Raw genomic sequence first — 72,089 nt, 5'->3', positions numbered from 1 at the left:
GCTTATTTGCGGACTTGTATCGGCGCCGTGCACTGACCTCTGCTTTTGTCCTCTGGCCATTTTTGTCACTCAGCAACATAACATTCATTCCTTGCCGAGTGCCTATGTTCACCCCAATATTGGCATTTGATCCGTGTGCTATTGCACTTTCCTATTCATTCATTTAATCTGTCAATATTGGTCCTTGATCCGCTTTGACTTTATTCATTCCTTGCCTCCCATTTCCCAGGTTCTTGTCCTTGGTTTAGTTTGACAAGTCCCCGCTCATTTCCGCTTATTTCTGCACCGGACCAACCGGTCCCTCTTTTGATTTCTCTTATCTACTTATACCTTGTAAATACTTTTGGGGACCTCAGTCTGAAATCAACTAGAGTACCCCCCCCTGTCTGGTCTGAGTCTCTCCTTCTGCAAAGGGGGCTTCCCCCCCTCTGAGTCCGTGCTCGCGGAGTCCGCGCTCCTCCTACAGGTCCGCTCCACCTGCAAGTCTTGTTTGAAGTCCACTGTGAGTGTCAGTCTGTAAATACGGGATCTCCCCCAAACGTCAAGCTCAGGGCACAGCGCTCCACCTGAGTTGCTGAGGCCACGATCCCACTCTGCTAACCTTGAACAGCACTTCCAGATGCACCGCATATTTCCGCCCGCATATCCGCACGTGCGCTCCAACAGACCTCTGCATCACCTCTGACCTCAACTCAGACAGAACCCAATCCGTCTTCTATCCACCCTCTGACAGTGTTCCGACTCTGACAGTCTGCCCGACTCCGACAATATTCCAGTCTCTGACAATTTGCTTGACTCCATGGAAAGAGGGAAAAATCTATCTTTTTCTATTGTATGTTGAACACTTCTATGTGTATGGCTTGTTCACATGAGCTCACATCTGAAGGTCCTTCCCAGTGCCATCCAAGAGCTTTCTATTAACTCTGTTCCAGTTGAGAAGCGAGCCTCTGCTAGACCTAACGCACTACACATGGTGCCTGTCAAGAGACCTGAGTGTGGTCAGGAGCTCATCTATGATGGCACCTCACCTTATAATTGGTATCTACTGTCACATGTCTGTCCTGGAGAGTTTACATTGGATGTTTTGTGGGGCACGTGGGCTGGTTGCTTAGGAATGAGAATGAGCTTTTGTTGTTCCTACTCATACCACCATCAGTCAATTGCACGATGACAGAGTAACTTTGAGGATGTTGTAGGTGGGAATCTCTGCTACCATACAAACAAGCCCAGAAATCGCGATTCTGATGCCCTGATAAACACCCTGTACCTGAGGCACCTCACACACAGTTCCAGATACCCTTTCTACCCTTTCCCAATTTTTCCCAATTTTTCCGATGCATTTCCAGCCCTACAGTCAAGATTCCCATGCCTGTCAATCTAGCGGCCACCCAATTCCAGGCATATCTCAAGAACCATGGGATGGATTTGGATGAAATTAGTACCATTGGAAAGCCACGAGAGAGGAGAGTCCATTCGGGCGAGAAGGTTGTTAGATGCTCGATTAGGAGGGATACTATTTCCATCTTTCATTTTATTGTTTCTGATATTGTTTCCATTGCTTTTATTTGTATTTCCTTTCCATCACTTTCTTTGCTATTCTGTGTCGCCATAGAGGCATATTTCTATTCTTCCCCTTTTCCCTGCAATTTCTCACCTATAGCACACATTTTCATGTATGGTACAGAGGGGGAGAATGAGGGGGAAAATGAGGGGAAAATTGAGGGGGGGAATGGGGGGGAATTGGGGGGGGATGAGGGAGAAAATGAGGGGGGAATTGGGAGGGGGAATGAGGGGGAAATGAGGAGAAAATTAAGGAGGAATTGGGGGGGGGGAATGAGGGGGAAATTGAAGGGGGGGATGGGGGGAGAATTGCAGAGGGAATTGGGGGGGGAAATTGAGGGGGGGGATGAAGGGGGAAATGGGAGGAAAATGAGGGGGAACTGGGGGGTTTCTAAAAACTTGAAAAAAAGTCAGGGAAAATTAAGGAAAATTCAGAAAATTCAGGGAGACATGAGGGACTTTCAAAAAAAATTGAGAAAAGGAAAATTTCTAAAAAATCAGGGAAAATTAGGGAAAATTCAGAAATCTTGGGAAATGTTAGGGAGAGAAATTTCAGGACATTTAGAAATAATTTAAAAAAATTGGAATCACCTTTCTATCATAAAATTTTTGCTATCTGAAAATTTCAAGGCAAACTCCAAAATCCAAAAATTTACACTATATATTTCATCTCCTTTCTCACCCAAAACTCACCCAATTTTGACAATTCAAAAGGCTTGGTATGGATGTATGGATGATATCTGAAGGATACATCAGCTTTCTGTTTGCTTTATTGGGCTGTATTTTAAATTTACTCTTTTTGGGACACTTTTCAAAACTGATTTATACCCTACATAACATGCATGGTTACATTGCCACACTTAAGTGCTTTCCAATGCACATAGATAGAATCATCAAAATTGGATGAGTTTTGAGCAAGAAATCAGATGAAAGATAAAGTGCAAAGTTTTGAATTTTGGAGTTTTCCTCAAATTTTACAAATAGCAATAAACAAAGTGCTGTATCTCAGCATATTCCATGGATACATCAGTAAACACAAAAGGTCTATGAGGTCTATGAGCCTGCTGAGATCATAGAGCTCATAGAGCCTTTGGAGCCTTTGGAGTGATGAGGATGGCTATTTTCCACACATTTATGGAAACATATATCCATATTACCATTGCACTACTGGTGCCAAGATAACTCAGCAGATTCCATGGAGACATGAAGACCATTCATTAGTAAAAAAAAACACAAAAGAGCTCATAGAGCTTTTCGAGTGATGATGATGGCTATTTTACATGCATTTCCAAAAATGGATATTATCTTTGCACTTCTGCATCCTTATGAGAACAAAATCATATATATATTTCATTTTCTTGACTCTATGTGTAGAGGGTGCACAGCAAAGACTCAATTTGCTCACAGAGCTCTGAGAGGTCTGAGAGGTCTGAGAGGTCCATACCAGGTTTGCTGATGCTGTGGAGTCACTTACCATTCCCTTCTGCTTCCCCTTGGTAATGCTTGTTTACCTTTGGACTCAAATATTCTTATATATACTCTTGTAAACTTCCTAGTGTCAGGGCATGGCCTAACCGGCTACCCTGACTCCCTATGCTGGAAGGGAGTTGCCATAAGACGATCCAGAGTGATCCGAAGAATGCAGGTAATCTCGCTTAGCTCCTGCTTCTATCTTCCATCCACATGTCACCCCTTTCCCACACCTTGCTTATGATTATCCGAATGAATAGCTATCTTTTCATGTCGTCATTCTATCGGTTATCTCTTATCTTGTTGTAGCTGCACTCTAGTGGGTAGCGGTACCCATGTATATAACTCTTACCTCTGCTGAGGGTGGCACCTCAGCGTTAACAACGACTAGGATTCTTGGGAACACCTCCATCGTCGTGAACTGACACACAGTCCCTGACACCTAGTGAATAGTGAGCCAGTGTCAGGGCACACTGCACCATGCTGCACCACTCCCCTCTCCTTCTTCCCCTTTCTTCTTTCTCCTCTTTCTTTCTTTCTTTCCTTCCTCTTCCTCCTCACTATCTTTATATGGATGACCCCCCTTTTTTTACATCTGTAGCATGGATGCATCTGTCCCTGGGCATCCCACATGAGTACCACAACGCTGGATGTGTTGTGCATTCCTACTTGTGTCTCTCTTCTCTGGCACTTGGGATTGACTGCAGAGCCACCCATGACAACCTGGCTTTGCCTGAGGCTGATGTGGCACCTCCATGTGATGCATTTTCACATTAAGCCGAAGCAGGACCAAAGAGGCAGCCTTCATCCCAATTCAGCCTAAGAAGCCCACAGGGATGCTGGCCCAAGTGAGGGCTGCCCAACTGTCAGGTCACGGTCCATGTCATATCCATCCCCGGCCATTGACTCCCAATCCCTCCGATCCCTCTGGTCTACCTCTGCTCCTTCACTAACCTCAGAGCTCCCGTATTCCGCAATCCCCTCACCACCCCCTCCTTTCAATTTATTACCTATGCCTCCCTAAGTACGGAGCCCCAAAGACTTCCGGACAGCTCCGACGTCCGCTAGCGCACCCCCGCCTCTGCTGGGCAATACACTCACTTGCCCTGCAAAGCCCACCTTTGGGCCTATCCCTCCTTTCTGTTTCTGGGTTATCGCCTACCTTTCTGTTAACCCTTTCTGTTAACCCCGTAACCCAACTCGTCAGTATATTCAATCAGCTAATGTCTAAACCCATTAGCTCTGCTCCGCTCGGCTCTGCCATTTGCGGACCCACCCTCGTTGTAACTATATATATACTCAACTTGTACATAGGTTACACCTCAGTAATAAAATCGACTAGAGTTTACCCCCTTCAGTTCTGGTTGCCAGTTTAGTAAGTTAGGACACAGATGTGTTACTTGGCACAGCACTCCTGGCATAAGTTGCTGAGGCCGAAGCCCTCCACTGCAGAGACACTCCTTCGTCTCAACCTGGTCTCTGACAGTATTTTATTACTCCCTGACTAGTACATGTCTTGTATGGCACCAAAAGCCCCTCGCACTCGTTTGCAACTATGCACATTAGTTCCCAACTCTGCCTCACCGTCCCCAGAACCCTCACAGCCTGGTCCGAGTCGACTGGTGAGAAACCCAGTTGAGTTTCGAAGCTTTTCTAATCTTTAAACCCCTCTCCCATCGACTCCGATCATGCGTCCCATTGGGAATCGATCACCAGTTGCAGATTCTGACTTCAGAGACACCATGGAACAACCCATAGACCCCGTCCACTTCTTTGGACTCGGTTCTGAGGTCCCCAACTTCGTCAACCCTCCTCCTGCTGATCCTCCCATCCCCACTGTCCCAACTACCGATGATGCCAAACCCATCCCCAACGTGGCTATTGCACAATTAGCCCAAGCCATCGCCAGCTTGGCTCGTCACACCGGACGTCCACCACCACCACCATCCTCCGCTCTCCAGACCAAGGTCCGTGAGCCCAAACAGTTCGATGGGAAAGATCCCCGAGAACTCCGAGTATTTCTGGTCCAATGCGAACTCAATGTCCAGGACCGTCCCCTCACTTTTGCTAGCGACTGCACTAAGGTCATCTTTGTGCAGTCCTACCTCAAGGGAATGGCCCTCAATTGGTTCAAGCCAGATCTATTATTCGATCAAAGTTCTACGCTTCGTCCGCAATGGATGAATAACTATCAAGAGTTCGTCAACAAACTCCAAACCAACTTCGGTCCTCACGATCCTGTGGGCGATGCCGAAGTTCAACTAATGACAAGGGCAGACACCACATCAATAAATACGTCATTGAGTTCAACCAACACACCTCTCAACTTCATGGTTACGGAGAAGCCGCGCTTCATCGTTTTTTCTATAACGGATTGCCGGAACGTATCAAGGACGATATTGCCAGAGTAGGTAAACCTTCTACTCTTTCGGAACTTCGCACCTTGTCTCAAACTCTCGATGCACGCTATTGGGAGCGTAAATCTGAAGTTACACGTCACGCAAAACCTTCCTCCTCTAATGTTTTCAACAAGTCCACCACTGCTTCTCGTTCCGACCCTGTCCCTTCCTCCTCCTCTTTCAACTCCGCTTCCGGTAGCAAGCCTCCGAAGGACAATAGGAAGTCCGAAGCCAGCTCTGCTAAACCAGACCTTTCGTCTAAGCTCGAAGATAACAGCAAGCTCATGCCACAAGAGCGTAAGCGACGTCTCGACGAGAAACTTTGTATGTTCTGCAGTCAGTCTGGCCACATGGTCAAGGACTGTCCCAAGTCTTCTTCTCGCCCGTCTAAGGCCTGTTTGGCCCAGACTGAGGAGCAAGGATCCACTTCCGCAGAAGCAAAAAATTAGTCCACACCCCTGTGGACTCCGCACGGACCAGGGGTTGCGATTCTTCCCTCTGTGCGCTCAAAGAAGTGCGTTTAAACGCATCTTCCATCTCTGACTTATCCTCCCTCCACATTCCTGTTTCTTTTTCTCTTTCAAATGGTCTATTTTCTCCTCTCAATGTTGACCCTTTGGTTAATGTTCTACCCGTTGTAGATAGTGTTGCTGATGTACCACTCTCTCGCCCCCTCCAACTACTTCTGTAGATCGATCCACCTCTCTCCATTTCTCTTCTTTCTCTTCTCCTGTCCCTTCTCCTCTGTCCGATGATAGGACACAAAATAAACTTTTCCGCTCCTATGAGAAACATCCAACCATCTGATGTTCCACCAGCACCTCAGTCACAGGCTCCCACTCCTCCATTACCATCTATCGAGTTCGTCAGCCATTCCGCATTCACGAAGGCTTGTCGACTTGAAGGATCGGTATCCTTCAGCCTAACCATCCCTTCTGAGGAAAGCCGCTTGAGGGCTGCCTCATCCCACACCGATTCCATTGACCTCTTGGGCGTTCCGAAGGAGTATCACGAGTTTGCAGATGTGTTCAGTAAGAGCAAAGCCTCAATGCTGGCACCGCACCAAGAGTACGACCTGAAGATCGACCTTGAGGAAGGCACTTCCCCACCCTTGGGTACTATGTACTCTCTCTCTACTTCGGAACTCGAGGCCCTCCAGGCGTTCTTAGATGAACACCTAGCCTCTGGGTTCATTAATCCCGCTACTTCCGCTCATGCGGCACCAGTCCTCTTCATCTGCAAGAAAGACGGATCCCTCCATCTTTGCGTTGACTTCCGAGGGCTAAACAAGATCACCAAAAAGGATCGCTACCCACTCCCCCGCATCTCCGGCCTCCTTGACACATGTAGCCATGCCACAGTCTACACCAGACTCGACCTCCGGCATGCTTACCACCTGGTTCGCATTGCAGCAGGCGACGAATGGAAGACTTCCTTCCGCATGCGCTATGGTTCCTATGAGTGGCTTGTCATGCCATTCGGTCTCACAAATGCACCTGTGGCCTTCCAGCGATTTGTCAACACAATCTTTGCCGACCTCTTGGACGTATCTGTGGTAGTCTACCTAGACGACATCCTTACCTACTCGGAAGACATGGCTTCACATCAGGAGCATGTCCAAGAAGTTCTTAGGAGACTCCGCAAACACGGCCTATATGCCAACCCGAAGAAATGCGAATTTCATACGGACACTACGGAATATCTTGGATACTGCCTCTCTCCCTCCGGACTCACCATGTCCATCGAGAAGGTCAAAGCCATCCAAGAATGGCCCGAGCCCTGAAAAGTCAAGGATGTCCAATCCTTCCTTGGTTTCGCTAACTTCTATTGGCATTTCATCCACCAATACTCCGACATTGTGGTCCCCTTGACACACCTTACGCGTGAAGGAGCCCCCTGGTTATTCTCTGACAACTGTCACTCTGCTTTCAACACCTTGAAAGAAGCCTTCACTTCTGCTCCTATCCTGACACATTGGTTACCCGATGCCCCCCTCATTGTGGAAACCGACACCTCCGATTACGCGATCTCCGGAATCCTGTCCATCCATTGTGATGATGGAGAGATTCGCCCCATCGCTTTCTGCTCTAGAACACTCTTGGCGCCGGAGCTCAACTACGACACCCATGATAAGGAACTGCTCACCATCCATGATGCATTCCAACGTGGCATCACTACCTTGAAGGTTCAGGAACTCCAATCGACATCGTTACTGACCACAAGAACCTCGAGTATTTTTCCACCACCAAACTCTTGACCCAGCGGCAAGCCCACTGGTCAGAGTTCCTCTCCCAGTTCCACATGACTGTCTGATTCCGTCCCGGAAGACTCGGATTAAAACCAGATGCATTGACTAGACGCTGGGACATCTATCCCAAAGAAGGGGATATGGACTACACTTGCATCAATCTGCAGAACTTCCAACTGGTCTTCACTTCGGAGCAGCTCACTGCGTCCTTACAAGCCACGTTCCTAGCTGCCACAGTAATCCAAGCAGCCATACTCGTTGACACAGAGGCTCTCCATCGAGACATTCTAGCCTCCCTCTCCTCCGATACCACAATCTCTTCTCATCTCGCTTCCCCCAACCTCCCCAATTCCTGCTGGTCCGTTGATGCTGAAGGCCTGTTAAGGCTGGACAACCGCATTTACGTTCCAGATTCCAACGATCTCCATCTCCACATTTTGCGAGACAAACATGACCACCAACTTTCCGGACACTTCGGTCAAAACTGGACTCTGGATCTAGTACATTGTGAATATACCTGGCTGGGCATCCGTAACTTTGTCAAGAGTTACGTGTCCTCCTGCACTTCTTGTGCCCATGCCAAAGTCCCCCGTCATAAGCCTTACAGCTTGCTCAAACAACTCCCCATCCCCGAACGTCCTTGGAACTCCATCTCCATGGATTTCATCAAACAGCTACCCTCCTCTTCCGGATTCACTTCCATCTTGGTCGTCATGGACTGCCTGTCCAAACAGTGCATTTCCATTCCTACCCATGACACCATCACCTCTCCGGAACTGGCCAAGCTCTTCCTCCATGTGTTTTCCAAGCACGGAGTTCCATCCCACGTCACCTCCGACAGGGGTCTGGAGTTTGTCTCTCATTTTTTCCGTTCACTTGGTAAGGCCCTCGACATCTGCCTCCACTTCACCTCCGGTTATCATCTGGAAGGAGATGGTCAGACTGAGCGGATGAACCAGATGCTCGAGCAGTACCTGCGCATCTACAGTAACTACCAGCAGGACAATTGGTCCGAACTCCTGCCTCTCGCAGAGTTCGCATACAACAACGCTTTGAATGCCACCACAGGCGTCTCTCCATTCTTCGCCAACAAAGGCTACCACCCAAACATCACTGTTCACCCGGAGCGAGACCTGACATCAGTACGTGCCCAAGAGTACATACTCCATAGATCTCAACTCCCTCCACCACTTCCTTTGCGAGGAAATGCACCTCGCTCAGATCTGTTATCAGGGCCCGGCAGACTCCTGTTGGAGTCCTGCCCCAGCTTTCGAAGTAGGAACCTTGGTCTATGTAAAGGCCAAGTATTTCCGCTCCACCTGACCTTCCAAAAAGCTCTCTGAGAAAAACCTCAGCACATTCAAGATCATTGCCCATGTTGGAACCCACTCACTCACTCTCCGCCTGCTGGAAAACATGCAAGCCATCCACCCGGTATTCCATGTCTCACAGATCAAACCCTCCATCCCGAACATCATTCCGAACCGCCACCAGCCACCTCTGCCTCCCATAGAAATCGAAAGTGAACTGGAGTTCGAGATCGAGGAGATACTCAACTCCAAGATCGACTGACGTAGATGCAACAAGTTGCTCTACCTGGTCAAGTGGCTAGGCTATGAAGGGACTGACGAGGAGACACAATGGCTCCTTGCCAGCGAACTCGATCACGCCTCCGACCTCATCAAAGCGTTCCAATCTCGGTACCCAGATAAGCCTGGACCCGAAGCTCCTTAGGAACCCCGACACCTCTCCCACCTCTCCCTTTCTCTCCATTCCTCACTTCCGTTTCCATTTTTCTTTCTTTTCTGTAAGTACAGCTCCCCTCACCCTACTAATTCTGGGCCTTCAAGGGTTCAGGCCTAAGAAGGGGATACTGTCATATTCATCCCTGGCCATTGGCTCCTGATCCCTCCGATCCCTCCAGTCTACCTCCACTCCTTCTTCACTAACCTCGGAGCTCCTGTATTCCGCAATCCCCTCAGTACCCTTTGATGGTCACCACCCCCTCCTTTCAATTTATTACCTATGCCTCCCTAAGTATGGAGCCCTGAAGACTTCTGGACAGCTCTGATGTCCACTAGCGCACCCCTGCCTCCGCCGGGCAATACACTCGCTTGCCCTGCAAAGCCCACCTTCAGGCCTATCCCTCCTTTCCATTTCTGGGTTATCGCCTACCTTTCCGTTAACCCTGTAACCCGAATCGTCGGTAATATTCAATTGGCTAATGTCTAAACCCGTTAGCTCCACTCCACTTGGCTCCACCATTTGTGGACCCGCCCTCGTTGTAACTATATATATACTCAACTTGTACATAGGTTACACCTCAGTAATAAAATCGACTAGAGTTTACCCCCTTCAGTTCTGGTTGCCAGTTTAGTAAGTTAGGGCACGGACGTGTTACTTGGCACAGCGCTCCTGGCATAAGTCGCTGAGGCTGAAGCCCTCCGCTGTGGAGACACTCCTTCGTCTCAACCTGGTCTCTGACAGTCCATGTATATAGGGGTCACATGACCCAGGGAGGTCATGATCATCCTACCACTGTGAATCACATATATTTGATACTCACAGCTGGGTTCTAGGACACCCACCTTACTTTTTTTTGAGTACTTTTTATTTGATATCACACTGATCCCTGGCATTGCTAGGAACCACCACAATTTTATGTGGAACCAAAGTAAGTTTGCAATTTCATTCAAATTCCACTTGCCACTCTGGCAAGCAAAAGACCGCCACAAGCAAGGGGACAAAACCCCTAGAAAATAAGACTGGGAAACAGGCGGAAGTAATGCCAGCACAACCCCTTATGTGCCAGGCAGAGCTGTCACCTGTAGCAGGAGAACCTCACTTTCACGAGGGTGTGCAAATTCAGTCATCAGAAGACCCTTGCTTTTGCAAGGAGATGACTTCTCCTGCACTCCACCCAACTCAGTTGGGTACAAAGGCTTCGTGTGATGCCTCCTGGTTGCGCAGGGAGCCACATCCAAGCCAAACTTACATGGCAAAACCTGCCACATCATCCATTATGCCCAGGCTCCTCCACCCAGGCCTCAGAGCACTACTCCCATTCTATGTGATGGGAAGGCATCAGAAGCAACCAAACGATTGCTCCTGCTCACACAGGGAGCCGTTTGAAGCTCCAAAAAATGTGGAAAAATCGTCCACATCTTCAGAATCGTCTCGCGTCAGCCACACGACATCCAGCTTGCGATATTGCAGCAAGCCAGTTCACTCCCAAGTCTATTTGACTGGGAGTTACACAAAACTGTCAAACAATCACTCCCACTGGCACAGGGAGCCATTTTGATTCCAAGAAATGTGGGAAAATCCTCCACATCTTCAGCATCGTCTCGCATTGACTGCAAGATGTCCAGCTTGCAATATGGTTCACTCCCCAGTCTATGGGACCAGGAGTTGTGCAAATCGATCAAACAACAACTCCTGCCAGTGCAGGGAGCCGTTTGTGATCGCAAAAAATGTGGAAAAAACTTCCACATTGTCTACACCGTCTCACATCAACTGTGAGACGTCCAGCTCGCAATATTGCAGCATGCTGGTTCACTCCCCAGTCTATGTGACTGGGAATTGTGCAAAACAATCAAACAACAACTCCTGCTTGCACAGGGTGCCATTTTTGATTTCAAAAAATGTGGAAAAAACTTCCACATTGCCATTACCGTCTCACAGCCATAGTGAGATGTCTAGCTCGCTCCCTAGGTGTGAGACAGTTCAAACCCCAGTCTATAAGACTGGGAATCATCCAAAACCCTCATGGAATGACCCCTGCTTGTGCAGGGAGCCAGTCCTGAGTGAAAAAAAGTGGAAAAAATCTCCACATTGCGGTCATCATCTCACAACCGCAGTGAGACTAGTGCCTCATCTGGGAATGAGTGCACCCACTCTAACATGGACAAAGAGTCCATGTCATCCAAATCAACACATAAACCCATGTTGATTTCACCTCTATCCAAGGCACTTCTGGACTTTGTCCAGTTCCCACCTGAATGGAGGGTGGGGAGCACAGAACAAATAATCACCAGACTAGAAGTCTGGGAATCAATAAGGAAGACCAAGGCACACAGCGAGTGCCTTGGGAACCCCACATCTGGGGGACAACCATCATTGCATGGACTTAACATGCACGATATTTCTCATCATCCTTCTTTGGATATGTGGGAGCAGAGGGTATTCTCCCAGAATTTGGTGGAACAGTACTGCATCAGGCCACAGGATGACCACCCACATTTAGGGCCAGGTTTATCTGGTGGTGGGAGGTGGTCTAGCCAATTACCCTCTGAGAAGTCACCAAGGGGACCCTCCCAGTCTAGCCAATTACCCTTTGGGAAGTCACCCATTGCTGACAGCCAGATATAATATTAAGTCCATCAATCCCCCCATCTGTTCAACCCATCTAAGTCACTCCGGTCATTCCCAAACTAGCCCTGAGTGATGCATGCACCTAGGGCACCTGGTATGATAACCAAAATGAATTGCATGATGAGCGATTGACCCTCACTAATGCCTTTTCTGTAAAGCAGTAAGGGGGCAGCCATCTGGCCCCTCCTCCCTGGTGACCCGGTTCCTTCATTTCCAGCTCCCCTGACAAATTGGGGACACAGTAACATAATGTGTGCAGTGCTCTGCTCCAAGTCGCTGAAGCCAAGTCCCTTCAACACCTTCATCACCCCTGGAGCTCCACATGACACCCACCTTGGAAGCCCTTGTGTTACAAGGATGGGGAGAAATTCTCCCCTCTCAACCTGTTCTTATAGCTGGAAGATGGTCATAAGATCTTGTTTGTACCTTAACGGAATGTGTAATCGATGAGTGGTCCCAGTTGGGTATGAGAATGGACGATTGAATCCCCATCAATCATGGTTCATGATGGAGTGAGCTATTAAGGATTTGATTACATGTAGTTGGAGATGCCAGGGTAGATAGGTCAGCCATGGGTACTTGGCGCTCCTCAGTGGAGTGTACTGTGTGCACAGTTGTGACTTGTACAACATGAAAGGTTTCCATATCATTGCTATCAGTTACTTGGTGTTCATAGTATGAACGTACCGGTAGTGGGTTGTTATTACAGTGTATCCAGGAAGGAGTGTCTAATGGGGCTTTCAGTGACTTGGCATTCCCAAAGGGAATGTACTGATTGCAGTGGGGGGTGATGACTAGCAAGGGAGAGACTAGATGGTTGATGGGCAGCTACTTGGTGCTCATGTAGTGAGCATGCTGGCATCATGGGGATATAATCTTCAGAGCAGTCATGGACCCAAGTATCATAGTATGGCATTGTCCATTGAGCGTTAGAGGGAGAACAAGGTGGTGATGTCCTATAGGACATGGGTTCCAGTGGATGATACACAGGTCGTGAGGCTTTGACTTGTGACCTTGAGTTCTCCTGGCAAGAGCTGCCAGAAGACTCAACATAACCAGACATATAGGACATGTTGAGGGTTGTACACACACAGGTTCAGTTGAGTCACAGAAGGGAGGTTGTTACAGGGACAGCACACAAGGTAGTTCATAGCAGTTTGTGGTAGTTAGTGGGAACCACCTCCAGCAGTTTCTGTACATGACACATGACTATCTACAGAGTGAAATGGTCACAGGAAATCCCACGAAATACAAATAACCTTGGCCAGCACCAAAACCCTAATGGGGAAAGCTTTGCAGAAGGGGGGGGAAGGGATAGAACAGGAGAGGATATAGGGTATTGAGAGAGAGAGAGGAGGGGAGATCTTTGACTGTGAAATGGATATGGTTGTTGGAGACTCTATATCCATAACACCTTGGACAGCTTCTGGAAATGGTCCATGACAGGGTGGAGGTTGTCAGAGATGGCCAGAGGTGACAGAAAGTGATGGATATGACAGCACCAGTCCTCAGTTCAGTATCTAATACTACCCTCTGTCTAGGGAGGCATATGTAATATATATTGGAATGGGAATGTGGTGACCATAGGGGGGTCCAGAAGAGACTATGGGATTGCAGGATTCTGAGGTTAGTTTGGAGGGAATGGAGGTGATCAGGGGTGGTAGGAATACATGGATTTGACACCCTCAGGCCTTGTCCCTGTCACAACCAACAAATCCTGGGGCTCCATCAGCAGTGAATCAATGCTGATAGGCAAATCCACCAACCCAAAACCCATCCTAACCAGCCCCCAACCCGATGTCTGGCCCCCTGCCCTATTGAGTGAGACTGGGTCAACAATCCGACCCTGGACCTTGCCAGCATTCCAACCTTACCTCCAGTTCCTGAGCCCTTGGTGCTCCTGGCATCCAGTCCCTCTAGTTCCTCTTGCCTCATTTCCATCTGAACCACACCCATCACTCCACTAAGTGGTCACAGCCATGCCCCACATCCAGACCTCTGCCTGCATCCAGACTTCCACCCTCATCCGGACCTCCACCTGCATCTGTACCTCCACTTACCTCTGATGCTTCTGGTTGCCCTCCACACCCTGTGGTCCAGTCAACACTCCCACCACCCTCAGGACCTCTGCTGGTCATCATGCTGTCTTTGTGACAGTACTGACAGATCAACCTCTGTTTCACGGACTCATGTCAGTGCTGCACCAACCCCGCTTTCCAATTTGCAGACTTGTATCAGTGCTGCATGCTGAACTCTGCTTTTGCTTTGACCTTTTGCCACTCAGCAGCTTATCATTCATTCCTTGCCAAGTGCCTATTATGCATATTCAACCCTTTGCTTAACTTGCCAATATTGGTGTTGATCTGCTTTTATTGACATTAGGTTATTGACCCCATTGTTCTTCCCATCAATAACCCTCATCATTCATTGTTGCTCATTCATTTCTCACTTCCATCTTCCAGGCTCTTGTCCTTCATTGAGTTTGACAATCCCTGCTTATTTCCACACCAGCCCACTGTAGGCAGGATAACCTACTATACTCTACACTGCCAGTATTTTCGCAGTTTACATTCATTAAGGGTTCCTCACATGCGAAGATCACCTACCAATGCCCATGGTGCATAAAAACATTTTATTTCATTTTATAACGGAATACAATTGCGCATAACATGCTGGTACTGAATTGGTCCAGCCCAAAAACTATGCTTGGCGCTACTGGCTGCCAAGAGACGATCAAGGGCTCAGAAAATAGAGAAAAATCATAAACATGGATTCCCCGAATTTCATCCAGATTATGTGGAACAATGGTGGTGACGATTTCTCATCTTACTGTGAGGTTCCGCACAATGTTGAAAGGCACATGAGGGTGGCAGTGTTGAAAGCAGAGCTGAGATCCATACTTCCGGAGATTGCGAAACTGGTTTTCAGCCCAAAGTGGAAATCACAAGCTGTACTGAAGTAAACAAACAATCGAAATGCACTCTGGAGTGCTCATAAAAATTCAGAAAAATCACAAAGGATGCATATGAAGATCCAATTGACATGGGGACTCTCACAGACACTTTCCAGGATGTCTAACCCTGCACATGGGCCAAATTTCACGATTCTCACGCCCACCACTCAGTCAAATCTCAACCATTTGGGACAAATTTGGTATCAGGAGAAAGCTACGAACCCGGGGAATTGAATGGAGAGGTCGGGAAGGCATGCTACAGAAAGGAAGAGACAGATGAGTGTGGTGTGATGGTGGAAATTGGTGGAGGACAGCAATTATTAGCAGATATGACCTGCTTATCACTTGTCATATCCATACAATCCTGACCTCCACTCCGGGCTCCCGGAACTCCAAAACTGACTCCGGAGCCCTACTTCCCTTCTGTCACCTTCTCCTTGCCGATTTCCAAGAGGTTATCCCACCTCAGGCTCTGACACCACCTTCAGTCTGACTCTGGAACATTCCGGGTCCGACCTCAACCTCGACACCTCCCAGACGAGCACACAACACCTATGCTCCCGACTCCGGTCCTCTGCTCTGAAATCCTGTTCGTGTCTCTGTCTCTGGAACTCCGGTCTTAGCTCTGACCTCGGACTTTGACCCCATCTCCACTTATACCCATTGTATTTGTCACGGCCGTGCATTCCAGCCCGTTCCCCACCCATCCCGATGCAGCCTGAGCCCATTCCCGCTACGTGAGTGTGAGCGCGAGCCCCAACCTCAGCCCTATCCTCCCTGAGGACTCCCTGCTCACTCCCCCGCTTGCCCCTAGGCTCCCCTGCACCTGGCCGACTCCCCCACAGCCACACCAACCTTCCCACCCTGAGTCCGCCTCCGGCACCGTGCCCAGTGCAACTCCCCTACCCCACCCACTTGGCCCCTACAGGGCCGCTATCATCCCCGTGCCCGACTCCGGCCCAACTCCAAGTCCAGTGCTGCTACGATACCATTGCCACTATCGCAGCCCTACACCCCTTCGTTTATTTATCTGTTATTGTTTGTTTTGACCCTCGGTCATTGCCGGCCGCTGTGCGGCCAACCCCGCTCTTTGGTCCTATTTGCTTCCGGACCCTTCGGCCTTCGGCCCGGGTCCGCTTCTATTCATTCTATCTTCATATATATATCCTGTATACTACATTATAGTACCTTAGCTCTAATATCGATGTGACCACGACCCCTAAGTCCTGACCCCAACAAGGCAACCCCAGTGAGTCCGAAATGAGGGCCAAGAGACAGCTAGGGGGCACAGCACTCCCTTTAGAGTTGCTGAGGCCAAATGCCCTACTCCTGGGCTTTGTTCACGGCATCATGGCCATCGCGGCCTATAGCGGCCTGCAACGGCGACCCTCGGTGCCGACCCCGGACCAGTGTCTAACAGTATTGGTTAGCTCATTCCATTTAATTACCTTTGCCAATATTCCGGAGTTTAACTTCCAAGTTCGGACTTTCTGTTAGATTGGGTGGATTTGGACAACTCTGGAGTGGAATCGGAGACTTAGCATGGAAGGACCTTGGCCTCAGTGACTCATGCAGAGCGCTGTGCCATTGCTGGTTGTCCTAGGGGTCCCTAATTTCGGATCTAGCAAAGGAAAGTCTCTTGGGGGGAAATCAAGTCGATTTCGCACTGAGGTTACAAGTTACTATGTACATTGTATATAAGGAGGGGTCCAGAATCAAAAGGGACAAGGGTAGGATGAAAGGAGACAAAGGGAGCTGGAAGGAGGAACAACACTGAGGGTCAAGGGTTTGACTCAATGGTGTTTCCCAAAGGAGGAGTGAAGGGCCAAGGCCCAAGGAGGAAGGAGGATGGGAGTGGGGAATGGCCAGCTGACTGAATAGAAAGGAAGCAGCAGCCCAAATAGGAATGAGGGAGAATAGCGGAATTGAATAGGACAATGCAATAGTTGCAAGGTCCGAGGTAAGTCCGGAAAGTCCAAACTCAGAAGTTAAACTCCGGAATATTGGCAAACGTATGGAATGAGCTAACCAATACAATGGGTATAAGCAGAGGTGGAGTCAAAGTCCAAGGTTGGAGCTAAGACTGGAGGTTCTGGAGACAGAGATGCAAACAGGATTCCAGAGTGGAGGTCTGGAGTCGGGAGCATAGGTGTTGCATGCTTGTCTGGGAGGTGTCGAGGTTGAGGTCGGACCCAGAATGTTCCGGAGTCAGACCGAAGGTGGTGTCAGAGCCGGAGGTGGGATAACCTCTTGGAAGTTGGCAAGGAGAAGGTGACAGAAGGGAAGTAGGGCTCCGGAGTCAGTTTCAGAGTTCCAGGAGCCTGGAGCAGAGGTCAGGATTGTATGGATATCTTTCCAGACTTACTTTGGACCTTGCAACTATTGCATTGCTCCATTCAATTCCGCTATTCTCCCTCATTCCTATTTGGGCTGCTGCTTCCTTTCTATTCAGTCAGCTAGCCACTCCCCACTCCCAACCTCCTTCCTTCCTCCTTGGGCCTTGGCCCTTCATTCCTCCTTTGGGAAACACCATTGAGTCAAACCCTTGACCCTCAGTGTTGTTCCTCTTTCCATCTCCCTTTGTCTCCTTTCATCCTACCCTCACTCCTTTTGATTCCGGACCCCTCCTTATATACAATGTACATAGTAACTTGTAACCTCAGTCTGAAATCGACCTGAATTCCCCCCAAGAGACTTTCCCTCTGCTAGATCCGAAATTAGGGACCCCCAGGACAACCAGCAATGGCACAGTGCTCTGCATGAGTTGCTGAGGCCGAGGTCCTTCCATGCTAAGTCTCCGATTCCATTCCGGAGTTGTCTGAATCCGCCGTACCTAACATCACACCTGTTTTTTCTTTATTAAACTTCCCCATCAGCTGTTGGACTTATCAGCTGTACTTAACAGTCCACATGGTGCCCATAACAACAATCTTTTGTTCTTTTCATTTGTTTTTCCACATTATTGCTGTTCCATGTGTTTAAAAGCCCTGTACACATAGGAATGGAAAAGCAACCTCCCATTTGACTACAAAAGAGACTGTAGCGCTGAGAGATCCAAGTAAGAAAGAAACCCTAAGCTTGACTCCTTGAGTATTATAAGGAATCCCTGACGATTGTCCAAGATGGACCAGGGGTACGTAATTCTTAATGAGTGTTTGTGATGTTTGTGTTTTGTTAGCACCCAGACCAAACCTAGGATGAGCTCAGGACATCCTAGACTCCCTCCCCACGAATTTGCTTGCATTTAGGGGGTTAGATCTCTAGCCTGCTTGCACTGTGCCGGACTGACTGGCCCTATTTATATCCTGTAAATACTTTTGGGGACCTCAGTCTGAAATCAACTAGAGTACCCCTCTGTCTGGTATGAGTCCCCACCTCTGCAAAGGGGGCTTCCCCCCTCCGAGTCTGTCCTCGCTGAGCTTGCGCTCCTCCACTGGGCCCACACTGCCCGCAAGTTTTGCTTGAAGTTCATTGTAAGTTCAATCTGTAAATAAGGGATCTCCCCCAGATGTCAAGCTCAGGGAACAGCACTCCCCTTGAGTCGCTGAGGCTGCGATCCCACTCTGCTAACTCTGAACAGCGCTTCCAGACGTGCCGCATATTTCCACCCGCATTTCCATACATGTGTGCTCCGACTCCAACAGTACCTCCGACCTCAACTCTGACAGTCCCCTTGCCTCCAGCACCATGGCCATTAATGGCCAGCCTGTCAGGGGACAACTCCTGGGTCCCCATGACCCTCCCCTATGGTCCACAGCCTCTGGTGTAACCAGCCCTATCCAGGGCACAACCTACTGTGGGTAAGGAGATGTATAGATAAAGAGGCAAGTAGATACACTTGCCTACTGTGGGTAAGAAGATGAGAAGGAAGCTAATTTCTCATCTTCCCACAGTGGCCACAATATCAGGCAAACTTCTGGGGATACCCAGAAGTCACATGAGGGCAGGATCATGCGGCATGTGGAGCGTGCAGTGCAGGAAGTCCATGCGGGAAGTCTGTGTGGGAAGTGTAGCATGTCCGGACGTGGGTCCGGGTCCGGGCTAGTCAGGGTGTGTGCCCTGACACAGCCTCAGCCCACATTGGCCATCCTTCACAACCCTTGGTGCATGGTTCTGGCAATCCTGGGATTTGTCATATCCATCCCCGGCCATCGACTTCCACTCCCTCCGATCCCTCCGATCCCTCTGGTCTACCTCCGCTCCTTCTTAACTAACCTCGGAGCTCCTGTATTCCGCAATCCCCTCGGTACCCCTTGATGGTCACCACCCCCTCCTTTCAATTTATTACCTATGCCTCCCTAAGTACAGAGCCCTGAAGGCTTCCGGACAGCTCCGACGTCTGCTAGCACACTCCCGCCTCCGCTGGGCAATACATTCGCTTGCCCTGCAAGCCCACCTTCAGGCCTATCCCTCCTTTCCGTTTCTGGGTTATTGCCTGCCATTCTGTTAACCCTGTAACCCAACTTGTCGGTAATATTCAATCAGCTAATGTCTAACCCTGTTAGCTCTGCTCCGCTTGGCTCTGCCATTTGTGGGCCCGCCCTCGTTGTAACTATATATATACTCAACTTGTACATAGGTTACACCTCAGTAATAAAATCGACTAGAGTTTACCCCCTTCAGTTCTGGTTGCCAGTTTAGTAAGTTAGGGCATGGACATGTTACTTGGCACAGTGCTCCTGGCATAAGTCGCTGAGGCCGAAGCCCTCCGCCACGGAGACATTCCCTCATCTCAACCTGGTCTCTGACAGGATTGTAAGATAGACAACTTTCATACCTTGGTACTATCTGGATGCAAACCGTTGCGAAATTTGCATTGTGGCTCATTTCTGCCACAACACTTTAGAGGCTAATGTGGCACCAGGAAGCTGTACAACTAGTGTAGTTTTGTAGCTCCCTGGTTTCAGAATAATACTCTTTGTTATTTCCAAATAAATCCCAAAATACTTTATGATGTTGGAATCAACATCTTTTTTAACACTGACCACAATCCAATTAAAAAAAAAAATTCGATTTGAAGTTTGACATGCATGGATAGAGTAAAATTGAATTGCAGCTCTTGCTGAATACAGAAAAGGAAACCATTCCTATATACCCTTTTCCCTCCCAAGCACCTGCACTCATTCATGCCAGTACACAGGAAGTGCTGCCTTGCAAATAACCTCAGAGACTACTCCAAGAAGGTATAGTGCTACCTAGTCAAGGGGACATCTATTCAGAATTAAAAAAAATTTGGGCACAGAAAAAACCGCAGAGCAGTGCACCTGAGTCTCAGCATCCCATCCTTTCTACCAAGATCCTGCCTGCCTTTCCTGCCAGAAACCAGCCTGATCCCACTGAAGATGACCTCACCACTTCCAGCAGCTCTGAAATTGGTGATTTCGATATTGACCTGGAAAGCAGTAGTTGGAGCAAGTCTGATGTTGAGGATTTGGATGAAAGCTGCAATGGCACCTCTTACTCAAGCCTCCCACTGGCTGCACGCGTATCTAGGGCTCAAGATGTCCTATCAGAACTGATGAATAAATGCGGTGCAGAAACAAAGTCCGATATGCCAGAACAATGATCAACGGCACTCCATCAGAATGTACCCGATGTCACCATGCAGCCAAACAGAGGGCTATTAAAAGAGAAGTTCAAGAGATGATCAATAAAACCTTGGTTGACCAAAAAAAAGGACCTTACAAGACTTTTTCCCCCATTTCTGTGCATCCAACTCCAACCCCACCCCCATTCCCGGGCCCTGTGATCCAATCATTGTCAGTGACTCCGATGTGAGCAGTTCTGTTAGTTCTGATATGAATGATGCATCAGAAGTGACACACACCAGTCCCCCATGTCCAAACTGGCGACAGGTGGACATGCGCAAAACACCTGCAGCAATGGAAACCGACTCACCAAGTCCAATGGTGTCCATGCATGAACACTCAGAACCACAAATGAAAATCCACCACCATCCCCGCACTTTTGTCTCTGCCCCATCTAGAGAGTTGGCAGAAGAGGCTGCAAAAAGAGTTAGCGAAATTATATGGCCATCTAGGAATGGTCCTGGTCATAAGCACTCAGCATTGGATGACTTAACATGGATGAGACTGGAGCAAATGCTCCAGTTGCTCTGTGTGTACTGTTCTGACCAAGTGGGTTTGACCAAGGACACAGGCTGGATCCATGCTTCAGAGTGGGTAGCAATTGCATGGGACCATGGGTGATCATATGCATCAAAGTTGTGTATGTGGTGTTGTGAGTTCATGGAATGAGTCGATACTTGCAATGGATGAGGATATTAGGCAAGAAATTGAGGCTCACCTCCATAGTCTTTGTTATGGATACAGAGTCTCCAATGACCATATCCGTTGCATAGTCAAAGACTTCTCCTCTCTATTGCTCCCCCTCTTTCTCCCTTTCATCCTCTATCCTGATACCCTACCCTCCTTACTTGTTCTACCCCTTTCCCCCCCCTCATGCAAAGCTTTCCCCATTGGGGTTTTGGTGCTGGCCGAGGTTACTTGTGTTTCACGGGATTTCCCGCAACCTTACCATTTGTAGATAGTCACATGTCTTGTATGGAAACTGCCGAAGGCAGTTCACACTAACTAACAACTACTCTCTACAACTGTCTTGTGTGTCGTCTTCTGTAACAACCCTTCCTGTGACTCAACTGAACCTGTGTGACTGTACAACTCACAACATGTCTTATAAGTCTGGTTATGTCGAGTCCTCTAACAGTCCTCGCTGTGAGAACTCGAGGTCGTGAGTCGAAGACTCTCAACATGTGTATCATCCTATGGATTCTGTACCCTACAGGACTTCATCACTCCGCTCTCCCCCAGTGCTCAACAGACAACATCACATCACGATCTTGGAGATCGTGAATACTCTGAGGTCCACTTTCCCATGATGCCGGCACGTTCGCTATGCGAACGCCAAGTAGCTGCCCATCCACTGTCTGTTCCCTCCTTCGTCAGTCATCATATTCCCCCGCCAATGGTACGTTCCCTTTGGGAACGCCAAGTCACCAAAGGCCCTGTTAGTCAATCCTCATTGCATGCTCATGATATCAACCTGCTACCGGTACGTTTGTGCTGCGAACACCAAGTACCCGATGGCAGTTATACAAAGTTCTCACCCACCTCACGAGTTGCAACCTCGCACACGGTACGCTCCATTGAGGAGTGCCAAGTACCCATGGCTGACCCGTCCATCCTGATGTCTCTGACTACCTACCATCAATTCCTTAATAGCTCACTACATCACCAATCATGATTGATGGGAATTCGATCGTCCACTCCCATGCAAGACTGGGATCACTCATCGATTACATATCCCATTATGGTACAGACTAGATATGATGTTCGTCATCCCGCTATAAGAATGGATCGAGGAATGGGGATTTCCCCCCATCTCCGTAACAGTCTTGGTCCATACATCTCAGCAATGGATGTTGTTCAATTCCTGAATACTCCAGAGATGCATCAGCGCTTGGGTCATGATAAACCAATATCTGTCCAGACAGGACAGCAGTGGCTAAAAAGGATGGGGTACTGCTGGCAGAGGGAGAAAAAAGGCGTATTCTGACAGTCATGAATGAGAAGATGTTGTTTCATATTGGCAGAGCGTGTTTCTGCTGGCAATGGCTGAATATTGAAAGTCAATGAGGAAATGGGACGAAAATGGGGAAGAGGTAACTGAACCCACCACAGGACATCATACTGTTGTCTGGTTCCATGATGGATCTATCTTCTATGCTCACGACTGTCGGAAGGTCTGCTGGGTTCATGACTCTGAGACCGCAAAGCCCTATGCCAAGGTGAGGGCACATCCATCATGGTTGCCGATTTTGTCTCAGCTGACTACGGCTGGCTCAAAGGTGGTGATCATGCAGCCCGGGTTCTGCTTAGGCTGGGCAGTAATAGGGACGGATATTTTGCAAGTGATGATGTAATTGAACAAGCATCAAACATGATGGGGATCCTGGAGGAGCATTACCCAAATGATGATCACGTCTTGGTTTTTGACAATGCACGCTGAAGGAGAGAACGAAGGAAGGTCAGTTGGGAGGTTCAAACAAGACCACCACCAAGCTGTTCCCTGGTTCTTTAGTTAGGATGGGGAAGTGTACTAGTATTATTTGTTGTAAATATAGTCAATCCGAGTGTTTTGGCTAATTCTATTTTTATGGGTTAGTCTAAAGTTTCTGGGAATTGACTTACAGATAAACCGAGCCCTGCGGAGCTGTTCCTTTATTGAAATTTCTTGATTTGTCTAGGTGTAATTCTGTGTAGCGTTGTTTAATTTGGAATTTAACTTGAATTAAATCTTCTACTTGGTGAAGTTTCAAAGATTCTACTCAGTTAATGGATTTGGATTGTGTCTGGAGTGTCCCTTGAGTTTGTTTTATTTTTGTCTTATTTTATTGCTTGTTTTAACAGTAGCAAAATAACTGTTTTGTGTTGACACTTTGAAATCTGGAGTGTTAACCAGCTCTCCTGTTGAAATATCTACTTAATATTTCTCTCCTTTATTGCTGCTTTTTACTACAGTGGCAATCTTAACTGTATATCACTTTTTCGCACTGGAGTGACAACCAGAAATGCTTGAGAAAAATAATACTCTATTTTCTTACTTCTCTAAGGGGGGCCAAAGGTCGCAGAAAGGGTCTCCCTTTTATACTCCTTGGGTCGCCTTCCTTTTTCACACTCTACCTCGTATTTACAGGATTTATTTACAGTGTATTTTTCTCAAACTGAATAAAAAAATGAAAATTTCATGCTATAGTTCTACTGCGCTTTGCTGCACTGAACTGCAGCTCTACTGTGGTCAGACTGCGCCTAGAATCCTTATTGTCCTTCCTCGCCTAAGCTATTTTAATGGTTAATTAGAACTTGACTGCGCTGCATTTGTCGCAGTTTCCTATTTCAAATTCCTCATATTTACCATTAAATTTGCTATGACTCGGTGATTATGAATTCAAACTTCGCATTACTATGCGTATGGCTGTGCTGAGACCTTCAGCTGATTTATTCCATTTTTATTCAGCGACATTTAGTTAAAATGAGACTTGAAATGGTAAATGAGTGAATTATTCAGGTTTAAAACCGAAAGAAAAGTTGCTAGTAGTCAAGTATTACTCAAACGAATGTATTATAGCTCTCCACTTCATTAGAATATCATTCCCTAAAATTCCCGCCATGGTCCATCATAGTTTAGTGGTGTCAGGGCTTGGTCCTTGATCGGGGACAGCCTGACCTCGGCCTTAGGTGTATGCGGTGTTCCAGGTGCCTGGGCACTTGATCCTGTCCTCAGCTCCTCAAACTCACTGAAGGGACTAAGTGGGGACTGAGTTGTCATGTATTACAGAGGGTAACTACAACTTGGCTAAGCGGGGACTGAGTTGAGAAGAAGGGTAAGTTTCCCTATTCCCCACTTGGCTACTATAAAAGGGAAGTGTACTGTACAGTTCGTAACGTGACTCTGGGTAGAAGCCGAGCATGTTCCCGTGAATCGGAAAAGGTGTCACATGGGTTAAGGCGAGTTGCTCGCCTTGACCCACGTGATTTTTCCCGCGGGCTCACATGCGGGCTGAAGTTGTGAGAGATATGTAGGGATGGGGAGGTCAGGGAAGAGGGGGAAGTCTGGGAGGGTGGTTCTGGGGTGTGGTTGGGTGCCCTGACAGCAGGGTCAGGGGCTGATCCCTGACAAGTGGATTTCGTGGATTTCATTCATCTTCCCTGATTCCAATTTGTATTATCACATCCTAATCCTCCATATGTGTTGTTCGTTGTTATAGTAGGTCGTCCTCGAAGATATCATATTTTTATGTATTTTATTTAGGGCTCTGGACCTCTTGAAGCTGTCTTCCCACGTGTTTTCAGGTTTCTAACTTCATGTCCTTGTATCTCATTCATTTCTGGATGGTTTCTCACGTTCTTGGTATCATAAATTTTCATTTATTCCCACCTTTCCAATGGTACTAAAGTTGTGTTCTCTTTCCTGGTATTCGTCGAGTTAGCAAAAGTTCGTGTGCGCATTCGGTAATCATGTGTGTCGTTCCCATAGTTGTTCGTATGCAGGTGCTGTTTCTGTTTAATTGTTCGGGATTTATAGTATGCGTGGGTGTTTATATCCTTCATATGTGCTTCTGTGATTTATTTCAGATTTTTCCCTCATGATTCTAAGGTTGTTTTGCACTTTCCATGCTTTGTTTTGACTGGGCTCTTCCTTATTTGGATGGAAATTGGTCTTTGCGATCTGCCAAAGTGCGGATCTCGGTTCCAATGGCCAGTTCCCTTTGCATTGCCACCCTCACGTGTCATTAAACATGATGCAGATTTCTATATTCCCATCATGGGTATAACTTCACAACAGCTGGACCATTTGGGCTGAAAATTTGCATAACTATAGTTCCCTATTTTTCATAATTTCCGTGTACATTTCGTTGTATGTTTTAATTATGGATCCTACGTAAACATCGTCTTTTCCCTGAGCTCGGACTTTTGATGTCGCTATTCCCGTTATTGGATATCTCATTAATGCATGATCCTTTATTATGAAAATTTGGGGATTAAGATTAGATCCCTTGCTTTCTAATGGGCTATCAAGCTCGTCTCGGTCGTTACTGGTTAGTCTTCGCACTTGCTTTTTAAACATTGTCCTTGTTTTGCAGGAGTTTTAGTCATATCTCCGTCGTTTAAGGGTAGTTTTCCCTGTAATTATTTTCATTGGGTCCGTTTGGGGGACATCTACATTTCCTATTATAAACACGACTTTGAATTTTGCATTAGTTCCTGAGGAATCCTTATTCCGCAGTACTTCCATCCTTGGCTATGTGTGCAGATGTGGGAAAGTAGTTTCCGTGGAGGTTCTCTGATTGTTTTTAGAGTCAAATCTTGGTCGATTGTCCTAATTCTTTGTTTAATATTTGCTATAAATTCCCCCGAGAATTCCGTCTTATTGATGCTAAGCTTGAAGTATTTTTGCTAATTTTCTTTCTTTCAATTTATTGTGTATAGTCATAATAATTCATAAAATCTCATCTAAATTCATTAATTCAGGTCCTTCTATTTTCTCATATCTACTTGTCGTATGGGGTTTTGTGATTTATCTGGCATATTTCCATAATGGGTTTCCATAGTGTGACTGTTATTTCTCCTACAACGCACCCACTCCAAACATGCCAAGGATGCATTGTCAGCACTCAAGATGCCAAAGGGGCCTAAACCATGGGGAGTCACTGTGAATGCACAGGATGAGAGTGGTGCAATAATATACAAGCCCAATGGGAAACCTCAAACCACAACAAAGCATATGGAAAATGCAACTTGGGAAGGTCAAACACAACATCTTTATTATTCCAATGACCATCCCAATTACCCTGGATATTTCAAAGGGATGGCCAAAATCCTAGAAGAACGAGGCTACAATGTCACTAGGCTCCATGCCCAGTGTGACAAGTTCAAATGCTGCAATAAGGCAGCACAATGCTGCTGCCGAAACATTCTCCTCCACTCCAAAGATTTCTTGGGCACCAAATCCTTGCTTCAGACTCATTGTGAGGCAGCAGGGTTTGGCATTCTCTTTCTCCCAAAATTCCATTGTGAACTCAATTTTATTGAGCAAGTATGGGGGTACTCAAAGCATGTTTATCGAGAGTTTCCACCATCTTCAAGGGTTGAAGATGTCGAAATAAATTTACAAAAGGCATTGGAAATTGTGCCAATAACATCAATGTGCAAGTAAGAAATTTCATGTATCCTATTTTTTAGATAACATTAATTTGACAGGTTTTCAAATCGCTCATTGTGATACATGGATGGATATCAATTTGGCTTCAATGGTCATGAAGCCGCATGGGCAGTCAAGAAATATAAAGGGCATTGTGGACTACCACCTGAAGCAATACATGAAGTTAGTCAGGAATTTTCAACTAATACATAACATGTAGAAAAACATAATACTACTACTAAAATTGACAGTAAATTTCTGTAAGTATCACTGACTGGAAATATTGATTGCTTGTGACCTCACACTGCCACACTCAGCAAATCCCGGCATAGTACTGAGGTATGAAAGTTGTCTATCTTAATTTGCTCTGATCCTGCACTACCCCTCAAGGGGGAGTTGGCAATTCCTGGAGCAAAGGAAGGTAGGGTGGGAGGGTGGTCTCCCTGTGTGTTCAGTGTCAACCTGCACATCAGCAAACTTGGTAGGGAGCTCTTAGAGCTCTCAGAGCTCACAGAGCTCTTTGAGCAAATTGAGTCTTTTCGCTGTGCACCCTCTACACATTGGGTGGAGGAAATTAAATGTTGGAATGATTTTGTTCTCCTAAGGATGCAGAAGTGCAAAGATAAGCATATTAAATGGCCAGCATCATTACTTGAAAAGCTCTATGAGCTCCTAGAGCTTTTTGTTTTTAAATAATGGATGGTCTTCATATCTCCATGAAATCTGCTTAGTTATTTTGGCACCAGTAGTGCAAAGATAATATGGATATATGTGTGTGTAAAATGGCCATTGTCATTGCTCTGAAAGCTCATATACCTTTTGTGTTTACTAAAATCAGCACCTTATTTGTTTATTGCTATTTACAAAATATGAGGAAAACTCTGAAATTCAAAAATTTGCACTTTATCTTTCTTGCTCAAAACTCAACCAATTTTGATGATTCTATGTGAATTGGAAAGCACCAAAGTGTGGCAATGTAACCATGCATGTTATGTAGGGTATAAATCAGTTTTAAAAAAGTGTTCCAAATGAAGTAAATTAAAAATACCACCCAATAAAGCAAATAAAAAGCTGATGTATTCTTCAGATATCATCCAAGCCTTTGATACCAAATTTCCCATGGTCAAAAAGCCATGGTTATTTGCTCACCAAAACATGGTGGGAGACTTTTCTAACACTGAAACATACATTGCTACATTGCCTTTGGCACTTTCCAATGCACATTGAATCATCAAAAAAGTGATTTAATTTCTTTTCCAATTATTCCTAATTTCCTGAGATATCTCTCCCTAACTTATCCCAAATTTTCTGATTTTCCCCCTAATTTCCCCTGATTTTTTGGACATTCTCCATTTTTAGAAAGTCCCCCACTTTCTGAATTTTCCTTAATTTTCCCTGGCTTTTTTCAAGTTTTTAGAAACCCCCCAGTTCCCCCTCATTTTCCTCCCATTTTCCCCTTCATCCCCCCCTCAATTTCCCCCCCATCTCCCCCTTCGATGTTCCCCTCATTCCCCCCCCATTTCCCCCCTCAATTTTTCCCTCATTCCCCACCTCATTCCCCCCCATTCCCCCTTCAAATTCCCCCCTTCAATTTTTCCCCTATTCCCCCCCCCATTCCCCCCTTCAAATTTCCCCTCATTCCCCCCCTCATTCCCCTCCTCATTCCCCCCTCATTCCCCCCCCAATTCCCTCCTCAATTTCTCCCCATTCCCCCCCTCATTTTTCCCCTCATTTTCCCCCCCATTTTTCCCCCCCATTTCCCCACTCATTTTCCCGCATTTTCCTTAAGTAATTTCAGATTAACTGTATGTATATCCCTAAATTTGGTCTATATATTAATTTGGCTATATACCCTTGGTGTGTAGTGCTGCATTGGGGGCTGAAAGTTAAGCTCAGTTGGTTCAGTTTCCTGCATGGTAGGGACTTGGCTGTGACTCATCACATGATGCCAATGCTCTTAAATTTTAATTTTGATATCGGGTAAATTAAACACTCAGGGAGCTCCTCATATAGATAATAGTCCCCTGTGTGCAAATTGAGCTCTCAGAGCTTTGACTACTTTGGGGAGCTCTGAGAGAAGGGGACCTGCAATTTCAAAGGACTGAAGCTCTGAGAGCTCTCAGACCTCTGCATTCAGGTTTGCTGATGCATGTCACCTCAATTGATTGGATTCTGCCTGTAAGGGCCCATGCTCAAGGCCATTTCTGGGTCTCCCAGATCACCAGAACGTAAATACAAGCATGAGATATATTTTATAATGACATTTGTCTCGCTTCTGCTTCTGACAAATCTCACAAGTCCACTTCTTCTGTGATTGTCTAAGGTTAACACAGTCAAGGTGATACTGTAATGGTGACACTAATATTAGCTAATTGTGAGAATAGACATGGATCACTGCATACCCAGCCTGTCTCACAATCCACATAATCACAATGGATTGCACCACCATTAGCAACCTCCTCCTTGCTTGGTATGCTGCCACAAGTGCAAGTATGCAGAAAGTCCACTTGAACAACCTTCCGCTTCCAGCCATGTCATGTTTCAGCAAGTTCAGTGAATTGAGCTGTAGGACAAGTTTGGCATTACAGAAGTATGAGCTATTGGGAAACATATGGCCCATAGTGTCAGAGACGGGAATATTGTCAGAGTCAGGGATGCTGTCAGGAGACAGATGGAAGACAGGTTGGGTTTCTGTCTGAGTCGAGGTCGGAGGTTGTGGCAGGGGTCTGTTGGAGCATGCATGCGCAGATATGTGGGCGGAAATGTGTGGTGCGTCCGGAAGCGCTGTTCAAGGTTAGCAGAGTGAGATCGCGGCCTCAGCGACTCAGGTGGAGCGCTGTGCCCTGAGCTTGACATTTGGGGGAGATCCCGTATTTACAGATTGACACTTACAGCGGACTTCAAACAAGACTTGCAGGTGGAGCAGACCTGTAGGAGGAGCGCGGACTCCGCAAGCACGGACTCAGAGGGGGGGAAGCCCCCTTTGCAGAAGGAGGGACTCAGACCAGACAGGGGGGGTACTCTAGTTGATTTCAGACTGAGGTCCCTGAAAGTATTTACAAGGTATAAGTAGGTAAGAGAAATCAAAAGAGGGACCAGTCAGTCCGGTGCAGAAATAAGCGGAAATGAGCAGGGACTTGTCAAACTAAACCAAGGATGAGAACCCAGGAAATGGGAGGCAAGGACTGAATAAATCAAAGCAGATCAAGTACCAATATTGACAGATTAAATAAAAGTGCAATAGCACACGGATCAAGTGCCAATATTGGCAAGTTAAGCAAATGAAATGGGTGAACATAATAGGCACTCGGCAAGGAATGAATGGTATGTTGCTGAGTGACAAAAATGGCCAGAGGACAAAAGTGGAGGTCAGCATGCAGCACCGATACAAGTCTGCAAATAAGCAGGGTCAGTGCAGTGCCAACACAAGTCTGCAAACAGAGGTTGATCTGTCAGTACTGTCACACAAGGACAGCATGAAGGCCAACAGAGGTACAGAGGGGAGTGGGAGTGTTGACCTGACCAGAGGTGTCAAGGGCAACCGGGCAGAGGGCACGGAAGTGGGCAGAGGGTGCAGAATGCATGGAAGCGGTGCATGGCTGTGACCACATAGCAGGAAGCAATGAGTGTGGTTCAGATGGAGACAAGGCTGGCATAGGAACTGGAGGGACTGAATGCCGGGAGCGCCAAGGGCTCGGGAACTGCAGGTAAGGTCGGAATGCCAGCAGGGTCTAGGTCCTGATTGTTGGCCAAGTCTCACGCAATAAGGCAGGGGGCCAGACATCGGGTTGGGGGCTGGTTAGGATGGGTTTTGGGTCGGCGGTTCCGCCTATTGGCATTGGTTCACCGCTGATGGAGCCCCAGGATTTGTTGGTCATGACACATAGCTCCAGTGGGAGAGCCAGATCCAGGTCCAGTAGACTCCATTGAGCCATCACCATCATCGCCTGGATCCACACCAGCAGAGGAGTCCATCTCTGCATCATGGTCAGATGTGTTGTCTTGCACATCAGTGTAACTGTCATATCCATCTATGGCCATTGTCCTCCACTACCTCCGATCCCTCCAGACTACCTCTGCTCCTTCATCACTAACCTCGGAGCCCCCGTATTCTGTAATCCCCTCCAACCCCCTCAATTCAATATATTACCTATGCCTCCCTAAGTAAGGAACCCCAAAGGCCTCTGGACAGCTCCGACATCCACTAACACACTCCCACCCCCACTGGGCAATTCACTTGCTTGCCCTGCAAGTCTACCTTTGGGCCTATCCCTCCTTTCCATTTCTGGGTTATAGCCCATCATCCCGCTAACCCCGTAACCTGACTTGTCAGTAATATTCAGTCAGCTAATGTCTAACCCCATTAGCTCCACACCACTTGGCCCCATCATTCATGGGCCTGCCCTCGCTGTAACTATATATACATAACTTGTAGATAGGTTACACCCTAGTGATAAAATCGACTAGAGTTGATCCCCCTTTTTAGTTCTCGTTGCCAGTAAGTAAATTAGGGCATGGGCATGTAACTTGGCACAGCACTCCTGGTCTGAGTTGCTGAGGCCAAAGCCCTCTGCCATGGAGACAACTCCTTTGTCTCGCTTCCGGTCTCTAACAGTAACTCTATGTTAGGGAACTGGAAACAATGCATTAGATATTACACAGTGGGATGCTAACTGAGTACCCACTTGAATATGACCCGTGAGCTGTGAGCCTCCGATACAGTATTCGGTTTCTTCTGGGCCTTGGGTAGTTTTGAACGATGGGGCTGGTTCAATGACTTCTGTATTTTGTCCCACCTGATATGCATGTAGGCTCTTTCCTTTTCTGAAATGACAAAGTTTGAGATATAAAGGGAAGTGTTTGATGTGTGAGCACACTCAAGGTGTGCTTGTCATATCCATCCATGGCCATTGACTTCCACTACCTCCGATCTCTCTGGACTACCTCCACTCCTTCCTCACTAACCTCAGAGTTCCCATATTCTGTAATCACCTCCGCTTCCCTCGATGGTCACCACCCCCTCTTTTCAATATATTACCTATGCCTCCCTAAGTACACAGCCCCGAAGGCTCCCAGACAGCTCCGATGTCTGCTAGTGCACTCCCGCCTCCGCTGGGCAATTCACTCGCTTGCCCTGCAAGCCCACCTTCGGGCCTATCCCTCCTTTCCATTTCTGGGTTATCGCCTGCCATTCCACTAACCCCATAACCTGACTTGTCGGTAATATTCAATCGGCTAATGTTTAACTCCATTAGCTCCACTCCGCTCGGCCCCGCCATTTATGGGCCCACCCTCGTTGTAACTATATATACTAAACTTGTACATAGGTTACACCTCAGTAATAAAATCGACTAGAGTTGACCCCCTTTAGTTCTCATTGCCAGTAAGTAAATTAGGGCATGGACGTGTAACTTGGCACAGCACTCCTGGCATAAGTCGCTGAGGCCAAAGCCCTCTGCCACGGAGACATTCCTTCGTCTCGATCTGGTCTCTGACAGTGCTTTCATATTGTATCTCCATATGCATGGACCTCCCTTCCTGCAAAGAGGGCACTCCAGGAGGGCGTTAGTACATGGAAATCGTGAGGATGGAGAAGCAGTTTCAGTGAACTGCAGAGTCTGTTTCGATATGTCCTTCGGTATGTGTCACAGCCCCACAAAGTCCCCGCCCTTCGACCACTTCTGTCATTTAGCGGTGCCAATAGTGGTTCCTGTCTATGGCCCTGTAGCAGCGCCTCCTTCTTTCTCCCACCACTACTTGAGCTCCTCAGCCATTCGGCTGATACTGTTTTATTCGCTTAACTTACTAGTGGCCGATGTTGTCGCTGCTGATCCACTCCTTATTGACATTTGGTTTATTCCTTTATTGACACTTGGTTATTCCTTTATTACATTTGATTTATTCGTATATTGACATTCTGATCCACCACCATATTGGCGCCTAGATTGTCAGGCTATCCATTCTGCCTCCCAACTTTGCCATCCTCTGTCTCATTCATTTCTTCTGTTCCATTTCCCTGGTCCTCATCATTCTTTTAGTACTTGCCATCCCACTCCCGTCCCGTGCTGGACTGACTGGCCCCTCCTCTGTTCTCCTTTCGTATTTATACTTGTAGTTTACAGTCGATGTACTTCAGTTCGAATATCGACTAGAATTCCCTCATCTTAAGTTCGCCTCTCAACTTCATCCCTGCTTAAGTCAACATTGCCGCAAGGTCTTTCCCGCTAACGTGAAATACGGGACAGCCTAGAATGTGTGGCGCAACACTCTAGCCAAGTTGTTGAAGCTGAAGTCCCAACCCCCACGACGCCTTGCAATGGAGTAGCTCATTAGCTAAGTAACCACTCACGCTGCCATACTCCGCTCTGCTTCCCGCAAATACCTCGAATACAGTTTCTGACGGTATGTGAGAGCATGAAGACAAATGGAGCTCAATCTGACATGTGTTGCCGGATCGACGTTTGACCTTGAATAAACATTGAGTTGCTGGGTGGAGACAGAGGCCACAGAGCTCATTGTCATTGCCAATTTGTCCATCAAATAAAATGTGAGCACCCATGTGAGTAATGATTTGTCGGGTCTTTCAAAGGTCTAAGTGTGCACTGCAGAGCAAGCATGTTGGACTGCCAGGATCCCGAATGGAAACTTCAGTCCCAGATATCTCCCCAACAAAGCATGCGCTACCATCTAAACAAATGTATGTTAGAATATTGATAAACTGACGAAAGTTTGGAATGCTTTCCTCTGCTATGTCGATACAGGTATGTCGGTGTCCGCTGCACTTTTGGAAGCTCATTTAGACCCTGGACACCAGTCATTGCAACCAGAGATGCGGTGAGTTCTTGCAGCTCTGTCTTGGTGAAGATATATGTTGTATGGCTGCTAGCATCATCTTGCCAGGCCAAAGGATTAATGGGCTGCACATATTTCCCTTTCGTCCTTCCACCAACATCCTCCACTGCACACCTCTGCCAGATCCAATCTTCATCACCTTCACATATGGCAGCAGATTTCAACGTCAGAATGTGGAATCTGACTTGCACAGAATCCTCTGTAAGAAGTGAGAGGGATGCATACTGGAGATCCGCTCTGCGAATGTGTAGTGACAGGATTTGAATGATAGCGAGGAAGACCAGCTCATCCACAGTAGTGTAACAGCAGGATCACCTACACAGATACAATCCCTGAAGAGGGGCTCATCATTATTGGCATGAATCGTCCCTTTCGGATTTGGGACTGAAAACCGAGTGAGTCCTTGAATACATTTCTGTCGATCCAATGAGCCCTTCCCACCAACAATATCCTCAAACAACACCTTGGGAGCTCGTGCCTTATGGACTTTTTGATTTCCCCACTTTTGGTTGTGATCGTCAAGTACGGTGAGGTGCTGAGTGGTGCTGTAGGAGAAATAACGGTCACCCTATGAAAACCCATTATGGAAATATGCCAGATAAATCACAAAAACCCCATATGACAAGTACATATCAGAAAAATAGAAGAACCTGGATTTTTACGAATTCTTATGACTACATACGATAAATCGGAAAAAAGAAAATTAATAAAAATGCTTTGAGCTTAGCACCAACAAGACGGAATGCTCGGGGGAATTCATAGCAAATATTAAACAAGGAACTAGGACAATCGGGCAAGATTTGACTATAAAACCAACCAGAGAACTTCCATGGAAACTACCTTCCTGTCATATCCGTGCATACCTGATCCCAACCCGACTTCCGGACCCCCTCCTTCCCCACCTCCGGAGTCTTATCCTACTGCTGTCCGTTCCGATACTCACCTTCGGTCCTGGCAACACACCTCCTCTTACCTCCGATGCCACCTCCACTCCTCCTTCCCTCTCCTCCCCTATCTCCGTCCGCTCCGATACTCACCTCGGACCTGACAACTCTCCTTTCCGCCACTCCTCTCTCCTCCCTCTGGTACTCTTCCGCCGACCTCCCGCCAAGTTACGACCTTCCACCGCTGTCCCGTACTTTGTACTCGGGCAACCACTCGTACCTTTGCTCCGAGCCTCCGTCATAGTCCCTACCTCGGACTTTGACTCCACCTCAGTCTTAGTCCATTGCATTGGTGACCTCATACTACGTAAACACCATTGCCAATATTCCTTGGACTTTCAACCCCACCTCCGTAAGCTCCGTAAGCTCCGCAACCTCCAAGCTTCGCGGATCGCCTTCGGCACTTTCGCCACTTGTAATGTATCTCTCACGTTTCCCCCTCATCCCTATTTGGACTGCTGCTTCTTCCCATTCTAGCCAGTTAGTTATCATCCCCACTTCTCCTCATCCTCCTGCCCCTCTGGGCCTTGCCCTCCCTACCTCCTTTCGGACGTATCACAGGTCCTGCCTTATGACCTTCGGTACCGCTCTGCTTCTGTCTACCCTTTGTTCCCGTTCGGACATCTTCGTCCCGATTCGGATCCCCTTTGTTTCCTTGTGCTTTTGCCCCCCCCCATTATATATATTGGCGCTTGTACATACTCGTTTTGGGCTCAGTCCGAAATCGACCTGAAATGCCCCCTAGAGACTTCCTGCTCACCTACTGTGAAATTAAGGACCAAATGGACAAACAGCAATGGCACAGCACTCCGCTTGAGTCGCTGAGGCCAAGGTCCCTCCACGCTAAGTCTCTGATTCCACTCCGGAGTCGTCTGAATCCACAACACATCTCTAACACTTCCCATGCCTGCACATGTAGCCGAGGATGGAAGTACCACAGAACAAGGATTCCTTAGGAACCAATGCAAAATTCAAAGTCGTGTTTATAATAGGAAATGTAGATATCTCCCAAACGGACCCAATAAAAGTAATTACAGAGAAAACTACCCATAAACGACGGAGATATGACCCAACCTCTCGGAAAATGAGGACAACGTTTAAAAGGCAAGCACAAGGAACAAGCAGTAACGACCGAGACGAGCTTGATAACCCATTAGAAAGGAAGGGATCTAATCTTAATCCACCCAAATTTTCATAATAAAAGGTTCACACATCAATGAGATATTCAATAACGGGAAGAGTGACATCAAAGTCATGGCTCAGGGAAAAGGTGACGTTCACAAAGGATCCATATATAAAACATACAACGAAATTTACACGGAAATTATGATAAATAGGAAACTATAGTGATGCAAAGTTTCAGCCCAAAGGGTTCAGCCATTGTGAAGTTATATCAACGACAGGAATATAGAAATCCACATCATGTTTAAAGACACGTGAGGGTGGCAATGCGAAGGGAACTGGCCATTGGAATCAAGATCCACACTTCAGCAGATCACGAAGACCAATTTCCGTCCAAATAAGGAAGACCCCAGTCAAAACAAAGCACAGAAAGTACAAAACAACCTTAGATCATGAGGGAAAAATCTGAAATAAATCACGGAAGCCTGTATAAAGGATACAAACACTTGCACATACCATAAATCTCAAACAATTAAACAGAAATGGCACCCACATACAAATGACTACGGGAGCGATGCATGTGTCACGACCGACAAATCCCAGGGCTCCATCAGCGGCGAATCAATGCCGATAGGTGTCAAAAACCCGGGTTGGACGAGGGGGTAAATGCGTGAGTCCGAATGCAGGTGGGGCTCAACTAGAGGGGGTCTGAGGGCTCCGGTAGTGAACCGAAGCTTCTCTGGGAGCCCGGTTCTGCTGGATGGTACAAGAGGCTCTAAGAAGGATGCGGCCTCAGCAACTCGGAGGGAGCGCTGTGCCTCCGTTACGTCTCAGCTAGTCCTTGTATTTCTTATGTCTGAGGTGTCTTGTAGAACAGGAACGGGAATCACTCAGAGGGACTTTGGGTGGCATTTTAGTCGAGATTAGAACTAAGGAACTACAGGTTCTAACCTACGGGTATTTATAAAGGAGAATGGGGAGGACTTAGTCAAGGTCCGAAATGACAAATGGGACAACACCGAAAGGTGCCGAATGATACTGAGAGGTACCGAAAGGTTCCAAACGATATTTAAAATGGGGAACCGAGGTGTCGGGCCAAAGAGGGCGGAGTTGGAGGCCGGAAAATGAATGGGGAAGACAAATGGGTAAAGGGGGTTAGCCGACTGAATGGTAGTAAGAAGGTAGTCATGCTAAGAATGGAAGATGACTAATAAGTGATAACGTGAGGGAGATCGCCGAAGGATGCGGGTAGCTCCGAAAGCGGAGTTGCGTATCCGAAGGATGTTAGGTGACTCCAATAAATGAAATGGGTGGAGGAATGGTTTAAGGGCATGTCACGGGATATCAGAGGTCCGTCGGGATATCGGAGCAAATCTGGGGTCTCTGAATGTTCCGACTCGGGACCGAGCTTCCAGGATGGGAGTGGCCAAGGTTCGGTGTGCCGCAACCAGACCGGAGCTGAGACAGTCAGGAGGGAAGGTGACTTGGGGAGTGGGGAGGCATGGTGTAGGGGATGGTGAAGTTGTTAGGAAGGTGTGGTGTGGTGGGAGTGCGCGGGGTCGGAATTCTGGGATATGACAATAGGCGAATCTGCCAACCCGAAACCCAATCTAGCCAGCCCCCAATCCGATGTCTGGCCCCCTGCCCTATCAACCATGCACTGCATCCAGACCTCCACCTGCATCCGGACTTCTGCCTGCATCCAGACCTCCACCCGCATCTGTACCTCTGCCCACCTCCACACCCTCTGGACCTCTGCCACTCCTGGTTGCCCTCCACACCCTGTGGTCAGGCCAACACTCCCCTCTGACCTTGCTGGCCATCATGCTGCCCTTGTTTGTGACAGCACTGATGGACCACCCTCTGTTGCGGACTTGTCAGCACCGCACTGATTTCCATGTCCCTTCGCGGACTTGTGTTGGCACCGCACCGACCCTGCTTATTTGCGGACTTGTATCGGCACTGTGCGCTGACCTCCGCTTTTCTCTGGCCATCTTGTCACTCGGCAGCATACCATTCATTCCTTGCCGAGTGCCTATATTGTTCATCCATTCATTTGCTTAACTTGCCAATATTGGCACTTGATTCGCTTTTGTTTAGTTCATTGCCTCCCATTTCCTGGGCTCTTGTCCTTCATTCAGTTTGACAATCCCCGCTTATTTCCGTGCCGGACTGTGCCGGACTGACCGGTCCTTCTGTGTTTCCCTCCTGCCTATTTATATCCTGTAAATACTTTCAGGGACCTTAGTCTGAAATCAACTAGAGTACCCCCCCTGTCTGGTCTGAGTCTCTCCTTCTGCAAAGGGGGCTTCCCCCCTCTGAGTCCATGCTCGCGGAGTCCGCACTCCTCCTACAGGTCTGCTCTGCCCGCAAGTCTTGTTTGAAGTCCGCTGTGAGTGTCAATCCGTAAATACAGGATCTCCCCCAAACATCAAGCTCAGGGCACAGCGCTCCACCTGAGTCGCTGAGGCCACGATCCCACTCTGCTAACCTTGAACAGCGCTTCCGGACGTGCCACATATTTCTGCCTGCATATCCGCACGCGCGCTCCAACAGACCTCTGCATACCTCCAACCTCAACTCAGACAGAACCCAATCCATCTTCCATCTGCCTTCTGACAGTCTGCCCGACTCTGACAGTATTCCGACTCTGACAATATTCCAGACTCTGACAGTACTTCCGACTCCGACAATATCCCAGTCTCTGACAGCATTCCAGATCTCTGACAGCATGTGATTACCAAATGTGCATGCAAACTTTTGCTAACTCGACGAATACCAAGGAATAGAATACAACTTTAGTACCATTGGAAAGGTGGGAATAAATGAAAATTTATGATACCAAGAACGTGAAAAACCATTCAGAAATGAATGAGATACAAGGACATGAAGTTTAAAACCTGAAAAACGTGTGGGAAGACAGCTTCTAGAGGTCCAGAGTCCTAAATAAAATACATAAAAATATGATATCCTCGAGGACGACCTATTATAACAATGAACAATACATACAAAGGACTAGGATGCAATAATACAAAGGGGAATCAGGGGAGAAGGATGAAATCCACGAAAACCACTAAACTATGATGGACCATGGTGGGAATTTTAGGGAATGATATTCTAATGAAGTGGAGAGCTATAATACATTTGTTTGAACAATTCTTGACTACTAGCAACTTTTTCTTTTGGTTCTAAACCTGAATAATTCACTCATTTATCATTTCAAGTCTCATTTCAACTAAATGTTACTGGATAAAAATAGAATAAATCAGCTGAAGGTCTCAGCGCAGCTGTATGCATAGTAATGTGAAGTTTGAATTCAGAATGACCGAGTCATAGTGAACTTAATGGTAAATATGAGGAATTTGAAATAGAAAACTGTGACAAATGCAGTGCAGTCAAGTTCTAATTGAACCATTAAAATAGCCTAGGCAAGGAAGGACAATAAGGATTCTATGCACAGTCTGAGTGCAGTAGAACTATAGCATGAAAAATTCATTTTTATTCAGTTTGAGGAAAATACACTGTAAATAAATCCTGTAAATACAAGGTAGAGTGTGAAAAAGGAAGGCAACCCAAGGAGTATAAAAGGGAGACCCTTTCTGCAACTTTTCACCCCCCTCAGAGAAGTAAGAAAATAGAGTATTATTTTTCTCAAGCATTTCTGGTTGTCACTCCAGCGCGGAAAAGTGATATACAGTTAAGATTGCCACTGTAGTAAAAGGCAGCAATTAGGGAGAGAAATATTAAGTAAATATTTCAACAGGAGAGCTGGTTAACGCTCCAGAATTCAAAGTGTAAACACAAAACAGTTATTTTGCTACTGTTAAAACAGGCAATAAAACAAGACAAAAATAAAACAAACTCAAGGGACACTTCAGACACAATTAAACAACTCTACACAGAATTACACCCAGACAAATTGAGAAATTACAATAGAGGAACAGCTCCACAGGGCTTGGTTTATCTGTAAGTCAAGTCTCAGAAACTTTTAGACTAACCCATAAAATAGAATTACCCAAAACACTCGGATTGGTACTATAATTACAACAAATATTACTAGTACACTTCCCCATCCTAACTAAAGAACCAGGGAACAGCTTGGTGGTGGTCTCGTTTGAACCTCCCAACTGACCTTCCTTCATTCTCTCCTTCAGCACATTATTGTCGTCGATCAAATTAATGACATCTTCGAGGTCAAGGCCACAGCTGGGGTCCGAATTTGTCATGGCTTCACCAGAATCAATGCCAGCAATGGCCTTGCTTGTTGTGAGCTCACTGGTGCTCTCCCAGATACCACTGGTATGCACATCAGGCTGGTAGACTGCTGTTGCATCCCCAACATCTTCTCTGTCTTCTATTTCTAAGTTGTCCACATCTGGATTGCTAGTCATATCCATCTTGATAACCAGCTCTCCAAGAGGAGAGAGGATATCTACTGTCCCATCCTTAGGTAGTGCATTGCATCGAGATCTAATGTTGGGATCCACTGTTCCGGCATGTAGGGCACCATCTTGCCAAGCAGTGAGGAGCACGACCCCACTTATGCTGACCTTCCCAAAGGGCCAGACTGATATGATCCATGTGTTGTGACTTCTTTTCTAGCTCGTTTAATGAAGGCAATTTCAGGCAACAGGGTGTATGGTCCCATTCTGGGTGCAGTGCCGGACTTCACTGACATGGGATAGTTGAGTAGTTAGCTGTAAGGTGTCCGCATTTGCATTGTTGCCCACAATAGTCAAAAGATCCCAAAAGTAACTTCAAGTCGATCTGTTCCGAGAAGTACAATGTAGAAGTGGGTAATGTCTGGGTCCACCTTGGCTTTTGCAACGCAGAAATATACATTCTTGATCATTATTTGAATGTCCACATAGAGTTGGGTCAGCAGGAAATGTCCCTTTTGAGGGTTTGCATGAAAGAGGATGAGCAGTAGATGCAACACAGCACTTGGGTGTGTCAGCTGTTGCCGAAGAGAGAGTGTTACATCAATAAATGGACACACAAGCATATAGCATAGTTGCCCAAACATGGAAAGAGCTCGACGCTGTGCTGCCCATTCAGGCTTGTTGCCACACACCTCTGTGAGAGGCAAGTCCCAGACTGCTTTGAGCAATTCCAGTGCCTTGGGTACATCCTGCTTGTCTGCAGGGTTCAAGAGCCCGTTGAGGACAACAGAAGAGACCCCATTTTCATGGAGATGGTGCTCTAGGATCGCAGGTAATATCATGCTCTCCAACAAGCAAGTTGAGGAATGGGAGTGGGGATAGATGAGGATAGATTGGGGAGCAATGGTCGAGTTTTTCTTTCAAGGTTAGCTTTGCAAGCGCTGCACCTCATCGAGATTCGCCATCTGATGCTATACTCCACAATGAGCCTGGTAGCTGAGCCTTGCAAGATTTTGCAACAGACTTGATTAATTCAGCATGGTCTCCAGCCTTCTCGTGTTTACATGTTGGCAATATCAAAATGGGATGTGCATTGTATATTTGAGGACTTGATGAAAGGAAACCTATTGCTCCAATGGTAGCCTCAAAGAATATGACAATATAAAAACTAATCAATGGATTGCACACCTCTGATGCTAGATGAATTTCCCCATCTCTCACACCTTCTGCTAACCGATATGCCTCATGTTCAGACTCAGATTGAAGTGCATACCCAGCTTGATGTTTGCAACAGATCCCGACAATTTGGTCCATCACCACATTGTACCGAGGAACTTCCTCAATCTTGATCTCATCAAACATCAATATATATGGGCTGGAATATGGTGAGCTTATGGGGGGAATTTCGGTAGATATCCCTGCTTGAAGAGAGACTGTAATATTATGCTCAAGCTCTGAGCTGCATGGCAACCCAGGTGAGACATGGAGTGGTGTTGTGGGTTGCAAGTGTCAAAGTGTGCTAACACCTGGCATGCCTAGGGCCTTGTGGGCAATGCTTGCAAGCCGATTCCCCCCTAGTCGCAGAAACAAGATCCCTAATTGCATCTCTTGCTCCATAAATGATTTGACAGAATATGATCTAGTGGCTGCTTTCGAAAATAAGAGAATAAGAGCACTAATGCTCATATTCCTCCTTAGTCCTGCCCACATAACTGCATCAGCACGCATCACATCGCCAGATGAGATTATCATCATAAGGTGTTTATGGTCATCGATGGTGCGTGTTCTCCTTCCCAGCTTGACACTTGCATTGAAGACCCACCGGTTCTTGGTAGTCAGGTGCTGCTGTGCCTGTTGCAATGCTTTTCGGAGTGTGCCCCAAGGCCAGTACTGATGTGATGAGTTTGATGGGATTCCATTGTTTATACATTCGATAATACCCTGTAGCTTTTTCTGCTGGAGAATGCGAAGACAGGGATGACAGCAAGGGCCAGCTGTAGTGGGACATTTGCAGTCCCAAGGGTGTAGGTACAAAATGCTCTGATGGAACTCAAGGTCCCACTCAAGCTTAGTAGCATCATGCATGCAATCGGGTAGGAGTTGTAGGGGGAATGACCAGGTGGAAAATCGAGCTTTATGCCGGTGCGGATGCCAGTTCTGTTACTTGGAGGAGGGGGGTCTGGTGCCGTGGTGGATGGTTCGTCCTGATCTTCAACATCACTGATGATCAGAGGACCAGATTGGGGGCTACCATTTTGTCTAGTTGTTGGGGGACATAGCATAAGCAGTTCTCTGTTACCCTATCGATATTGTGTAAGACTATATCACTGCATGTAGCTGCATCAGCCCTGATATATCATAAATCCCTCACCTTCTCCTGATCCAACGCTGCTCCTTTGATCCGAGTGTTCCTTAATTTCTATTCACTTCATTTCCTATCAGATCACAGTTTAGTTCCTTTGATCCTATCTCTCCCAATTGATTGATGTCACTCATGTATATAACTCTATGTGCTGCTGAGGGTTGGAACCTCAGCTTTCTCTATGACTAGGTTTTTGGGCGATATTCGACTTGGACTGACGAGCGATCCCTGACACTAGTCAATTCTTGGGATGATCTTGTCTCAGCAATACTAGTAAGTTGTTAGTATCAGAAATCCATCAGGTAGTGCGGCTTACATACATCATCATCATTGCTGCTGATAATCTTTCTAATTTGTCTTTGAATAGATTGGGGTCTAGGTTGCGGTTTTCCACAAACCACTCAAGAAAGTTCAACAATCCTTCAACCCCACTCTTTCCACATCATACTCTCTCAGAAATTTCAGTTGACATTGCACTGTACCCAAGAATGCAATTTAGTGGTCCATCAATCCCTTCTGTCATATCCATCCACAGCCATCAACTTCCACTACCTCCGATCTTTCCAGACTACCTCTGCTCCTTCTTCACTAACCTCGGAGCTCCTGTATTCCACAATCACCTCCACTTCTCTTGATGGTCACCACCCCCTCTTTTCAATATATTACCTATGCCTCCCTAAGTATGGAGCCCCGAAGGCTTCCAGACAGCTCCAACGTCTGCTAGCACACTCCTGCCTCCACTGGGCAATTCACTTGCTTGCCCTGCAAGCCCACCTTTGGGCCTATCCCTCCTTTCTAATTCTGGGTTATCGCCTGCCATTCCGCTAACCCTGTAACTTGACTTGTCAGTAATATTCAATTGGCTAATGTTTAACTCCATTAGCTCCACTCTGCTCGGCCCTGCCATTCACAGGCCGACCCTCGCTGTAACTATATATACTTAACTTGTACATAGGTTACACCTTAGTAATAAAATCGACTAGAGTTTAGTTCTTGTTTCCAGTAAGTAAATTAGGGCATGGACATGTAACTTGGCACAGTGCTCCTGGCTTGAGTCGCTGAGGCTGAAGCCCTCCACCACAGAGACAAATCCTTTGTCACGATCCGGTCTCTGACACCTTCCCAATCTTCATCAGGGTTATCGGTACAGTTGGTCTGAACATAAGACTTAGGATCCGCTGATCCCAGTGTATAAATTATGTCCCCATTATTTGCCTCAGGCACTGACATAGGCAATTGTTCCGCAAGAGTGCATGCTTTTGTAATGTCATTAAGACAGTCCAGCAGCATGACAGGGTTGGCCCTCTCTAGAGCATGTTGGACTGGTGCGAGGGGATGAAGGCACTGAGGTGCACTTAGGGAATATACCAGAGGTATGGTGGCAGCAGGGTGAGGAGTGAGCCAATTGGTGAAGTGGGATCTCTGAGCAGCAATGGCCCATTCTCCTATTTTTTTCTTCTTCTTTTGTGCCTGACATGAAGCACTGCCAATGTGAGATTTGAGGTTTGCTTCCCCTCCACATCCAACCTTGACTGTGGCTCCACACTCAGGGCATTCCATGCAGTCAGTCAGAGACACAGTGTCAGTGGCATGCCAATGATGCATGAGGTGCAAGGGTGTGGGCCCCTGCACGTGAAAACTGAGAGAAATTTTCATTTTATGTTTAGGCCACAGAAACAACACCACAGAGGCGTCCAAGAGGCGTAGCATTGAACCCAAACTAAGCCCAACTACCGAGAGTGGGAACATGTGACTGTGAGAAATTACCTTTTTTTGGCAAATAACGTCACGTGGAGGGAGGGAGGGTCCACCCAAAATCCTTTTTTGCCATTCTGAACTCCACTTTCACATCTAGAATCCCGACCCCCCCTTGCTACCCCTACCTGGCAGTGACTTGGTCTCTTTTGAAAACTTGCAAGAGGAAGTCAGAGGAGTGGAAGTGGTTAGGAGTAGTGGGGGCAGAGTGAAGTCAGAGTTGGTAGGAGTGAGGTCATGTAAGCATCCCAGGGGGCAGAGTTGAGTTAGTGTTACAAAAATGGGGCCTGAGGTGCCCATTTTTGGCACAGGAAGAGGGAAGGGTGAGGGGAGACAGTTCATAAGGTTGTACAGATGTTATCACAGGTGGTGGCACAATTTAGCACAGGTGTTTGAGACGATAATTGTTGGATGAATTCTCATTATTTACATGTCATGTGATTTGGGTGTGTGCAGGGCCCATGAGAGTCTAAATTGTTGGAGGAACTGTGTGCTATGGGAGGCCAGACAAGTTTTTGTACAGCCACATTCCCGTGCTAGCATGACTACTTGGTCACAACACCTCTTTTATATTATCTCAGACTAACCCATGCCAGGCCACAGATATATTCATTCATTTGAATTCATTTCCTTTTCCCTCAGTTCTTCACACATATTAGCTGAGACTGAGGTTAGTTACATTCCTTTATTACTATTTCCTTTACCATTGTAACTTACAATATGTACATTACCTTCAGCTTCCCACTCATAGGTAATACAATTTAGTTCTTCACACATATTAGCTGAGACTGAGCTTCCCGCTTATAGTCCAGCTCCGAGATCAAGTGTTGCTCATCAACATAAATTGGGAGAAATCCCATTTCCATAACAGTTAGGAGTCAGGTGGTGGATGTGGGAGTTGCCTGGAACTGAAGTGGAGGTAGGATGGAAAGTCTGGGATAACATGATGATATCCCTAGTTCTTCTATTCCACTGTCATATCCATATCAACTCTGCCACAATTTTGGTTTGACAACCAACTATTATCATCTCAAACACCCATGCTAAATAGCACTATAAGGTCTGTGGGGCTCACTCAGCACACCAGGCCATAAGTGTCACAAATATGTGTATTTTACGGTGATGTCTAAGCAATACTGGAAAGTACCACATGATCATGTGACCTTATATACATCTGGGTACAGGGCTTGTGCCCTGACAATGGGCCAATTAGGCCCCATTTTTATAACACTCATGCCCTTATATTCACTTCTGGTTTCCCTTTGTTCCCCCTTTGGTTCATTATAGTGTATACTGTAGTTCATGGCACCTCAGTGTGAAATCGATGACCAGTAGTCCCCCCCAGAGTTTTTGCAGCTCATCTGTAAGTTAAGAGCCACACACCAGTGTTTGGCACAGTGCTCTGCACCAAGTTGCTGAGGCCAAGGCTCCTCCACTTGTCCCTCCATCCTCATTCCAGGATTCCACATGTCATGCTGTATCAATGTTCCTTGCAGCTTTCCTGATGGTTGCCAGATTGCTGACTCTACTTTCCCATGTACATTTGTGTATAGACCCATGTGCTGGAGTGCTAGTCCCCCAGCTTTGATATCAACTAGATGTTTGGGGCTACACTGCATGCACTTGCATGCAATTATGGGCAGCATGACTGGTTGTTGGTCATGTTAGTACAGAATCCTACAGTGTGACCCAGGACAGTGCATCACTTCACTGTTGGGCCACATAGTCACAGCATGAAGAATCTGCTCAATGTAGCAGTTCTGGTAACCACAACAACTTGAGGAGTAAGGGGTTACAGGAAGTGATGGGTAGGGCATTACACTGTCCCCAAAACCAACACATGCAACACAGGGAACAGCTGTGCAATACATCAGCAACACCACTGTTGGGCCACATAGTCACAGCATGAAGAATCTGCTCAATGTAGCAGTTCTGGTAACCACAACAACTTGAGGAGTAAGGGGTTACAGGAAGTGATGGGTAGGGCATTACACTGTTCCCAAAACCAACACATGCAACACTGGGAGCAGCTGTGCAATATACCAGCAACACAGCTGGTTGCCAAGGAACCTCCTTCATTTCCTCACTTGATCAGAATTTGGAAACCTGTGGGGGAAGTGATGTAGAGATACATAAGCTGGAAGAATAACCTACAGGCTCAACACCATTCCTTTAGGAAACCAAACCCTCCACATCCTGGTTGTGCATACATTAAAGCAAAGGCAGATGCTGACACCTCAACAGACCATCCACTGCTACTTCTGGGGTTGGGTGGTCATCATCAGTCTCCTGCTGCTCACTCATTCAGCCCTGATTGTCTTGTGGGCTAGTGGAATTTTGAGGCACCTCAGGTTCCCTGTGGATCAAGTGAACTCAGTGCAGCAAATCATTGTCATTTCCACCCAGGTTTGGAATTTTCTTGTTTCAGCTGCATTAACACTTGTCATACAAGGAATAATGTTTGATATAATCATTCATCGTGGTAAGTTCATTTGCAGAGAACTTTAGACCATCAGTAGCACTGCCTATTTTAGAGCAAACACTTGCATCACTACACAACTCTCTTGGAGCTTGGCAAAGCTTCTTTGGATCTATTTCTGCATTGTGGCATGCTCGACATCTGGATAATGTGCTCCGCATCCGGCTTTTACTTGCAGCATTATTCTATGCTTCAGCTTCATTCCTCCAAGTCACAACAAATGCTGCAATATCTGTTGCAATCACAGCTGCTGAAGATCCTATAACTCTGAATGTATCACAACCAATTGGAAATCTCAGCTATGTAATTACAGAGTTAAATATGGGTGCTGTGCCAGAGACGGTGGAGTTACTATGGAGAGAGAAAGATGACCAAATTGGTTTCCCCCATGGCATCAATGGATCGTGAGTGTCATTATTTTCCAGCCCGACCATCCCAGAACATTTCACTTCCAGAGTCTTCTTCTCCATACTGGAGGATACCACTTCTGATGTTGTGTACCAAGATCAGTTTGCCCAACAATTGAATGTTAAATGTGCATCTCTCCCAAATGCACACATGTCAATTTCCCTGGACATCATAGGTGAATCCTGGGGCTTTCCTTTGTGTGTGCCTAAATTAAATCAAAATATTATTAGGTCCTGGAGATTGCTCTATTACCCCAAATTTCAGTGCCACCTACATGCAAGATTCAAAAAAGATCCTAACATCAGTAGATGGGGAGCTGAATGGCTACTCCTTCCAGTTTGGTTGGGAGCACAATGAAACAGGACCACCTATCCTGAGATGTGAGTCCTGCATCAGTGTATCAGTGGTAGGATGCATGTGACCAATCATTGGCCTTCAAATAGTTGGTGACCAATTGCTGTTTGCAGATGACACTGCAGTTGGCTATCTGAGCCCAATTGCTCTTTATGGTGTTACCACTTTCTTCTATTTGAGCATCAATCCACATGCTCTCACCATAATTGTTGATGATAGTGGCAATGCCACACAACAAGTCCTTCCACCCAAGAGGCTCAAGACATCAGTGCAGAGTTGGTTATACAATTCATCCATGAGTATGTCCTTCACAGAAATTTGGGCCCACTCTCAGCTCCATCCAAAGGTGAATCAGAACAAAAGAGTAAGGCCTTCCTTGAGCCAATTGATGTTACATTCTATTGGTGGCCCTTTTCTTGTGCCCTCTACAGGGACCATACCGAAGCCAATGTCACAGGAAATAATACCCTATTGTGGTATCGTGATGTTACTCATCGAATCTCTGCTAGTTCACTCCCTTATGCCCGGCCAGTACCAACTGATCCTTTGGAAGCTGGATGGGTCTCTCTCATAGCAAGCCTCTATCAGACACAGGGGAAGTCTGATCCATGGGATAATGGCTGGTTCACTGACACATTGCTCAAAAGCATCAATACTGCAAATCCCAACAAGGATTTCAGCCAATTTGAGGAAAACCTTAGCCAGCTGACAGCACTAGTGTACTCAGTTTCTGTGCAATACAATCACCTTGACCTTTATGGTACAGAGGGTAAAATGCATTCACCATGGAGCCCAACATATGCCAAAATCAGTGGTACTCAAATATCCAATGTTGCCCATCTAGAGTTCAATGCCATCCAAATTCTTCTTGGAATGATTGCAGTGATTGTTATAGCCTCCTCATCAGCACTCTCTATGGGTTGTACTTTTCCCACTGTAGATCAGGCCATTCATAATGGAGGACTCATTGATTTATCCTCACTTTTACATCAATCTTCTCTTCCTGAATGGATTTCTCAACATTCAAATACATCTGATGGTGTGAGAAAGAAGGCAGAAAAGACAAGAGTCAGGTGCATGCATCTTCATTTAGGGCTGAGAATCCTGTTCACTTGTTTGTATCCTCAGGCTCAAAGGACTAACCCTGGATGTGTCTAAACCCTCCAGCTACCTTGGAGGTGAGCAAAGGTGCACTGATGACCTTTCACAACAAGAGGTCTGGGACTTGGCTGGTGCTAAAGATTCAACCACTTATTTACAAGAATTCTAGATCTGCCACCAGGGCCCAATTTTGACTGCATCTGGGGACCAGGATGAGCCTTGTAAGCTCTTTGGTTAACCACATTGTTGTGTTCTTATTCACATGACCCAACAGTTGGCACAAGCATAACATTGAAAACTCCAGATCAGATGACCAGTTCTGCCACCCTACACTGTGTTGCTGCATGCACAGCATTACTCTTCCTCATTGGCTATCATGTCTTCACATTTACAATCTGGGCTTCAGGGGCCCTTCAAAGTACCAGCTATTCAATTGATCAGTTGGCACTGATATCCCAACTTCAGGCCGGAACCACACGAGCAGTGGCCATGGTTGTCCTTGGTACACTGACAGTTGCAAGTGCATCACTTGCAAGTGACCATTTATTCCACCAATGTGATGTCCATTCTCCAACATTTTGATTTCTTCTGACAATCCATTCTGTAGCCAATACCTTTGTTGGGCTAAATGATGGATTGTGGGCCTGGAGGGGCCTAGGGGCCTCTGTGATGAGCCTCTGGCACAGTAAAAGTTCTGGAAGTAATCAAATGCTCCAAGTTATGCTGGTCATGGTCTTGTATGCATCTGTGGCTACTCTCCATCTTGTTAGCACATCAACTCTCACTTTTGATGCAGTCTTGGGGACTGAACCAGTGTCTCCAGTAAGCATCATTTGTATGCCAGGAGACCTCATTGATATTGGTTTTATGGATTACTGGGAGGGGGATCCTGATGTGAAGTGGCAGCCTGACTTTAGAATGGAGCTGGCTATAACCTCTTTAAGCTTACCATACTTCTGGAACTTTCTGGGTAGTGGTTCAATTAAAATGCCAGGCAGTCTAAATGGAAGGTATAGTGGAGTATTTTGTCTGTGTGTCCAATCCCCAAAGCCAATATTCTTTCCCTAGCATTATACACAGCATTCCTGTAGCAAAAGTTGATCCAGCCATAATGCTAACTGACCTTCATGCTACTCAACTGGTGGTGCAGTGTGGTGTGACAGCTCAGCAGCCTGGTGACAAATGGAAGGTCTCTTACACCCCTCCCTGTTTGTCTCAAACCATACCTTGGTGGTGAAAAAAAGCACTGATATCCAAACATTGGTCTAGCGGATCTTTATGAAGGGGAGTTGACCATTGAAGTTACTTTGACATATTTCCCATATGAGAGTTCCACAGTCAACATGACTTATAGCCGTTGGATCTTGGCTCAGGATATTGGATTGAGAGTTTTTGATTGGAAACCATCAAGCAGGGCACCTGCTTATGCTCAGTGTAAGCAAACATGGATCATATACCCCTGAATGCTAACCACTGACCTGCCCAAGTCAATGACTTCGTCATGTTAGGTAAACATGGTGCTTCTGGACTTGATTCTGGAACAATCTCTTTCATGTATGTTTCAGCACACAATCAATTACTGGGGAAGAATTCATCTAGACTTGTGTTCCCTTCCCACACACACATGGAGACTTATTCAGCATTGAACTGGCCATCCAATGATACCATGAGTAAGATTTCTTTTCTCCATCACTTATAACAACATCTACTACCCCCTGGTACAGGTGGGCATAAATTCAGTACACACAGATTTGAAGGGAATGTCACATTGACTCTCCATCTTTATCATTTTGCCTGTTCTCTCTACACCCTCCCTGTTGTAGCAAAGGTTGGAGGAAATGGACAGCTTTTATCCACAGATGAACCAAAGCATCCCCCAACTGCTATGACCCCATTTCTTCGCACTCCCCCAATGAGCATGATGGAAAGGAGTTTTATGAACCTTACAGACTCAATTATTGACTTACAATACCCCGACAATGTTGCATTCATTCCCCTGGAAACCAAAATCCTCGCCACCTTGGTTTCTGGATCAGGAATTGAAGCAGTGGAGGATTTTCTTGGATACTCAACAGCCTTAGCATATTCATTACTGGTACAAACCTTTCGCACATCAGCCCTGCTTGCTGGAAACACATCCGTACTTCCATATTGGGAACCAATATATGACCATGCTGATGGTGTCCAGCAAGTGCTAAGGGCAAAGCTTCATGTAAATGGGCTTCATCTGCTCATATCCAGCATCTGTGTAACCTTGATCATAATTTGTGTCACCTCCTCTGCCTTATTTGTCCCACATCATCATGGACCAATGCATGATGGAGGGGTAATTGATATAATCACCTTGATGCAAGGATCCCGAATCCCTCAGTCAATTGCTAGTCAGGCATGGGTTGATTCCCATGGGACAGACTTGCGGCGATGCAGAGCAGCAAATTTACCAGTCTTGTAAGTGTTGAGCCCAATATCAGTTGACATAAGCACTCATTTATTGTGTAGATTACATGATGGATGCCTGGATGTGGGCAATCTTATTTCCAGCAATCTCTCATCCTCTGAAACTCCTCCCATTGTGCACCATGTAGAATAATCAACAAACCCAGTTGGACTGCCCTGGTCAGAGTATGGTGTTACAAGTTGCAGCCCAATGCCACCAGTGGCCAAGGCTGAAGGTTGCCTGGTATAGGTGTTGCCTAGGCAAGATGCCTGGACTGCACATGCTTACTTTGATCTCAGGGGCAGGAGCCCTTTGAGGCATGATTGCCACCTAACCTTTCTCTCTTGAACCTATGTTGCCAGCCCCCTTTTGTTTTCATGCTTTGACTGTTCCTGGGTTTCACCTAAGTGTCATAGAATCCACATTCCATGTATATAAAAACCAGACTTGCTCTGGCAGCCAATATGTGCTGCACAGATTGTGGATGTAACATAACAGGTTTTCAGCCCAGTTCTACTCCACTGCTCTAAGTCAACCCAAAAGACATTTGGCACTGTTGAACTGTTGCTCAGAAAGGTGCTGTTGCAAGCAGTGTAGGAGAATATTTGAAGAATGAAACAATGAAGTATCAGAATAGCCAACAATCAACTGACAAGTTCAAATGTTTAACAGATCTCATGGGCTTTATGAGACTGAATGCTGTAAACTGGCTAGGGATCTAACCCAGCAAGCAAACAGGAAAGGATGGGGACCGGATTGGTATCCAACAGGTCAGGGAAAAGGGGTAATGGTATTGGTGAAAATGGTCCAGTGTGGTGCATGGTGTACTCTAATCAATCTCTCACCCCACCTCTCTGGGTGACACTAAGGTGAGGACTGATCTAGAGGTCTTCTTAATGATCTTCTTGGTCATAATACTCCCTACTAGCTTGGGAGGGGCAAACTCGGTGGTTTCTAATCCAAAGGAAAAGGTAGATACATCCTCATGTACAGTATATATGAGAAATGATCAAATAAAAATGATAAAAAATATCCGATGTGTCCCATGTGCTTGGGTGGGTCATATCGGCAACAAACAATATCGGAAAAAGGAAGGGAAAACAATAATCAAGGAAATAATAAAGCAATAAATGGTATCTGACCAAAAAAATATCCAACTCTATCCATCACCAATCAACTCCCGCTAATCATGGACCTTAATACTCATAAATGACGCGTTTCCAGCGGTACCAATATCGTCCAAATCGGTGCAGTGGTTGCTGAGATAAGTGGGGTCTATTCCTTGTGTGGCCACACTGCTGGGTGGGCATGGGAATTTGGTCTGTGGGGACTGGAAATGTGTCTGGAAAAATATGAAAAAATCATGGAAGGGTAGGAATAGTATATGAAAACGTGTATGATGTGTTTAGTGAAGTGGGGATGTGCTGGGATGGGGAAATCATGATATTCAGTTTGTTTGTGCAGTAGCTGTGCCTGCCTACAATGCACATTAGAACCTCATTGTAATTATCCACACACATGTAGCATGATATTTAAGCTACTACAAGCATGCCTAGAACCTGGCATAGGTGTAGGGAAATATATCTCTACAACAAGTAAATAGCACCTAGATGGCAGAATAAGAGGGAACATTGGAAAAAGAAATGTGAATATCTCAGGAACCAGAGGGCTTTTGACTGTAATTTCTTTACCATCTGAGAGCACTGTTTTATAACTTTATCCATAATTTTGTTTCATTCTAAAAGCTTCAGAACTGACAGAGATATCACTCAAATGGTGTAAGGAGTGGTAACCCCACCCCTTATTTCCCATTACATCATTGTATAATTGTCTTGTAATAAACATGTATATACAAAGTACATACAATAGTGTGGGAAAGTGGAAAGAGCAACTTAGCCTTTCCTCCCATACTGTTGCAAATAATAACTTCATACAAGTTACTTTTGTTGGCAGCCTGAGGAACTAGGCTAACCAGGGTTGGCACCTACACCAACCCCTTACAAATGGCAAAACACCTTATAATTCACATATATTTATTTGCTAATTCTTACAAAAAGTAATGTGACTCAAGGAAAATATATTGGCATCAGAAGAGGAGAAAATGCTAGAAAACCAGATCTTGTATATTTTCTCATGATTCATCAAAACCTTTTGATTTTAAGCTCAAACAAAGGAATGATTGATGATCTGGATCTTGGATCATAAGCATAAAATGATTTGGAAGTCCACAGACCTTTGAATTAATTGGAAAGGCTCTAGAACATTGGTAATGATGCAGCATCACAAAATAGAGTAAATTAGAGGACAGTCTAGAAAGTTCCTTTATAGCCAAGTCATTTCTAAAGATAAATGTTTGTAATTAGGGCAGTGTAAATCATAGCCTTAGCACTGTAAGACCCCACTAAGATTTGGCCCAAAAGACAAAGAACTGAATTACTTATTGCTGAGTCATGTCCTGAGTGCATTATTAAGCTTACACAGCCCAGACCCCTAAATCATTCTAGAATTATCTACCAGGCTACAATTGTTATGAGGGTTCCCCTCAAACTGGGAGGAACCCTCTAACAAACCATACTGCAATTTCAAATTAAATATGCCATCTTCATTTGTATGCAGAGTGTTTAGTTCAGGCAATGGTCTATTTGTTACTGTCAAAAACCCCAAACATAGGGGAAAATGCGTGAGTCCGAATGCAGGCGGGGCTCAACTAGAGGGGATCCAAGAGCTCCAGTAGTGAACCAAAGCTTCTCCAGGAAGCCTGGGTCTACTGGGTGGTACAAGAGGCTCTAAGAAGGATGTGGCCTCAGCGACTCAGAGGGAGCGCTGTGCCTCCATTACGTCTCAGTAAGTCCTTGTATTTCATGTGTCTGAGGTATCTTGTAGGAAGGGGTCAGGATTCTCTCAGAGGGACTTGGGGTAACATTTTAGTCGAGATTAGAACTGGGGAACTACAGGTTCTAATCTACAAGTATTTATATATGGAGGACTGGGAAGGACTTTAGTCAAAGTCCGAGTGATAATGGAAAACACCAAAGGGTGCCGAATGATACCGAAAGGTACCGAATGATGCCAAATGATATCCTTAATGGGGAACCGAGGTGTCAGGTCAAGGAGGGCGGAGTAAGAGGCCAGAGGATGAATGGGAATGAGAAATGGGTAAGAGGTAGTTAGCCAACTGAATGGAAAGAAGATGACAGTCATACTATAAATGGTAGGTGACTAATACATGATGACATGAGTGGGGTCACCAGAGGATGTGGGTAGCTCCAAAGGTGGAGTTATGTATCCAAAGGATGTTGGGTGACTCCAATAAATGAAATGGGTGGGGGAATGGTTTAGAGGTAGGTCATGGGATGTCGGAGATCCGTCGGGAGAGCAGAGCAAATCTGGAGTCTCCAAATGTTCCAACTCAGGACCGAGCTTCCGGGATGGGAGTGGCCAAGGTAAGGTGTGCTGCAACCAGGCCAGAGCTTTGACAGTTAGGAAGGAAGGTGGCTTGGGGAGTGGAGAGTGATGGTGTAGGGGATGATGAAGTTGTTAGGAAGGTGTGATGTGGTGGGAGAGCGCAGGGTCAGGATTCCGGGATATGACAGTTGCAGTAAATAAACTCCATACCCAATCCAAGAATCTGAGCCATATCCACAGATTGGAATGTGCATTCAGTGTCAGGGATTGCTTGTCAGTCCAAGTCAAGTATCACCCAAAAACCTAGTCATAGACAAAGCTGAGGTTCCAACCCTCAGCAACACATAGGGCTATATACATGAGAGATATAAATCAATTGGAAGAAAAAGGATCAACAGAACTAAATGATGAGGTAGGAAACAAAGTAATAAAAACAGGGAGATACTCAGATCAAGGGGTGGAGTCAGATCAAGGAAAGGGGTGAGAGAGTTATGGGCTGATGCAGCTACATGCAGTGATATATGTAGTCATATGCTATGTCCCCTGACATTCAGATTGGCCCACAAAGATATGCCAATATGGGTCTGATCTGCTAGGAGCCCTAGATGTCAGGTAGAGGGAGGGTGCATGGACACTCCTCCACATCTATGTGGGTTAAAGTCTTGGCAGGTGACTGATAAAAATGGAAGCAGGATTGCATATATACATGCTACCCAGGGAAATCAATGTTATTAAGTTGCCATCATAGTGTACCTGATATTAATCAGAGACAGCTAGCCATGTGTTCTGCACTTGCTCCCTGTCCTTACTCCACATTGGTCACTTCAGGGGCTGTCCTGCTCTGCTCCATATGGCATTATTAAAGAGATACATTCCCACCACACCACAGCCCCATACCCAACTTCCCAACCACCAACCCAACCCATGGGCAATTACTTTCCAGGCATGCATACATACACACACACACACACACAGCACACAGCACACCACACTGCACTTGCACACCACACTTGCACACCACACTCACACACCACACTCACACACCACACACCACACACACACCGCACTCACACCTGTCATATCCATACAATCCCAACCTCCACTCTGGGCTCCTGGAACTTCAAATCCAACTCTGGAGCCCTACTTCCCTTCTGTCACCTTCTCCTTGCTGACTCCCAAGAGGTTATCCCACCTCTGGCTCTGACACCACCTTCAGTCCGACTCCAAACCATTCCAGGTCCAACCTCAACCTCAACACCTTCCAGATGAACATGCAACATCTACACTCCTGACTCCGGAACCTCTGGTCTTAGCTCCAACCTTGGACTTTGACCCCACCTCTGCTTATACCCATTGTATTGGTTAGCCCATTCCATTTATTTACCTTTGCCAATATTCTGGAGTTTAACTTCCAAGTTTGGACTTTCCAGATTTACTTCAGACCTTGCAACTATTGCATTGTCCCATTCATCTCTGCTATTCTCCCTCATTCCTACATATTTGGGCTGCTGCTTCCTGCTATTCAGTCAGCTAGCCATTCCCGACTCCCATCCTCCATCCATCCTCCTTGGGCCTTGGCCCTTCACTCCTCCTTTGGGAAACACCATTGAGTCAAACCCTTAACCCTCGGTGTTGTTCCTCCTTCCAGCTCCCCTTCTCTCTTCCATACTACCCTTGCTCCTTTTGATTCAGGACCCCTCCTTATATACAATTGTCAGGGCACACCCGCCTGACCCGGTTCCACCCGGGCCCACCTGGGCCCACCTCACCCGCTCACCCACTCACCCGCTCCCCGCTACCCGTCCTTCCTCCCTCTTCCCCTTCCTCCCTTTCCTCCCTCTTCCCTCCTTCCTCCCTCTTCCCCTTCCTCCCTTTCCTCCCTCTTCCCTCCTTCCTCTTTCTCCTTTATTTCACTCTCCCTTTCTGTTTATTCTTTCTATTTACACGGACCACCTTCCCTTGTATCATTGTACTGTTGACCCATCCGGCTCGGACACCCTGGATGACTTCCCGCTACGCCCAGCATGCGCACCTGCAGCGGACGCCCTCGGGATCCCCCGCGGGGATACCCGGATGGCTGCGGCCCTCTCCGTAGATGACGTGGCACCCGTCATGTGACCCAAGCCACATGTACATAAATGTACCTGAAGTGGGAACTGAAGAAGTAACCTTCTTCTCATGTTTTCCACTTCAGGTAAGTAGTGTAGTTCTTCCTTTTAATAACAATTCACGTTTTCCACTTCAGTCTAAGTGGCCAGGGACTACAGTCCCAGATCGAGCCCGTCAGTACGCGCGCCTGCTTCATCCCCCAAGAGGGTCCCTCTGCCGGGCACTACAGCCGGGCCCCCTCCACCCCGGACGCGTCCCTGACAACAATGTACCTAGTAACTTGTAACCTCAGTCCGAAATTGACTTGATTCCCCCCTAAGAGACTTCCCCATTGCTAGATCCAAAATTAGGGACCCCCAGGACAACCAGCAATGGCACAGTGCTCCACATGAGTCGCTGAGGCCAAGGTCCTTCCATGCTAAGTCTCCGATTCCATTCCAGAGTTGTCCAAACTCACCGTATCTAACAACACCCCACATACCACACCACACTCACACACCACACAGCACTCACACCACACAGCACTCACACACAGCACTCACACACTACACACCACACACTGCACACCACACACACACTCAGCACACTCAGCACTTGCACACACACAGCCCTTACCCAAACAAATGCATGCCTTGCAAGCTCAGCCAACAAACCACTGTCTCAACCCATGGCAATTACTCTCTGGGCATACTGTGCTGCTGGATGTGACTGCATGTATAATGTATAGATGTCAGAGGAAGAGGACCCAATCAATCAATCATCATCTAAGAATACATATTCAGATACATCAACATCATATGGGTTTTCATGAAAATCAAGCTGTTCACATCTAACATTATCTTGGAGCAACATTCCCCAAATCCCACCTTCTGGATTATTGACTTTTTGGAGACAGGTCAGGTCAAATGATGTTCTGAATGCAATTCCCTTGATTGACTTGACCCATGAGATTGCAACATATGATAATCCAACTGAAAAGTCACTTGGTCCCAAATCAATCACTGCCCTTTCAAGTGTTAGACCTTGACTCTTGTGGATGGATACTCTACTCACACGACCAACAACTGGTTCCCATGGCCTCTGGGAATTGCCGGAGGCACCCAATCAATTCAATTGTGTTGATTTTTAATTCAATCCAAGACCTTTGCATGACATGTGACCGGTTGTTGGTCATGCTAGTACAGTATACCCCATGCAAGTGTAAGGCAAGCTGTGTCCCAATAGATGGATTTCAGTTATGTTGGGATCTCTGTTGAGATGTCCCAGAAGAGTTGGGTGTTTGGGAGGGCCCAGCAACAGTTGATTGAGAATGGATTTGAGTAAGTGGTTGTAAGGCCGGTTGAGGTGCCAGCCTTGGTAACTCCTCAATCCTCAGGCTGCTGATAATCTAGACTGTATGGAGCTAGTATTTCAACAGGGGGGGAGGAGAAGAGCTAAGCCCCTTTTCCTGACCCCAGATGCTATATATGTACATACAGGTGTTTTACATTGTTTATAATGAGGAATAATGAAGAATAAGAAATGCATGCAAGATCCAGTCCCTGTCCATCCCTTACAGTGGCATATGTAGTGATCCTTGGCTAGCTGCACAATTCAGCTTCTTCCTCTCATTTCTTCTCCTCATCTTCTCTGCACAGAGGATCTCTGTCAGGGACTCGTCCGGGGTCGAGGAGGCCCAGGTGTAGCGTCCAGCACTGAGAGCCTGGCAGGGTGCAGATCGGGCATGCATACTGACAGGCCCGATGTGGGACAACAGTCCCTGGCCACTTAGGCTGGAGTGGAAAGATGAGAAGAAGGCTACTTCTTTGGTTCCCACTTCAGGTACGTTTATATACATGTGGCTTGGGTCACATGACAGGTGCCATGTCACCCTCACTGTAAGGAGTGGTAACCCCACCCTTCATTCATTATCTTATTGTATATTTGTCTTGATTTAAACATGTATAAACAATGTATATACAATAACATGGGAATTTGGGAAAAGGAACAGAACTCCTTTTCCTCCCCATCATTGATAATTAAAGCTCCATACAGCTCAACTTTATTGACAACCTGAGGATTGAGGAGAACTGGGGTTGGAACCTACACCAACCCCTTACACTTGCACACAGCTGTGACCACCCAGGTATCTCCATGGGAGATCCTGAGGGCATCTGGTGCAAGTGCGCATGCTGAGCACAGCAGGAGTCACCTGAGATGTCCAGGCTGGGTGTGTCATATGCACGCTGTGGGTGGGTCAATGGTACATTGATGCAAAGGAAAGTCATCCATGTAAAATAAAGAGAAAATAAAAGGGAAATAGAATAGGGGGAAGAGAGGAAGTGGAAGAGAAGAGAGGGAAGGGGAAAGAAGGAAGGAGGGGGAGAGTAGGTAGCGGGGTACTGGGTCAGGTGGGGCCAGGTCAGGCAGGTGTGCCCTGACAATCTCATCCTGAGTTGGCATCTAAAAATTAACTCCATAAGATGTTAATTATAAATATTCTTCCCAAGCTTCAATGTGCACACAGTATAAACAGAAAAGGCCTCTGCAAAGGCAATATGCCCTATTACAGGCAAATTGAATAAATTTCCTATTGTGAAGCAGGGAACAGGCTTGCTGTGCAAGTTGCAGTAAGGAGCAAGGCTAACGTATTTTCCAAAAGGAAAAAAGGGGCCAGGAATCCCTACAACTTGCAGGCTATGAGAGGTGCTGGTCTTAAACTGCTGAACTGATCCCAGTCTGTGCAGGCTAACACAGGGGCTGGGGGAAACAGGGGTTGCACTTCAGTAGACCTTTGAACCCTATGGATCTGCTCCAAACAGTACTACTTATACAAAATCCTAAGCCCAGGGCACTTAAGGCTTTGCATAAAGGGCCTGAGAGGGCTGCAGCTTGCACACATGTATGTAGCACAGCCACAATATCACAGGTGAGCCATCCCTCTTATGTTGATAAGGTTAAAAGGCTACATAGAGCCTAAGTTTCCCTCAAAGTTAATAAATATATAGTTTAAAATAGTTTAAATGATTATTATGATTATTATGTATTTATTAACATACAACACTGCAAGTGTTGCCGCAATATTTTGTGGCCCACACATTGCATGGATGAGATATACATTTGGATCCAATGTTGTGCAGATCCCACAGGGTGGCCATATGGGGGGGTGGGATTTGTCAGGGCACACCCACCTGACCCTGCGCTGCACCCCACGCCATACCGCACTACTCCGCATCCCCCGCTATCACTCTCCATCCCTCCTTTCCCATTTTCCCCCTTTCTCTCTATTTCTATTCTATGGTCAATTTCCCTCCTTTCCATGTACCACTACATACCTAACCCCACTCCCCCGATTGCCGCATGTGCCACGCACACTCCCACCTACTGAGCGGCCACCTCTGGGATCTCCCATGGAGACACCCAGGGAGGTGTGGCTGTGTGCAGAGATGATGTGGCTTCCTCCACATGACCCTGACCGCATGTATATAATAGTGCCTGGGGTGGGAACAGAAGAAGCAGCCTTCTTCTCAACTTCCCACTTCAGGTAAGTACCATAGCTTTTCCCCTTTAATGATAACCCAACTTCCCACTTCAGTGGTCAGGGACGCTCACCCCACGACGGGATTGCCACTACGCATAGCCGGTATTTGTCCCACCAAGTCCCACATGCCAGGACCTCGCCGCTTTCGGAGCTGTCCCTGACAGCAGAAGAAGGCTTTAACCTCATTCCCCCTGCTCCCCTATCTCCCCCACTATGGTGACCGAAGAGCAGTATGACAAGCTGCTGTCCCGATTCCAGGAGCTTCAGGCCATCGTGGAGAGCCAAGCCCAGAACCAACCCCCAGCTGCACCCGTACTGGTGCCGGCACCTGCACCAGCGCCTGCACCCCCTCCCAGACCCAAACTGCCTAAAGTTGCCCCCCCCCCACCCCCTTCTCTGGAGCAACCGAAGACCTGGACTGCTTCAAGGCTGAATGCAGTATATACTTCCATGTCCGAGCAGCAGAGTTCCCTGACGCCCTCTCCCAAATCCTCTTCATCCTATCCTACATGAAGGGAGGAACTACTGGGGCATGGGCGACACAGTGCACTATCATGCTACTAACAACAGGTTCCCCTGGTCTCACCATGGATGAGTTCAACATGGAACTTGACGCCATGTTCCAAGACCCGAACCGTGAAGCCACAGCCAGGCAGAAGCTAGCCACCCTGTGGCAAGGCACCGACTCTGTGGACAAAGTCATCCAAGAGTTCGAAATCCTCGGCCCTGCCTCGCAGCTAGGAGATGTAGGACTAGTAGACCACTTCGAGCAAGCGATCAACTCCCAGCTCCGAGAAAGCATCTATCGCCTCTGCCCCATGCCAACGACCTGGGCCAAGTGGAAGTGTGAGGCCACCCTCCTGGACAACCAGTGGCGACGCTTCCAGGCAATGCAGCCCTGCCTGCCCCTTGCCAGGCCTCAACTCCCACCTGCGAGATCCCTACCCCCTACCACCTTCCTGCAAGCTTGCCCAGCCCCCACGCCGCCACGCCCCCCACCCACCGCTGCACCACCACCTCCCCCAGCCCACCCTGCAGTGGGGGGAGGGCTGCAACCCATGGACCTCTACCGCTCGAGGACTGACCAAAGACGAAATGGGCTTTGCTACAATTGCAATGCACTGGGGCACATCACATGAGACTGCCCACAACCGAAAATCCACCAAGCCAGATGGATGCACCCAGAGTGTTATGGAAATGGAGATTCCTATGGACCATGCACACAGGTAAGACAATTCCTTCCCTTCACTTTGTTCTTTGCCAAACCCCATGCCAAGCTTTCCCACTGGGTTTTGGTGCTGGCTGGGGGATTTGTTGATTTCCAAGGGACTTCCCTTGGCCATTACAACCTTTGTATTAGATAGACACAAGTCATATGACATGTATGGCAAATGCCGAGATGTTGATCATTATCGAATACATAACCCACAAACCTTGTACTGCAATTGTAACATCCTCACCATTGTGCCACCACTGTAAACTCAACCTGTAACCCTGGAACCATGTCCACCTCCCTATTCATCCTCTCCATGACAAAACCGCAACGAGGAGGGCATTCCCATGCCCAACCTCCTGCTGCCCACTCCCACCAGTCCACCAGGTGGTCGAGTGGTTACTCCCATCCAACCAGAAGTTCCCTATCAGGAACTGTAGCCTATCCCACCTCCTCAGGAGAAGGATATGGTCCAGGCAGCTCCAGGATGCCTGGCCATGCACCTGCAGGTCCCACTTCCCACGGTCACCCACTACCGTGCACTGGTCCACCAGCCCGCTTTCCCCAACAACTCCCACTACCGGTACACTCCCATGAGCGCCAAGTCACCAACAGCCACCAACTGGGTGACTCCCTTTGGGAGTCCCAGTATCCCTCACTACCGGTATGCTCCATTGAGTGCCAAGTCCCCGTTAGCAGACAGCCAGGTGGCTCCCTCAAGGAGCCCACATCATACTCGCTACCGGTATGCTCCCAGGAGCGCCAAGTTACCGTTGGCCAACCCACAGGTTGTACTTCCATACACTCATCCTATTCTGCTCTCCCTCCAATGGCTATGCAGCCACCTCCATGAGTGAGCCGAACGGTTCAGGTTGGGTTCCCTGGAACCCATTCCTGTAACACGGAGGACATCAGGGCACTCATGGAAGGGCTGAGAAGGCAGCTAGTGGATGAGCCAGAGACAGATAGAGGGGAAGGGCAGGAGGTAGAAGCCCAGGAGGATTTTCAGGAAGGCGACCGGTGAGGGACGCATCCTGGCTGCCTGCAGGCGATAGTACCAACTCATGTAGATACCGTGAGGCACCTAAGTCGGTGCCGACACCTAAATTTCACCAAGTCATCGCCAAGAAAAAGAGGAAAACCGCATCCTCAAACAGAGAGATACCAAGTGTGGTGCCGGAGGTAGCAGTCCCACCACCTGCCATCTACGTGCTGTCGAAGCAACCCCCCAGATCCCTCAACCTAGCTGTAAAGCTAACCACCTTGACCTCCCTCGCTACTGTCTCTGTATCAGCCCTCTTGGATTCGGGAGCCACCGGGAACTTTGTAAGCCCCGAGTTTGTTAGAAAGCACGGGCTCAAGACAACCCCGCTCCCCCAACCCATCCCCATCTGCAACATCAATGGGACCCCAAACAAGAATGGGGCCATAACTGAGGAACTAGAGGCCCTCCTGACATTCGGATGGCACACAGAGCAGGCCCGCTGAAAGGTTTGCTTACTATTTTGGGGACGGTACGTTCCGTTCCCCCGTTCGCCTCAGGCCTCAGGTAGTCCGTCTAAATATAAGCTTTAATGTGCTGTATATTCAATGGGGTAGAGGTAAAAGGCTACCGGGCCTTTACAACTACTCCGAGGTATATATATGTAATTTACATATCTCGGCACAAATAAATAAAGAAAGAACAGCATCACTATAATCGGAATTATAGTGAAGTAAGGTTAATCCCTTACACCCGCTTTGCCGTTGCAAACCTAGGGTGGCAGTCCCTCATCATAGGCCATTCGTGGTTGCTGCACCACAACCCGGAGGTAGACTGGACGCGGCAAAAGGTCAGTATGACTCGCTGCCCATCCTCCTGCTGGTCGACATGAGGGCACACTGACCAGGACCCCATGGTAGAACCAGGGGATGGGATCTACGCCGCTATCATCCCTCCTGGGTGGGGACACGAACTGAGAGCAACCACAACGCCGTCTCAGTGAATGGCCCAGGAAGCCCACGAACCAGAAGCAGAACCTGCGCCGTTTGAGGTGCTAGTCCCAGAGCAGTACCAGGACTTCCGGGACGTATTCTTGAAAGAGGCCTTCGACCAGCTGCCCCCACAGAAGCCCTGGGACCACTGTCAGAGCAACCACACCTGACCATACAACCCCAGAACCACCTTCCCTGACCTCCCCCCACTTCCCTGATCCTCCCATCCTTACACACCTTTCACAACTACAGCCCGCGCGCAAACCCACGTGACACCTTTTCCGCATCGCGGGAACATGCTCGGCTCCTACCCTTAGTCACGTTATGAACTGTACAGTACATTTCCCTTTTATAGTAGCCAAGCAGGGAATAGGGAAACTTACCCTTCTTCTCAACTCAATCCCCGCTTAGGCAAGTTGTAGCTACCTTCCATAATACATGACAACTCAATCCCCACTTAGTGAGTTTGAGGAGCTTGGGGTAGGATCTAGCACCTGGCTGCCTGGGATGCCGCAGGTGTCCAGTTCTGAGGTAGGGCCACCCCCGGACAGAGGCCGGGCCCTGACAACCATGCAATAGACCTGGTGCCAGATGCCAAACTCCTGAGAGGGAGGACTTTCCCTCTGTCGCGACCAGAGCAGAAAGAACTAGATGAGTTCCTGTGCAAGAACCTGCGGAACGGGTGCATACAGGCATCCAAATCCCTGATGGGAGCCCCAGTCTTCTTCATCAAGAAGAAGGATGGATCATTGCGCTGAAGGAGAGAACGAAGGAAGGTCAGTTGGGAGGTTCAAACGAGACCACCACCAAGCTGTTCCCTGGTTCTTTAGTTAGGATGGGGAAGTGTACTAGTGTTATTTATTGTAAATAAAGTACCAATCCGAGTGTTTTGGCTAATTCTATTTTTATGGGTTAGTTTTAAAGTTCCTGGGAATTGACTTACAGATAAACCGAGCCCTGCGGAGCTGTTTCTTTATTGAAATTTATTAATTTGTCTAGGTGTAATTCTGTGTAGCGTTGTTTAATTTGGATTTAAACTTGAATTTAATCTTCTACTTAGTGAAGTTTCAAAGATTTTATTCAGTTAATGAATTTGGATTGTGTCTGGAGTGTCCCTTGAGTTTGTTCTATTTTTGTCTTATTTTATTGCTTGTTTTAACAGTAGCAAAATAACTGTTTTGTGTTTACACTTTGAAATCTGGAGTGTTAACCAGCTCTCCTGTTGAAATATCTACTTAATATTTCTCTCCTTTATTGCTGCCTTTTACTACAGTGGCAATCTTAACTGTATATCACTTTTTCGCACTGGAGTGACAACCAGAAATGCTTGAGAAAAATAATACTCTATTTTCTTACTTCTCTAAGGGGGGCGAAAAGTCGCAGAAAGGGTCTCCCTTTTATACTCCTTGGGTCGCCTTCCTTTTTCACGCTCTACCTTCTATTTACAGGATTTATTTACAGTGTATTTTTCTCAAACTGAATAAAAATGAAATTTTCATGCTATAGTTCTACTGCGCTTTTGCTGCGCTGAACTGCGGTTCTACTGCGGTCAGACTGCACCTAGAATTCTTATTGTCCTCCCTCACCTAAGCTATTTTAATGGTTAATTGGAACTTGGCTGCGCTGCATTTGCCGCAGTTACCTATTTCAAATTCCCTATATATACCGTTAAATTTGCTATGACTCGATGATTCTGAATTCGAACTTCGCATTACTATGCGTATGGCTGTGCTGAGACCTTCAGCTGATTTATTCCATTTTTATTTAGTGACATTTAGTTAAAATGAGACTGAAATGGTAAATGAGTGAATTATTCAGGTTTAAAACTGAAAGAAAAAGTTGCTAGTAATCAAGAATTACTCAAACAAATGTGTTATAGCTCTCCTCCTCATTAGAATATCGTTCCCTAAAATTCCCGCCATGGTCCGTCGTAGTTTAGTGGTTTTCGTGAATTTCGTTCATATTCCCTGATTCCCTTTTGTATTATCACATCCTAATCCTCCATATGTATTGTTCGTTGTTATAGTAGGTCGTCCTTGAAGATTTCATATTTTTATGTATTTTATTTAGGACTCTGGACCTCTTGAAGCTGTTTTCCCGCGCGTTTTCAGGTTTCTAACTTCATGTCCCTATATCTCATTCATTTCTGGATGTTTTCTCACGTTCTTGGTATCATAAATTTTCATTTATTCCCACCTTTCCAATGGTACCAAGGTTGTGTCCTATTTCCTGGTATTCGTTGAGTTAGCAAAAGTTCGCACGCACATTCGGTAATCACGTGCGTTGTAACGGGTCTATCCAACTAGACTCGAGACAGGAAAGAGGGGGGGATAAGGATCTCACTACAAGTCAGGTCTGAAGTGGGGTATATTGGTCCTCCAGAGTCTGGTGCTGATACTCTCTACCAAACTGTACAGCGGGTCACGGAAGAGTCCGATAGATAAATAAGGAAAGAGTATCACATGACAATAAGAAAACGGAAACATCTGGCTCTAGACACCGGAAATGAAATCAGAAAAATTAGGAAAAATAGGAAATATGTGTAAGGAGTGTGAGTGGACATGGGTTACATGTGATGGATGTGAGGTGCTTGCTGAGGGTAGTAGAATCGCGGGATTTGGCTCGTTTAGGGTGCACCGGCAAATCCCCGTTACAGCGTCATTCCCATAGTCGTTCGTATGCGGGCGCCGTTTCCGTTTAATTGTTCGGGATTTATGATATGCGTGGGTGTTTATTTCTTTCATATGGGCTTCTGTGGTTTGTTTCAGATTTTTCCCTCATGATTTAAGGTTGTTTTGCACTTTCCGTGCTGTGTTTTGACCGGGCTCTTCCTTATTTGGACGGAAATTGGTCTTCGCGATCTGCCGAAGTGCGGATCTCGGTTCCAACGGCTGGTTCCCTGCGCATCGCCACCCTCACGTGTCATTACACATGATGCGGATTTCTATATTCCCATCATGGGTATAACTTCACAACGGCTGGACTGTTTGGGCTGAAAATTTGCATAACTATAGTTCCCCATTTTTAATAATTTCCGTGTAAATTTCGTTGTATGTTTTAACTATGGATCCTACGCAAACATCGTCTTTTCCCTAAGCTCGGACTTTCGATGTCACTATTCCCATTATTGGATATCTCATTAACGCATGATCCTTTTATTATGAAAATTTGGGAGGATTAAGATTGGATCTCTTCCTTTCTAATGGGCTATCAAGCTTGTCTCGGTCGTTACTGGTTAATCTTCGCGCTTCCCTTTTAGGCATTGTCCTCGTTTTGCAGGAGTTTTAGTCATATCTCCATCGTTTATAGGTAGTTTCCCCTGTAATTACTCTCATTGGTTCCGTTTGGAGGACATCTACATTTCCTATTGTAAACACGACTCTGACTTTTGCATTAGTTCCTGAGGAATCTTCGTTCCGTGGTACTTCCATCCTTGGCTACATGTTCGGACGTGGGAAAGTAGTTTCCGTGGAGGTTCTCTGATTATTTTTATAGTCAAATCTTGGTCGATTGTCCTAATTCTTGGTTTAATATTTGCTATAAATTCCCCCGAGAATTCCGTCTCGTTGATAGTAAGCTTGAAGTATTTTTGCTATTTTTCTTTCTTTCGATTTATCGTGTGTAGTCATAATAATTCGTAAAAATTCGTAAAATTCGTTAAAATTCAGGTCCTTCTATTTTCTCATATCTACTTGTTGTATGAGGTTTTTGTGATTTATCTGGCATATTTCCATAATGGGTTTCCATAGTGTGGCCGTTATTTCTCCTACAGCGCTAACCCGGAAGACCCAAACCTGGAACTGGGGCCCGGACGAGGACTATGCCTTCCGCACCCTCAAAGAAGCTGTCACCACCGCCCCCGTCCTCTCCTTCCCTACAGACACTGGCCGCTTCAGGCTCGAGTGTGACGCCTCTAACTTCACAACCGGTGCAGTCCTCTCCCAGCTCCAGGCGGACGGGGAGTTTCACCCGGTAGCATTCATGTCCAAGAGTTTCATGGATGTGGAGCGTAACTACGAGATATATGACAAGGAGATGCTCGCAATCGTCCGAGCCCTGGAAGAGTGGCAACACTTCTTAGAAGGTGCCAGGGAGAAGGTCGAAATCTACACTGACCACCGTAACCTGAGTTACTTCCGGACGGCCCAGAGGTTAAACCGGCGCCAGGCCCGGTGGACCCTCTTCCTCTCCTGCTTCTACTTCACCCTCGTCCACCGCCCAGGGAAACTCATGGGGAAGCCGGACGCACTCTCCCGTCGAGCTGACCACCCAAAAGGGAAGGATGACAACGAAGGGCTGACCCTCCTCCAACCAGCCTGGTTCGAAGCTCGCGCGACGGAGGCGGTCTCAGTAGAAGGGGAGGAAGCAGGCATCCTAGAGAGAATACGCGGGGCAAAAGACCACAATGAGAGGGTGGTAAAGGCTATACGAGAGCTGAGGGAAGGGACGCTAAGATCAGACAAGTGGGAGGAGCAGGGAGACCTAGTCCTATACCAGGGGAGAGTGTACGTTCCAAAAGACCCCCAACTCCGTCACGATCTGGTATGGCTACACCATGACGCACGGGCAATGGGGCATCCAGGGTGATGGAAAACCTTGGAACTCGTCTCCTGTGACTACTGGTGGCCCTGGATGGCAGAGTACGTTGGGCGATATGTACACAGGTGTGATACCTGCAACTGTGTTAAGTCGTTCCCCTCATGAAAAGTTGGGAAGCTCACCCCAAACAAAGTCCCCACCCATCGTTGGCAGGTGATCTCAGTGGACATGGTAGGGGAGCTCCCAGAGTCAAAGGGATACAATGCCATCCTTGTAGTGGTGGACCGCCTATCCAAACACATCCACACGGTCCCCACTGTGATGACTGTGGACTCGGAGGGTATCGCACGGCTCTTCCTAGAGCACGTCTGGAGGCACCACAGGCTCCCTGAGGAGATCCTCAGCAATAGAGGGAGCGCCTTCATCTCCCGCTTCTCAAAGGAGCTCGTGGACCTCCTAGGTGTCAAGCTCACCCCCTCAGCGCCCTACCACCCCCAGACAGATGGACAGATGGAGCGGGTCAATCAAGAGATCGAGGCCTACCTCCGGGTGTTCGTCAACCATCGTCAGGATGACTGGGCAGATTGGCTCCCCTTAGCGGAATTCTCTTATAATAACCGCATCCACTCCTCTACCCACCGAACCCCTTTCGAACTCGACACCGGCCAACACCCCAGGATGGGGACAGAACCCACACACATGTCTGAGGCAGAAGCCACCGATGCGTTGCAAGAGGGCTCGCGGCTCTCTATGCCGACACAGCTCGTGGGGGACAACTCTCCCTAAACTCTACTTTCTCCACTAAACTCGCTACGTTCTCGATCCTTAACTCCGTGGTGGGTTCTCCGGGATTTCCGCAAGGTCCGGGCTCAGCGTCCACTACTCACTCGTTGTGAGCTAGACAGCTGCCCTTATTCCTACTGTTGGAATTCCACACACTCACACCAACTCTAGCGCGTCCTAGCACCTTAGAGAAAATTGGGGGAGGGGAGAACTTCCATTCCAAAATCCGGTATGTACAGGATATAAGGAATAATTATTTTTAGAAATAATAGATGGGGAATATTGGTACCATATGGCACCTGGATACCTTATTAGGCGAAATAATAGAAAAGGGTAACAGTATCAATAAAAGAATATCAATCAATAACTGAAATGATGGTGAAATATGAAAATAAGAGAAAATAAGCGATATCTCAATGGATTTACGGAATTAAGAGCCTAAATTGGAAATGTAGCCGGAGATAACTCTCACGCAGCCAATGAGCATTTTTACCAATTTATTAGACACCGTGGGAACGAGTGAGGCTGGAATTCTGGGTTGCCGCCTGAGATTCCCACGCCCGCACATGCCCGTGACCTGCTGTGCCTAACTTCTCCAACACGGAACTCCGTCAAATCTCCACCGATTGGGACGTTCTTGGTATCGTCAGAATCGTACGAATTAGGACTATTTTTGGATACCAAATTTGTACCGAGTCGTCGCGTGAATGAAAGTTGTTTTCTGATCGTGGAAGTGGGTATCCGAGCCGAGTCTGTGCGTGGGCGATTATCCCGCCTACAGCGTTCTCGTCAAGGATGATGAAAATGCAGGAGGAGGCGAAAGCAGCACTGGAACACGCAGCGGACGAAATGACCTGCTTCTATGACCGAGATCGCGAGACAGCCCCAAAGTATCAAGAAGGTGACCAAGTCTGGCTCAACGCGCAAAACTACACGACCAACCGCCTGACCAAAAAGTTGGACCACAAATGGCTTGGCCCCTTCAAGATCGTCAAAGTCGTCTCCCTGGCTGCCATCAAACTTCAACTTACTGCACGATAGAAAGGAGTCCACCCAGTCGTATCCATGACAAATGTCAGACCATACCACCCAGACGACATCACGGAACGACCCACTGACCCGCGCCCGGGCCCAGAGCTCGTAGATGGAGATGAAGAATATGAAGTCGAGAAAGTACTAGACTCTAAATGGCTATGCCAGAAACTCTGGTATCTGGTGAAGTTTGCTGGCTGGCCAAACTCAGAGAACCAATGGCTCCAGCGGGACCACTTAGTCCACGCCCCCGACCGGATCGAGGAATTCCACAGGATGCACCCCCAGGCCCCAGGAAGAGAGGGAGAACCACCTGGCCACTTCGAGGCGAACCCACCTGCAGCGCGCTCACGACACGCCCAGCCTGGGCGCCTTGGGCGACCCCCACTACATCCAGCTCACACATCCACAGCGGACGCCCTCGGGATCCCCCACGGGGACACCCGGGTGACTACGGCTGTATGCGAGGATGACATGGCACCCATCATGTGACCTAAGCCGCATGTATATAAACATACCTGAAGTGGGAACCGAAGAAGTAGCCTTCTTCTCACCCTTTTCCACTTCAGGTAAGTAACATAGTATTCCCTTTTAATAATAATAACACCCTTTTCCACTTCAGTCTAAGTGGCCAGGGACTGTCTCCTGAGCCGGGCCCGCCAGTATGCATGCCCGCTCCACACCCCACGAGACTTCTAGTGTCGGGCATCTCACCTGGGCCTCCTCTACCCCGGATGCATCCCTGACACTAAGGGGATATCCAGAACCAGACCAGTTGAGGACAAAGGGCTAGCAGGTACTTGGCGCTTGAGGGAGCATACCGGTAGCGAGTGATATAACAGCTCCTTGAGGGAGCTTCCTGATATTTGGTTGACAGGTACTTGGCACCCAGATGGGCATACCGGCAATGAATGGGATTCCAGCTCCTTGAGAAGGCTGGGTTGACAGATACTTGGCACCCAGATGGGCGTACTGGCAATGGGGTATAAGACCATTCATTTGGTGAATGGTCTGTGTTCGTGTCAACGGGTACTTGGCGCTCATATGAGCGTACCGGTGATGGATGTCATATCCGTGCATACCCGACCCCTACCCGACTTCCGGACCTCCACCCTCTTCACCTCCGGAGTCATACCTTACCGCTGCCATTCCAATACTCACCTCCGGTCCTGGCAACACACCTCCTCTCACCCCCCACGCCACATCTGCTCCTCCTTCCCTCTCCTCCCCTATCTCCGTCCGCTCCGATACTCACCTTGGACCGAACGCCGCCCCTCTCGCCACCCTCCTATGCTTCCCCCGTCCGCTCCAATACTCACTTTCGGACCTGACAACTCTCCTTTCCGCCACTCCTTCTCCCTTACCTTTCCCCTCTCTCCTCCCTCTGGTACTCCTCCGCCACCCTCCCACCAAGTTACGACCTTCCACCGCTGTCCCGTACTTCGCACTCGGACACCGCTCGTACCTTTGCTCCGAGCCTCCGTCATAGTCCCTACCTCGGACTTTGACTCCACCTCGGTCTTAGTCCATTGCATTGGTGACCTCATACTACGTAAACACCATTGCCAATATCCCTTGGACTTTCCACCCTGCCTCCGTAACCTCCATAAGCTCTGCAACCCCTGAGCTTTGTGGATCGCCTTCGGCACTTTCGCCACTTGTAATGTATCTCTCGTGTTTTCCCCTCATCCCTATTTGGACTACTGCTTCTTCCTATTCTAGCCAGTTAGTCATCATCCCCACTTCTCCTCATCCTCCTGCCCCTCTGGGCCTTGCCCTCCCTACCTCCTTTCGGATGTATCACAGGTCCTGCCTTATGACCTTCGGTACCGCTCCGCTTCTTCTACCCTTTGTTCCCGTTCGGATGTCTTCGTTCCGATTCGGTACCCTTTGTTTTCCTTGTGCTTTTGCCCCCTCCATTCTATATATCGGCGCTTGTACATACTCGTTTTGGTTCAGTCCGAAATCGACCTGAAATGCCCCCTAGAGACTTCCTGCTCACCTACTGTGAAATTAAGGACCAAATGGACAAACAGCAATGGCACAGCGCTCCGCTTGAGTCACTGAGGCCAAGGTCCCTCCACGCTAAGTCTCTGATTCCACTCCGGAGTCGTCCGGTTCTAACAATGGAGGGGTTAGTCAATCATAGGTCGAATGACATGTGGTGGGATTGGCAGCTACTTGGCACTCACAAGAGCGTACCAGCGACGAAGGGAACGGGCTTGTATCGAATACTAATCCATCCATAGAGTTAACCAGATTCTCACCATGTGGTGAGACAGACAAGAGCCCGGTACCTGGGCAAGCAACGTGAGTCATAACAGAAAGTGTTTGCGCATACCTGAGTTGAGTCACGCGCGAACTTGACGATCCATGGCTAGAGTCATCAACCTCAGTAGGGATGACCCATATAGATGGTGACCAAGACATATACAATCTTACACAGATGTTACAGTGTTGGCACAAGGAGGTTTACAGTTGTTGCACAGAAGGTGAGAGTGTGTTATTCGTTAAGTTCCGTCTTTCTCGGCTGTAGCCATACATGAACATGACACTAACTATTGAATAAGAATGATCACGAGAAGTCTCATGA

General features: G+C 47.2%; 3 protein-coding genes across 3 annotated transcripts; 2 read left to right on the top strand and 1 right to left on the bottom strand.

The window, feature by feature from the left end:
• Positions 1-20,130: 20,130 nt before the first annotated feature.
• On the top strand, positions 20,131-20,570 carry EI90DRAFT_3131574 (uncharacterized protein; the record flags this gene model as incomplete). The annotated part of the gene is made up of 2 exons (XM_039064400.1): positions 20,131-20,187; positions 20,247-20,570. The coding sequence occupies 2 exons, from the start codon at positions 20,131-20,133 to the stop codon at positions 20,568-20,570; spliced, it is 381 nt and encodes a 126-aa protein (XP_038910654.1).
• Positions 20,571-39,814: 19,244 nt separating this feature from the next.
• Positions 39,815-42,307, bottom strand: EI90DRAFT_3020264 (uncharacterized protein; the record flags this gene model as incomplete). The annotated part of the gene is made up of 9 exons (XM_039057487.1): positions 39,815-39,849; positions 39,920-40,210; positions 40,320-40,461; positions 40,484-40,600; positions 40,643-40,845; positions 41,003-41,168; positions 41,214-41,458; positions 41,552-41,915; positions 41,966-42,307. 9 exons carry the CDS (start codon positions 42,305-42,307, stop codon positions 39,815-39,817), a joined length of 1,905 nt encoding a protein of 634 aa, XP_038910653.1.
• A 4,061-nt stretch (positions 42,308-46,368) lies between these two features.
• EI90DRAFT_3131571 (uncharacterized protein) lies at positions 46,369-51,074 on the top strand (the record flags this gene model as incomplete). Its single annotated transcript, XM_039064399.1, has 15 exons — positions 46,369-46,624; positions 46,677-47,025; positions 47,077-47,204; positions 47,260-47,409; positions 47,473-47,682; positions 47,730-48,456; positions 48,512-48,599; positions 48,666-48,705; positions 48,759-49,040; positions 49,092-49,494; positions 49,553-49,692; positions 49,754-49,918; positions 49,993-50,154; positions 50,209-50,932; positions 50,984-51,074. 15 exons carry the CDS (start codon positions 46,369-46,371, stop codon positions 51,072-51,074), a joined length of 3,915 nt encoding a protein of 1,304 aa, XP_038910652.1.
• Positions 51,075-72,089: the final 21,015 nt, after the last annotated feature.

The sequence above is a fragment of the Cantharellus anzutake genome (genome assembly GCF_015039405.1).
Source record: "Cantharellus anzutake strain C23 chromosome Unknown EI90scaffold_78, whole genome shotgun sequence".
NCBI lineage: Eukaryota > Fungi > Basidiomycota > Agaricomycetes > Cantharellales > Hydnaceae > Cantharellus > Cantharellus anzutake.
This window is presented reverse-complemented; position numbering and strand designations above follow the sequence as displayed.